The 65,012-nt window shown below is 39.0% G+C and overlaps 2 protein-coding genes across 3 annotated transcripts; one reads left to right on the top strand and one right to left on the bottom strand.

The window, feature by feature from the left end:
- Positions 1-25,195: 25,195 nt before the first annotated feature.
- On the bottom strand, positions 25,196-33,193 carry LOC107793473 (vacuolar cation/proton exchanger 2). Of its 2 annotated transcripts, none has more exons than XM_016615846.2 (11): positions 32,619-33,193; positions 32,205-32,272; positions 32,086-32,114; positions 31,214-31,410; positions 30,838-31,050; positions 30,431-30,565; positions 27,765-27,881; positions 27,638-27,691; positions 27,264-27,380; positions 27,017-27,110; positions 25,196-25,731 (listed from the first exon to the last, which is right to left on the bottom strand). In XM_016615846.2, the coding sequence occupies exons 1-11, from the start codon at positions 32,895-32,897 to the stop codon at positions 25,721-25,723; spliced, it is 1,314 nt and encodes a 437-aa protein (XP_016471332.1). In that variant the 5' UTR covers positions 32,898-33,193; the 3' UTR covers positions 25,196-25,720. The 2 variants fall into 2 exon arrangements, with proteins under 2 accessions (XP_016471332.1, XP_075096651.1); XM_075240550.1 differs by lacking the exon at positions 25,196-25,731 and adding an exon at positions 25,956-26,059.
- Positions 33,194-44,191: 10,998 nt separating this feature from the next.
- Positions 44,192-45,471, top strand: LOC107793471 (uncharacterized). The gene is made up of 2 exons (XM_075240365.1): positions 44,192-44,530; positions 44,857-45,471. Exons 1-2 carry the CDS (start codon positions 44,192-44,194, stop codon positions 45,469-45,471), a joined length of 954 nt encoding a protein of 317 aa, XP_075096466.1.
- Positions 45,472-65,012: the final 19,541 nt, after the last annotated feature.

The following is a 65,012-nucleotide window of genomic DNA, read 5'->3' as shown; positions in this document are numbered from 1 at the left end:
CAAATTGATCCTCTATTTGTACTGGTGGTGGTACTTCGCGTGGATTGATATTTTTTACTTCTTGATTCTACATACCTTCACAAGCTATGCTTTGGGAAGATAATGCTTGTCCTTTCCTGCGCAATCGAAGAAATCTTTCAATTTCAGGATCGTAATTGACCAACTCTTTTATAGAAGAACGGGTCATAAACTACTCAAAATTCTAAAAAAGCAAACTGAACTTAACTTCTAAAGTGGTAGTAGTAGTAGTACTTAGAAGAAAATAATTAAAAGAAAGTGATGAATAACAAGGACAACAAAGATGACAAAAATAATAAGCGATCAAATAAAAATAGTAGTATGATAATGTTCTTATTATTATTATTATTATTATTATTATTATTATTATTATTATTATTATTATTATTATTATTATTATTATTATTATTATTATTATTATCAGTAGCAGTAGCAGTAGCAGTAGCAGTAGCAGTAGCAGTAGCAGTAGCAGTAGCAGTAGCAGTAGCAGTAGCAGTAGCAGTAGCAGTAGCAGTAGCAGTAGCAGTAGCAGTAGCAGTAGCAGTAGCAGTAGCAGTAGCAGTAGCAGTAGCAGTAGCAGTAGCAGTAGCAGTAGCAGTAGCAGTAGCAGTAGCAGTAGCAGTAGCAGTAGCAGTAGCAGTAGCAGTAGCAGTAGCAGTAGCAGTAGCAGTAGCAGTAGCAGTAGCAGTAGCAGTAGCAGTAGCAGTAGCAGTAGCAGTAGCAGTAGCAGTAGCAGTAGCAGTAGCAGTAGCAGTAGCAGTAGCAGTAGCAGTAGCAGTAGCAGTAGCAGTAGCAGTAGCAGTAGCAGTAGCAGTAGCAGTAGCAGTAGCAGTAGCAGTAGCAGTAGCAGTAGCAGTAGCAGTAGCAGTAGCAGTAGCAGTAGCAGTAGCAGTAGCAGTAGCAGTAGCAGTAGCAGTAGCAGTAGCAGTAGCAGTAGCAGTAGCAGTAGCAGTAGCAGTAGCAGTAGCAGTAGCAGTAGCAGTAGCAGTAGCAGTAGCAGTAGCAGTAGCAGTAGCAGTAGCAGTAGCAGTAGCAGTAGCAGTAGCAGTAGCAGTAGCAGTAGCAGTAGCAGTAGCAGTAGCAGTAGCAGTAGCAGTAGCAGTAGCAGTAGCAGTAGCAGTAGCAGTAGCAGTAGCAGTAGCAGTAGCAGTAGCAGTAGCAGTAGCAGTAGCAGTAGCAGTAGCAGTAGCAGTAGCAGTAGCAGTAATAGTAGTAATATTTAGTAAACATTGATAGCAAAGATAATAATACTAATAGTAAGTTTCCAAATTAGTAACAGAATATTTAGTTTGAAGTAGACTTGTGCCAATCCCCGGCAACGGCACCAAAAATTTGACGAGGCCAATGCGTATAAGATTTTGCTACTCGTACTCTATCAAATTCTAGTATAGTTTATGATATCGTCCCACAGAGATTGGAGAATCTAGCTACAAACTTATAATGTTCTTACTACTATTTGAGAGAATCAAATTGATGAAGTTTTGTTTGTAGAAAATTTAAATTGCTTAAGTTGAAACTAAATAACTTTCGGAGGATTTATATTTAAAAAGAGTTGGGAATAATTGAATTCACTCGATAGCGTGATAATAATAAAATCTTAGCTTCTACATATATTTCTCTTAGGAATAACTGTTTATTGCTAATACAATTATATTTTGCTCACTAAGAAGTAATCAATTAAGAGCACTCCGCGAGATTATGTAAATCAATTGATATATTACTTGTGATGATTAAACCGAAGTAATTTTCTTGCATGAATTGTGCTAAAAGATAGCAAAAACCTCTTGCGATTACTTTTTACTAAAAATCAATAATCTTGCCAACTATAACTCCTCCGTGAGAATTAGAATGGAAGTAAGCAAGATTACAGACTTGGAATTATAGCTTAAAAAGAATTACTCTCACTCTATTATTTTACCCAATAGTTATCGTATATTAAGTTTGTTTCGTGAGAATTACAAAATTGACATACAACTAACTTTGGAGAATAAATAGATAGAAGTGATAATAATTAATTAAAACTAATATTCCAGCACAATATAGAAATATAATTAGAAAGTTTTAGGTCAAGCATGTAGTAAAATTGAGATTAATATTATAACGCTATCGAGCTTCATCAACTATCCCAATAAAAGAGATTACTCCATTATGGTGTATTTAAATCTCACAAAGAAAGAAATTCTTAAACTACAATCAACACTCTTAGAAAATTCAAAGACTACAAGATAAAATAAAATAGATAAAGAGAGAAGTAAAGACCAAAGCTAGAGAAAAGTTGCTAATTAGGCACGTATCATCTCCTTCTTTTCAACACAAACATCCTATTTATAGAAATCAAATCTCAAAAGGTGCCATGATGCGTCGTGCTTCAATTGCCATGATGCGTCGTGCTTCTATTGCCATGATGCTTTGTGCTTCTCTTTTAATCCTTTATTTTCTTTATCATGATATTTTTATTTCCTGCAAAATACTATTAGAAAATACAGATAATTGACATATTATATATATATATATATATATATATATATATTATTTAAAATAATTTATTTTTAAGTATATAATATATGAATATTTTATAGTCATCAACATCAAACTCCTACCCTCGTACCTTTAGAATTTCAACAATCTTGAGTGCTTTTTACCCCCGTTACTCAAGGTCCTTTGTGAAAATTTTCAATTGTCTTCTTCCCAAGCCAACAAGTCTAAGTCTTCATCTTCCTTTCTTTCTTTATCTTTTCCAGATCTCCCTCCACTTTTACTTTCTAAATAAATGGCAAAAACCTCCAAACACATCTCCCAAAAAGAAACTCCTTCTACTTCGCGGCCGGTCACTGAGGCCAAGGCGACCGCTCCGAGTGTAACAATTAATGAACCGGCGGCCGAACCTTTCTTGAAAGTGTTCATCCCCGGGGGATGCTCGGTAAATAATGATTTTAAAGTTGAAAACACTTCCTCTGTACCGGGCCGGTACGAAAACTTCTCGAGATATATCTATTCGATCACTGAAGATGTCACGACCCAATCCTCTTATAGACTGTGATAGCGCCCCAGCGCCGCCGCTAGGCAAGCCAAAAGTGAACTAACCATGTGATTTTCCTTTTTAATAGATTTTCAAGTAATTAAACTTTCCTTAATTAAAAGATTTAAGAAACAACATGTTTAAATAAATAAAACGAAAGTAGCTAAGTGCAATCATAACCATAGTAATAATCCAAAATCATAAGTCTACTAGTGTGTGCCAAGACCTGGTGTCACAAGTGTATGAGTACTAATAGATTATACAAAACTCTAGCTACTGTCAAAAATAAAATAAACCAAAATGAATGTAAAGGAGAGACTCTAAGTGATGCGGAACGGCTTAAGAAGTAGCTTACCACTAGGCCTTCGGGTAACAGGGATGCGTGCCGGTGTGATCGCCAGATGTACCTGCCTCAGATCCTGCATGATCAGTGCAGAAGTGTAGCGTGAGTACATAAACAATATGTACCCAGTAAATATCAAGTCTAACCTCGAAGTAGTAGTGACGAGAGATCAACTTCGACACTTACTATGGGCTAATAATATGAATATAGAAATTCTAAATGACCATGGGTTATGTGAAAAATAATAATAACTCATTAACATGCAGGAACAAATAATTCTTTCATGAATTAATAAATTTCAAGTAAATTTCTGTCATTAATAATTTTAACCTCACAAGCCATAAAATAATATCAAGTATAATTAGGCTCCGAGTATTATTAAGCACGATTTATGCCGACGTCGTACGACCAGATCTAGAATAATGTGTACACTGCCGAGAGACGTGCGACACGATCCATAGATGCATCTATTTTACTGTTGAGGCGTTCGGCCCACTCCACAAGAAATGGGGATACTTTATAAGCATTTGACTTAAACGTTATTACAAGCCTAATACACGGTGTAATACAATTTTCATTAACGGTCGAGTAATCCGCTCTAAATTCAAACAAGTAAAATTCGGTCTTTTACGATTCCTCTAATAAGTTCTAATATAATTTAGGCATTTAAATTAACAAGTAGGGTGCAAGTATTACAAGTAATTCATGATTTGGGTCTTAAACTACCCGGACATAAACACAAATAGTAGCTATGCACGGACTCTCATCATCTCGTGCATACGTAGCCCCCACAACTAGAACCAAATATTAATTTAAATCACCTATGGGGTAAATTCCCTCTTACAAGGTTAGACAAAAGACTTACCTCGTCTCAAAACTCACTTTTTGGCCTCAAATTCAGTCTAAAGCCTAAACTCGATGCCGAACAATCTGAAACTAGTCAAATGTTGTATAAATTAATCAATACATATTCAAAAGTTCATATTCTAACTATTAGAGTGATTAACCAACTCCAATTGAAAGGTTCCTAAAATTCATCCCCGAGCCCACATGCCCGGATTTCGAAATTTTTCGAAGAAAGTTGTTACCCATAACCTCACGAACTCAAATATATAATTTTCATTAAATTCCATAGCCATTTCCATGGTTAAATCCCATTTTTATCAAAATCTAGGTTTTTCATCTAAATCCATGATTTTCACAATTTTACATGTTAAAATCTACCCATAATCTATGTATTTAACTCACATTGTATAGAGATTACTTGCCTCAAAGTGCTAAGTGAAAACCCCTCTTCAAATAGCTCCATAATCGCCCAAGAGAATGAAAAATGAGAGAAAATGTCCCAAGTCACGTTTTTAAAACAAGACACTGCCCAGCTGCCACTTCTTCACGAATGCGGAAAGGGCCTCGCGATCGCGAAGGCAAACAGCCTAGGCTGAGAAAGTTTGGCCATCGCGAACGCGACCAAGGCTTCTCAAATGCGGAGGCTTACCTGCCCTTCCCTACGCGAATGCGAGGGCACCTTCGCGAACGCGTAGACCAACGATGCCACCCCCCACCCAGCTTGTCTTACCCTTCGTGAACGAGAACCCCATCATGCAAACGCGAAGGTCAGTAACATAGAGCTTCACGATCGCGAGCTCTTTCCCCCGAACGTAGCACAAAAATTCCCTAACCCATATTCCCTAATCGCGAACGTGATAAATGGGGATTTTAACCGATTATTTTCTCTTTCTCACTTGCATTTTGGGCTTACAATGCGTAAAGGTATTCTACAAAACTAACATAATATGCTTGCTTGCATGGAATTGTTCACAATGAGCCAAAGTGGTCATGATCAACTCATAAAGGAGTCAAAACAGGAATAAAGACCAAGACTGGGCCAAGACTGTAGAACGCAGACCGCGACAGAAAAGTGTGGCCGCGAAAGTATCACCGCGGACGCGGTCATGAATTCGCGGACCGCGAAAGGTAGAATCAAAGAGGTAGTTATTGGGCATAGACGTGGACGTGGACCGTGCCAGAAATTGGCGGCCACGAAAATAGCACCGCATCCGCGATTGAATTTTTGTTGATCGCATTTGCTAAGGTTCAGAGAGTTCAATAAAAAGGCAAAAATGTTAAGCACGGACTGCATCAAAATTACGCGGCCGCGGAAAGCTCTCACGCGGATGCAGTCACAATTACGCAATCCGTGGAAAGCTCTCACGCGGATGCAGTCACAATTACGCAATCCGCGAAACAAGTTCCAGACTGGTCACAGAATTAAAGAAACACGGACCGCGCTCAATATTACGCAGTCGCGAAAGCAAGAATGCGGCCGCGATCAAAATTACGCGGCCGCAAAACCTCCGCAAGGGAATTTTTATCCGGAAATTTCAGCCTAGTATAAATAGATCTTTTTCACATTAGGTTAAGTTATGTTTTGCTGAGCACATGAGACAGCTAGTTTTACCTTTTTGGACAATTTTGTACAAGATTTACCTTATAACATTAGATTTTCATCTTTCAATTTACTATTATGGATTTTTTCTCTTTATCTTTGATTTCTGCTATTTCCATGAGTAGCTAAACCAATAGCTAGGGTTGTGACCCAACCCTAGTGTGGGTATTTAATGAGTCTTGAATTTTAGGGCTTGAATATGTATGGGTTAGTGATTTTTAGCCTAGTTCTTGCTTGAACTATTGAATTAGTGGTTGCAAACACTGATTTATGCCTTTATGACTTAGTCTCTACTTGAAAAGAGGGACTAAATCTAGAAAAACTAGGCTAACAAGGAATTGGGTGAACTCAAGAAATTGATAGCCCCAATTAAAGGGTTAAACCTAGATATAATAATACCTGACTTGGGATAAAACCACTTGCATTGCATGAATACCCATTTGGACTTGAGAAAGCCAAATTGGAAAAAATCGCTCGAACTACCGAGAGGTATAGAGTGAGTACCCTAGTGTGATAGTTATATCACGACCCCAACTAATCACATGATTGCCATAGATTATTGCTACCCATTAGATATCCATCTAGGCGGAAGTCATTACCCTAGTCCCTTTAAATCTTTGAAAACAACCAACAAAAACATTGTACTTAGCTTCAATTACTGCATGCTATAGACTAGAAGTAGAAGTAGAAAACAAACCAACCATTTGTGGAAGTGAAATGAAGAGCAAAACCCGCATCTCTACTTGGATACAAACCTAACTCCAAACAAATTAACTCCCTGTGGATTCGATCCCGACCTTTGTTGGGTAAAACTGCATCGACCATCCTCGCTACTCAATAGTAGTGCAGGCTTAAACCCCATCAATTTTTGGCACCGTTGCCATAGAGTTAGACGGTTTTAGCTATATATCTGAGTATTTGTGTGTTTTGTTTTTCTTTCCTTCCGTTTTTCTAATTTGTGTGTGAATTGCTTTTAGGTACCAAATGGCTCTTAAAAATGACGCCCTCGGAAATTTGCCATTGGGGGAGGAGGTAGATGATGATAACGTGGATGAGATTCAACCCAAACCTCAAGCACAAAGGAGAGGCCGACCACCTCATGGTAATATTTCAAATCCTCCCCCACCTCTAGCAAGGGCAGCATACCGGGTATTGCCCAACGAAGGATACGCAAGTGCAATAGTCCCGCCCCGGATTAGGGTGAGAAACTTCCAAATAACCAATGTCATACTTACACTCTTGGAATAGATGGGTTTCTTCACCGGAGCTCCACACCAAAATGCCTACAAGCATCTCAAGGGTTTTGTTGACACGTGTTGAGGGAGCAAGAAAACCAACGTTTTTGAGGACGCACTGAGGTTAAGGCTATTCCCATTTTCTCTAAGGGGGAAGGCTTTGCATTGGCTTGAAAGGTTGCCCAACCATTCCATCACTACTTGGGATGAGTTGGCCGAGAAGTTCATCGCAAAGTTCTTTTCTCCAGGACATATGGTGACGCTAAGATATGAGATACTTGCATTTAAACAAGAGCCAAAAGAACCACTTCATGAAACGCTTCATGAGATTTGGGAAAGGTATCAGACGATGGTTAAAGAGTGTCCGAATAATGATATGACCGAAGTCATGATCCAACAAACATCTACCGTGGCATAAATACAACAAACCAATGTATGGTTAACCAACTCTCCGGGAGGAACTTTATGAACACGCCATATGCCGAAGCATGTGAAATAATTGATGAGATGGTGGATACCTCTTCAGCGTGCCAAAGTCGAGCTAATGTGCCACAAGGTGACCCTAATGTCACTCACCTACACAAGGAGCTCCATGACCACTGCCAAGCTATAGCCGAGTTGACTACTACCATGAACCAATCGGCCAAAGCTCAGTGGCAACAAGTTCAAGGGCCAAAACAAGTGAATGCCATGGAAGGAGTGAATATGATAATCAATAAGAGAAGGCAACGAGGTCAACAAATGCAAAACAGTCGGGACCAATTTGAGCAAAGTGGTAGTGGTTACAATCAAGATGATATGTATGATGAGCAAAGTGAAGAGGTTCAATATGTGAACAATTACCAAGGTCAACGGGGCAATGCTCCGAATCAACAATAGTGGAGATCCCAAGGAAATTGGGGAAATCAAAATCAACAAGGAAATTGGAATAGTGGCAACAACAACAACCAAAGCAACTGGGGGAACAACAATCAAAATTGGGGCAACCAAAGAAACCAAGGCAATTGGGGTGGCAACAATAATAGCAATTGGGGAGGCAATAACAACCAAGAGGATTGGAACAACAATAATCAAGGGAATCGGGGGCCGGGCTTTCAAAGGCCTCCGATGTATCAACAACCAAACAACCCACCTCCATATGTATCACAAGTTCCTAGCTCGTTCAATCATGAGATGGGGCGGATAGAATCCATGTTTGAGCAAATGATGAAGAAAAAACGCCAACTCTGATGCCCAATTGGCCTCCCACAACACTTCCATCCGCAACTTGGAAGTCCAACTTGGCCAAATTTCTCAAGCTTTGAATACTCGCCCTAATAAGGCACTATCAAGTGATATGGTAGTAAACCCGAAGGGTGGGAACACTACGGGCCATGCGATGGCGGTGACTACAAGAAGTGGTGGGGTGGAATTGCTAGTTCCTTTAATACAAGAAAGGTTGTGAGTGATGATGTGTTGGTGAAAGATGATGATGAGCCAATCAATGAGTTAAGTGAATGATGAAGTGAGGATAGACATTGATGACAACATGGAGGAGACACAAAATGACATGAACCCGTCTAGGGAATACGTGATAGACATACCGGAAACGGTAGTGCCCAAACCCAAGGCACCCTTTCCAAGGCCTCCTCCACTATATCCTCAAAGGCTCGCAAAGCAAAACAATGAGAATCAGTTCAAGAAATTCATTGATATAATGAAAAGTTTGTCCATCAATATGCCTTTGGTTGAAGCTCTAGAACAAATACTGGGATATGCCAAGTTCATGAAAGACTTGGTGACAAAGAAGAGATCCATGAATTATGAAATGATCAAAATGACGCATCAAGTGAGTGCCATTGTACATTCTATGGCTCCAAAGCTAGAAGACCCCGATGCCTTTACAATTTCGTGCACTATTGGTAGTGCCGATTTCGCCAAAGCTTTGTGCGACTTAAGGGCAAACATTAACTTGATGCCATATTTTGTGTTCAAGACATTGGGGATTGGGAAACCAAGGCCCACATCCATGAGGTTGCAAATGGCGGATAGGACAATGAAGAGGCCATTGGGGATCACTGATGATGTGCTAGTTCGGGTCGACAAGTTCATACTTCCCGTGGATTTTGTGATACTTGACTGTGAGGTTGACTATAAGGTGCCGATCATATTGAGGAGACCTTTCCTAGCTACAGGGAAGGCCTTAGTTGATGTGGAATCAGGGGAGCTCACCTTCCGGGTGGGCGATGAAAAAGTTATATTCCATGTTTGCAAGTCAATGAGGCAACCTAATAGCAACGAAGTATGTTCGTTTGTGGATCTTGTGACCGAGGTGATTGTTGAAGACACAAGTGCTATGATTAATATGGAAGACCCTTTGGAAGCTGTGTTGTTGAACCATGATGTGACTGAGGATGAAGGCTTAGTTGAATATGTCAATGCTTTACGAGGAATGGGTTCATATACATATGTGCCCCAGAAACTTTCCTTGGACCTTGAGAACCGGAAGACTCCACCAACAAAGCCCTCAATCGAGGAGCCTCCCATATTAGAGTTGAAGCCTTTGCCTTCACACCTCAGGTATGAGTTCTTAGGCCCTTGTTCCACTTTACCTGTTATTCTTTCCTCTTGCTTAACTAACGTGCAGGTAGACGCCACCCTTCCGGTTCTCCAAAGGAGTAAGAAGGCAATAGGTTGGACATTGGCGGATATTTGGGGTATAAGCCCCACCTTTTGCATACACAAAATCATATTGGAGGAAGATGCCAAACCCTCCGTGGAACATCAAAGAAGGTTAAATGAGGCCATGTAAGAGGTTGTCAAGAAAGAGGTTATCAAGTGGCTTGATGTAGGGGTTGTGTACCCCATTTCAGATAGTTCATAGACTTCGCTGGTACAATATGTGACAAAGAAGGGGGTATTACTGTGGTTACAAATGAGAAAAATGAGTTGATCCCCACTAGGACTGTCACCGGATGGAGGGTATGCATGGATTACCGAAAGCTGAACAAAATGACCTGCAAAGACCAAGAGAAAATCACCTTCACATGTTCGTATGGCACATTTGCATTCTCATGGATGTCGTTTGGTTTATTTAATGCACCGGCTACCTTTCAGTGGTGTATGATGGTAATAATTACGGATATGGTGGAGGACTTCCTCGAAGTGTTCATGGATGATTTTTCTATTGTGGGGGATTCTTTTGATGAGTGTTTGGTCAAGCTTGATAAAGTCTTGGCACGTTGTGAAGAGACCAACTTAGTACTTAATTGGGAGAAGTGCCACTTTATGGTTGAAGAGGGCATTGTCCTCGGCCATAAGATCTCCAAGAATGGTATTGAGGTGGATAAAGCAAAGATTGCAGTGATATCAAAACTCCCTCCTCCTACTTCTGTCAAAAGAGTGAAGAGCTTTCTAGGGCATGCGGATTCTACCATTGGTTCATCAAGGATTTCTCAAAGGTGGTGAACCCTTTGTGCAAGTTGTCGGAAAAAGATGCCAAATTTGTGTTCAATGATAATTGCATGAAGGCTTTTGAGCTACTCAAGTATATGTTGACTACCACTCCTATCATTACTGCACCAAACTGGAGATTACCATTTGAGCTCATGTGTGATGCTAGTGACGTGGAGGTAGGAGCGTTGTTGGGGAAAAGAATCAACAAGATATTCCACCCGGTCTATTATGCTAGCAAGACCATGAACGATGCCCGAGTCAACTATACGGTGACCGAGAAAGAACTCTTAGCCATTGTCTTTTCCATGGAAAAGTTTCACTCGTACCTCATGGGTACCAAAGTGATTGTTCATATCGATCACGTGGCACTTTGTTATTTGATGAATAAGAAGGACTCAAAGGCTAGATTGATGCGGTAGCTACTTCTTCTATAAGAGTTTGATCTTGAAATCATAGACCAAAAAGGGAGTGAGTATCAAGTGGTGGACCACTTGTCCCGCTTGGAAGAGGAGGGGAGGCCCCATGATGGCCTTGAGATCAATGATTCGTTTCTGGATGAACAGCTCCTTTCCATTTCTTTGACCGGGATGCCTTGGTTTGCCGATGTGGCAAACTATCTTGTGAACGGAATTGTCCCAAATGAGTTCTCTTCAAACCAAATAAGGAACCTCAAATGAGACTGCTTGGATTATTATAGGGACGAGCCTTATCTTTTCAAAATTTGCACCGATGGTGTTATCCAGAGATGTGTCCCGGAAGAAGAACAATTGGGTATTCTTAAAGCTTGTCATTCCTTTCCTTATGGTGGACACCATGGTGGGCAGAGAACTGCTACAAATGTCCTAAGTTGTGGATTCTATTGGCCTACCTTGTACAAAGACGCTAGTGAGCTCGTTAGCGTTGTGATAAGTGCCAAAGAGCTGGTGGGATTTCCAAGAAGAATGATATGCCTCTCACAACCATCCTTGAGATTGATATTTTTTATGTGTGGGGTATCAACTTTATGGGTCCGTTTGTAAGTTCATGTGGGAACACTTATATTCTTGTCATTGTGGATTATATCTCCAATTAGGTTGAAATAGTGGCTTTGCACAACAATGAAGCACGAAGAGTGGTGGGCTTCTTGAAGAAAAACATATTCACAAGGTTCGGCACCCCAAGGGCCACCATTAGTGATGGGGTTTCTCATTTTTGTAACAAAGTCTTTGATACTTTACTCTCCAAGTATGGTGTCACTCACAAGGTGTCAACTCCCTATCACCCCCAGGTAACTGGACAGGTTGAGGTCTTCAACAGGGAGATCAAGAATATTCTTTCTAAGACTGTCAATGCAAACCAGACTGATTGGTCAAGGAAAGTTGACGATACTTTATGGGCCTATAGAATAGCTTACAAGACTCCAATTGGTATGTCCCAGTATCAGTTGGTATTTGGGACAGCATGTCACCTACTGGTGGAATTAGAACATAAGGCCATGTGGGCGTTGAAGAAGTTGAACCTAGAATGGGATGTAGCTGTAAATCTCCGGGTAGAGCAACTAAATGAACTTGATGAGTTCCAGTTTCATGCTTATTCCAGCTCGTCCTTGTATAAGGACAAGATGAAGTACTTATATGACAAATATGCCCGGAACAAGGAATTCAAGGAGGGTGACTTGGTTCTTCTATTCAACTCTCGGTTACGACTATTTCCTGGAAAGCTCAAGCCAAAATGGAGTGGCCCTTTTGAAGTGGTGCATGTAACTCCGTTTGGTGCTCTTGATTTGAAAAACAAAAATGGTGAAATCTTCAGAGTTAATGGGCACCGAGTGAAGCACTATCTTGGCAAGTTCGATGATAGCCATGTGGTGGCATTGATTCATTTCAAGAAAATAATGGTAACATGTGTCGTGTCGCGACGTTAAATCAGACGCTTCTTGGGAGGCAACCCATTTTTTTCTTTTTGATTCTTTTCTTAGTTTAGGTTTTGCTTTGGACTAACTGGTTGTGAAGTTTGTGTAGGAAGTGTTTGTGCAGTGCAGGACTTTGGCTGGAAAAATTTGCCCAATGTGGGGAATTTTGTGGACCGTGCCCAAAAAATTCGCGGTCAGCATTAGCAATACGCGGGGACAATTTTTGTTTGCGGATGCATACTTGAAGAGCTCAAAATATCAGCTCTCTAAAGTTGAGTTAGCGTCCGCGTTCATAATTTGGTGGACCACAGTGACTTTCACGGCCGCGTCCATTTTCACGGACCGCAGTAAGATGCTTGAAGCTGCTCTTCATCAGGTAAAAGAACGTGGACTGCGGTAGAATTTTGCATCCGCGTTCAGGTAAGTCGGTGTGGTCTACATCTGCTATGTATAAATAAGGGGTCCCTAAACCTTTTACACTTTTCGAACCCTGAATTCCCACCGAACTATAGCAGTGTTCACCTTTATCTGTTTGGCTCTCAATCTCATTTCACTAATTAAGAGTCCAATTTCCTCTTAATTTCAAAACTGGTATGCTCAAATCATGGCATTGATTTTATATGTTGCTTTTATTTTCTTTTAGTTTTAATTTTTTTTCTTTTTAGTTAGGGTTTGAATTCTTACCATAATCTCAAAATTGATTCCTAAATTTATGTGGGTAATGTTTCCATGCCTAATGGGGGATAGGATTATTAATTATGCATGAATAATTGCACTAATTTTTGCAGTTAGTGAAAACCCTAGGTTACAAATATTCGTTAGTGCTTGAATTGTTTGAATTTTGCGGTCCGCGGTCCACTTTTTTGCAGTCCGCATTCCCTAATTTCTGGAAACTGAGTGTGGATGTATGTTCGTAGACGCAATGACTTTTTCGCAGTCCGCGTTTGAACTTACGCGACCGCATCCCTAAAATTTGCGGTCTGCGCGCTTGAGCTTCAGAGGTTCTGTTAACAGCTTTCGCGGCCACGTCCACTTTTTTGCAGTCCGCGCTTGGTCTTTCGCGGCCGCGTTCCTTATTTTGTAGTCCGCGCTCAACCAAGATTAGAGAGTTGGTTGTCTGAACCCAACCTCTTCGCGATCGCGCCCATTTTTGCGCGGTCTGCGATGGCTCATCCGCAGCCGCCTCACTTTTTAGCGGTCCACGGTGCTTGGTTCTGAAAAGCAGTTTTTGCATTTCTATTGCACTATTTTAACATATGCTTGAAGCTTTGTTCTAAATGTTTTTCATTGCTTGTTTACTGTAGAAAATGGTCCGATCCAGAGGTAGAGGCGATACATCTAAAGGGAGGGCAGAACCCTTCCGAGTCAGGGGTAAAGGAAAGACCAAGATACCCCTAGCAGTCCAAAAATCAATTGGCAAGATGAGAGCTGCCATCAAAGCTGCGGATAGAGCAGCGGACCACTCAGATACTAGTGAGTATATCCCTTCTCGAGAAGCTTCGGAAGGAGACTTTGTGCCCACTCATGTCCCCGCATAGTTCGAGGGGGAATACCAGTTACGAGATGAACCTACCTCCTCTTTTGAGTCGTCTGATGGCTCAGAGGAAGGTAGTGAGGCTTCAGGATCATCTTCCCCACCTGCTACAACTTCGACCTCACCAGCTGCCCCTATTGATATTGATGATGATGAGGTCCCGGATGATGGGAGAGAGGGTGATACTACTGTTGGGGGTTTGGAAAGGTCAAGAAAATCTGAGGTGTGGCAGCATAGATTTGTGAGTGAATTAGCCTATCAAAAGTTTCGAGAATGGTGGCCCCAAAGGCCACTCACCCTTGAGAGACAATTCATAGAGAGAGACCTCATTCCCAAAACCCAAATGTAAAAAGGCAGTTTGAGGAGAGAGTATGGTGGAAATGGTTCACCATCAAGGTTTCGGATGCCAATGAATATCTTGTCAAGGAATTATATGCAAACATTTCCAAACATCAAAAAGGGCACCACTGTGACAAAGGTCCGGAATTTGAAGATCCGATTTGATGGTCGCACGTTGAATGATTATGCCGGTTTTGAGAATGTGGAAGTTGTGCAATATTTGGAAAAGCTGGCACTTGGTGAAGCAGCCCATCCATGGTTGCCGGAGATATTAGCCCCAGGGACGACACCGGCATGGCTCACAACTGGAGTCCCAATAGCCAGAAACACCCTCAGCTTTGAAGCCAAAGGGTGGTCCACCTATGTGTGCAGCCTGCTGGATCCGTGTTAGCATGACAGTGTCCTCCCACTTACCCGGTGTGTATTAATAGCCTCCATCATGGCGGGGTATCCTATAAATGTGGGGAACCTCATGCACTATCACATCACAAAGGCAGTTGGAACGGAAGAAAGATCCAAGGAGTTGAAAAGAAGAATTATGACACTAAGACAAAGACAAAGCAACCTTCTCTTGGTATAGCACCAAAGGACCGGAAAACCCTAAAGCAAAGGGTAAAGCCTCTATCTCTACTAGCCAGTCTGAAGAGCCAGGGGTAGTGGCCACCGGGTCAGAGCCTTCCACAGCAGGGGATCCTCAGCTGTCGTGCCTCCTCCTTCATCCGGGACATCCATCACCATGCCATTGTCTGTGCCATCTTCTTCCACCTACCCTCAGACTACACTGCGGATTTCTCAAACTTTATCCAGCATCAACAACTGGATGCAGGCAGCTATATCAAAGCTATATGTCTTATCCTGCGCAGTAGCAGCACAGTCAGCTCCGGCACAGCCTTAGGTACCTTCATCAATAGAAGAGTCATTGAAGGAGCTTCTAGACAACCAGAAGAAGCTCCTGGACAACCAGAAGAAGATCATGGACACCCTGGATATTCATGGAAAGGCAATAAAGGATATGGGCAAGCAAGACAAGAAGATGAAGAAGACCACGGCCTCAAAGGTGTTAGTGGCGCAGCTGAAGAAGGATGTAGAGAGGTTCACTTCTACTGGAGACATCCCACTGGACTTGTTCTTGGAGGAGCAAGTCACAGCAGCACAGGTAGTAGAGCATGAAGCACCAGAAGTTGGCCAGTCTGAGGAGCCGGTTGCCACTACACGGACTGCTGCGGAGATGATCCAAATGCTCAGCAACCTCGTGGTCCCCCAGTCAGATTTGGAGATCCAGTTAGAGGACCCGATGGGAGCTGCTGACCTTATGCAGTCCGAGGATCCCACTGATGTGCAGGACCTGATACAAACCACATAGAGAGTTTTCTTTACTCTCTAACACTTTCCCTGAGTTTATTTTGATATTAGCATTGAGGACAATACTATCTTTTAGTGGGGGGTGGTCTATTTTGATTTGGTAATAATTGGACAACCTTGGTATGTAACAACTATGAGACTATTTTTTTCTTTTATCTTTACTTCTCATTATTTTACTTTTGGTATGTATATATTCGTTACTTTCACATTTGGTATGTATATATTTTTACCATTTGATGTATATATTCTTTTTTATTTATGTAAATATTCTCTTTACTACAATTTTGTATATATTCATTTTGATTTTCGTAGTTTACTTCATAACTTCTTTTGTAACTTTACTTCATAGCTTCTTATTTCCTTTAGTAGTTTCTTGTTAAGTTGTTAGCTTCTTTTTACATTTTATGTGGACAATAAGCCTTTGATTTTCTTAATGCCACGGTTCATTCCAAAGATGGATGTTGTATGAACCGGGTGGCTCTTCCCAATGATTGATGGTGTGACGATCTTCTTAAGGGTTTGAGTCCATTTTTTATATTTTTGCGTAAATAGTAGTAATGAATAAAAGTTTCACTTGAGCTTAACACATTTACCTTTGACCTTATGGTTGAAAACAAGTTGATTGGCAAAGAATAGTTTAGTTGTGACCTTTAGACTCTTGTGTTGACTAAACAATCATCGAGTGACTTCTTGGAGCCATTTGTGTTGCTCAATCTTAGCTAGGGTTGTTGTGGGCCCTCGACTCTATTCTCTTTAGCAATCCAACAGCTTGTGAGGTAATATTGATTTGCAAGTCCAAGTCCCGTGCCAATAAGTCTAGAACTTGCCCTGAATGCGAAATTCTAAGTGTATCTCAACTTAAGAAATGATTATAGGCTCTCCTTGATCTAAATTGAAACTTGAAATCATCCATAGCCCACCAAATATGATATCCCTAGTCAACCCCTGTTGAGTCGAAGCACTTGTTCTTTCAATAACCATGATACAAACATTTATCCGTCTATAAAGACCCTCTCTTGGCACCCGATCTTTCTTTAGCATTCACAATTGGCAAAAGCATAAGTTTGGGGGAGAGATGAGGAATGTGAAAGTGATAAAAGGTACAAAATAAAGAAAAGGGAAGGCAAAAAAGAAAAGGAAAGAAAAAACAAAAAGTCAAAAAGAAAGTGAATAAGATAGAAAAGTGAAGGGATTCAATGAAAGCAATGAAGAAAGGCATGGAATGATTTGAAAAGGAGAAAAATGATTATCATGAACAAGAAAGAGTGACAGTGTGTCTCTCTAGTTCCCCTAAGGAAGAAAAAATGACTCAAAGAGTCAAGAAAGTGTGAGCCGAAATGAGAAAATGAAGTGCTTAAGGAAATATGAAACCTTCATAGACCGATAAATCCTACCTAGATCCAAAAGCCTTCATTACATTCCCACAAAATCCCTATAGGATTTCGAGTTGAGTGAGCTTACATTAGTGGTGATTCACATAAGGGACAAGCTTATGGTACTAAAAGTCAGACTTGTGACATTCCCTTGTGAGAGATGAGTGTACTTCTTCACAATCCTTTTTTTGAGTGCTACAAGTCTTAAGTGAGATTTGCTTATGGAGTACAGAGAAGAAAGAGTTTGGGTTCCACAATGACCTACGTAATAGAGCGAGCTTCCTTGGTGAATTCAGTCAACTCTTGATGCTCTAGTGTTGCATTAGAACTATGGTACTAAAGAGGTTGTGTGTTGTTGATGATTCATTTGTGTTAAGGGTAATTGTTAGTCCCAATTGATGCATGTTTGATTCACATTAGGGCAACTAAAATTTTCTTCTGTTTTGTTTTAGTGGAGGTGGGTATTACCTTATTTGCTTGAGGACAAGGAAACGTTTAAGTTTGGGGGAGTTGATAAGTGGGGATTTTAACCTATTATTTGCTCTTTCTTATTTGCGTTTTGGGCTTAAAATGCGTAAAGCTATTCTCGAAAACTAACAAAATATGCTTGTTTGCAGGGAATTGTTCACAATGAGCCAAAGTGGCCATGATCAACTCATAAAGGAGTCAAAACAGGAATAAAGACCAAGACTGTAGAACGCGGACCACGACAAAAAAGTGCGGCCGCAAAAGTATCACTGCGGACGGGGTCATGAATCCACGGACTGCGAAAGGGAGAATCAGAGAGGTAGTTTTTGGGCACAAATGTGGACACGGACGGAGCCAGAAATTGGTAGCCGCGAAAATACCATCGCGGCCGCAATTGGAATTTTGCTAATTGCGTTTGCTAAGGTTCAGAGAGTTCACTAAAAAGGCAAAATGTTAAGCACGGACCGCATCAAAATTATGCGGCCGCAGAAAGCTCTCACGCGGACGCAGTCACATTTACGCAGTCCCCGAAACAAGTTCCAAGCCAGTATCAGATGTAAAGAAATGCGAACCGCGCTCAATATTACACGACCATGAAAGCAAGAGTGCGGCGCGGTTAGAATTACGCAACCACGAAATCTCCGCAGGGGTATTTTTGTCCGAAATTTTTAGTCTAGTATAAATAGATCTTTTTCACATTTTTAGGTTATGTTATGTTTTGTTGAGCACGTAAGACAGCTAGTTTTACCTATTTGGGCAATTATGTACAAGATTTACCTTATAACATTAGATTTTCATCCTTCAATTTAGTATTATGGATTTTGTCTTCTCTTTATCTCTGATTTATGCTATTTCCATGAGTAGCTAAACCCATAGCTAGGGTTGTGACCCAACCCTAGTATGGGTATTTAATGGGTCTTAAATTTTAGGGCTTGAATGTGTATGGGTTAGTAATTTTTAGCCTAGTTCTTGCTTGAACTATTGTATTAGTGGTTGCAAATATTGATTTATGCCTTTATGACTAAGTCTCTACTTGAGAAAGATGGACTAAGTCTAGGAAAACTAGGCTAACAAGAAATTGGGGTAAATTCAAGAAATTGATAGCCCAAATTAAAGGGTTAAACCTAGAGATAATAATACCCGACTTGAGCTAAAATCACTTGCATTGCATGAATACCCATTTGGACTTGAGAAAGCCAAATTGGGCAAAATCACTCGAACTACCGAGAGGTATAAAGTGAGTACCCTAGTGTGATAGCTATATGACCCCAATTAATCACATGATTGCCCTAGATTCTTGCTACCTATTAGATATCCATCTAGGCAGAAGTCATTACGCTAGTCCCATTAAATCTTTGAAAACAACCAACAAAAGTATTGTACTTAGTTTCAATTACTGCATGCTATAGACTAGAAGTAGAAGTAGAAAACAAACCAACCATTTGTGGAAGTGCAATGAAGAGCAAAACCCGCATATCTACTTGGATATAAACCTAACTCCAAATAAATTAACTCCCTGTGGATTCAATCTTGACCTTTGTTGGGTAAAACTGCATCGACCATCCTCGTTACTCAATAGTAGTGTAGGCTTGGACCCGATCAGAACGCATGGGTCATTCCGCGTTCGCAAAGAAGGAAACAAGAGCTGAAATTTCTGATTTCTCCAACTTAGCTCCAAGCGGTTCGAAACACACCTGAACCACTCGAGACCCCATACAAATGCACCAACAAGACCATAAACATAATACGGACCTACTCGAACTCTCAAAATGCGTAAAACAAAAACAAAACTAAGAATCGCACCCCCAAAACCATATTGAATCAAGTTATGAACTTCAAGTTTCCAAATCACTCCGAAAGCGCCGAATCATACTTAGACTATAAGGAATGACACCAAATTTGCGTGCAAGTCTTATATCATCATACAGAACTATTACTAGGCTTGAAATCCCAAACAGACCTCAATAATACCAAAACCTACTCCAAACCGAATTTAAAGAACTTAAAAATCTTTAATGAGCCAACTTACACTATTAAGCGTTGAAACGCTCACGGATCATCCAAAACCTGATCTAAATATACGCCCAAGTTTGAAATCATCATACGAACCTATTGGAACTGTCAAATTTTGATTCAGAGGTCGTTTACTCGAAACATTGACTCAATTCAAACTTAGCCTTATTTAGCCAACATTAAGGAACTAAGTGTTCCGATTTCAACCTGAACCCTTCTAAATACCAAACTAACCATCCCTTCAAGTCATAAAATAGTTAAAGCACATATAGGGAGTCTTATTTAGGAAAATAGGGATCTAGCAAGCAAAATAACCGGTCAGGTTGTTACAGAGGAGATCCTCCCTACGGTTCAGATAGATTGCAACTGGGCCGATAAAACTGTTGTGGTCCTTGACCCCGAGGAGTCCATTACCACCCATGTCGAGGGATACTTGAGTGTTTACACGTATCCCTTCACATTGGAACCGATGGACCTGGTCATCGTAAATTTCTACAAGAGGTATGAAGTTTGCCTTGGTCAGATTCATCCTTCAATGTGGAGGATCGTGATCCTCCTCTGATTCTTCGCAAGCAAAATTTACGGCTGCCGGTTTACCGTTTATCGGGTATGGCAAGACAGTTTTTTCCGAGTAAGGACTTCGAACCTAATTTCGAAGGAATGCATGCCATCCCCCAAAAAGTGGAATACAAGACGTAAGTGAACTTTCCTTCTAATGTCGATTTTATGTTTACTATTCTTTTTCTTATTCTTATTAGTGTTTGTGGTGGTGCAGTCGTTGCTCGGGTTCCAAATGTTGTTCCTCGACTCAAAGAGCGGGTTGAAGGTATCGTTTCTCAGATGCCCTACTCCGAGCACTCGTGGCGCGAGCTCTCAAAGGGATGCTGGGAGGCCTATTCCCATGGTAAGAACACTTTTTCGATAAGGTTGTGTTAGGCCTCTCCTTTTACTATCAAGCTCTTACTCCTTTTACTTTCTTTCCTAGGTTTGCCTAAGGATGTCGAGCTTAGGCCTTCGGTTGGTAACGTGGATTTGCCCGTTGAGTCTCTTGCTTTGGGGTAGGTCGGAAAGAAGAAGAGGAGTAGGGCCCCGAGTTCCCCAAGCTCGGAGAAAAAGAAGCCGAAAAGGAGGTTGGTCCGCAAACCAAAAGAAACCTCCAGCTCCCGAGTAATTGACTCGGACTCCCTCCATAGGCTCAAGGACGAGTCCGGGGAGGATGAAATTTTAGTCGCCCGAGAGCCATCGATCCCCGAGGAACGAGCATCAGCCGAGGGGGGAACAACAGAAGCCACTCCCTCCCAAACTCAAGAGGCCGATGCAACAGTGAGGGTCGCGAACCCTCAAGATGTTGGTTCTGCTCCACCCCGTATCATTGATATAATGGGATCGCCTTTGTTCAAAGACTCAATGTTCGACGAAGCTCAAACGGCGAAGGAGCGGTCAAATAAGAGTGTCCAGGGAGCGAACGATCCCCTCCAAAGCTTTTTTGATGGCGTGGATTCTACTGCCACGGAAGATGTCACCGGATTGGGTGACTTGGAAGTACCAAGGAAAAGTCCGTCCTCGGGAGCATATGGGCCTAATTCAAGCTCGAGACTGGTCAACCGATTCCCTGCCCCGCGGTCACGGATATTTCGGCCTTCTGTTGGCTATGCTTGATCATCCGATAATGTTCCTCGAAATTGTTCGAGGCTAGGACCGATTCTTGAACTATGACCTCGATATCCCGAGGGCAAGCGTCGTGTCCCCGGGCTCTGGCTCGATGGGACTTTCGGCTTGATTTTGGTCCTTTGCCATCACATCTCGAGCTTGGCTTATCTTGTCGGAAATCGAGGTGCATCATGAGCTCGGTTTTACCCGTATACAATAATAAAAAATAGGGAAAGGAAAAGAACTGTCCATTCAAATTGGGGAGTAGTTTCAAGTTAGAGTTTTTATATAAAAGGCGAAAATAAAAAAAATAAAAGCTGCCAATTCAAGTAACGAATAAATAAACTTACTCGCAAGAAAAATAAAAAAAAATATTATAAAATTATAGAAATAGAAGTTATTTGAATTTGAGATGAGAAAATATCTTTTAAATTATAATGAGAAAATTCATGCAAATAACAAAATATAACTAAAATCATAATAGATAAAGTAAAAAATAAAAAAATATAGAACAATGAATGAATTTCAAGTAAAAGAGTAAGAAATAAATTAATAGTCAACTTTATTAGAAGTAAGAAATCTATGTTATATTAAAGGAGGTAATAAGCAAGGACATTAAATTTAAAGACAAACTAATAAAAATTCACATGATAGTGTAATCATACTGAGCAACGAATAAAGCAATAACGATAATCGAAGAATAAAAGAAGAAAAAATGTATTAGAATTTCAAACCAGAAAGCGTTTTTGAGTTTTTATGACAAAAATCATACATATGTAAAATACATGTAACTTAAATCTTAATAGATAATTCAAAAACAAAAAATATTAGGTAATAAAAGAATATCAAGCAGTAAAGCATAATTTTAAAAGATAGTTGACTTTAATAATTAAATCTTAAAAATCAAAATTTTTATAAAAAGTCAAAGGAGAAGAAAAACTTAATTTCTTGGCATATAATACAAAAATAACAATTAGTTAAAACATTGGTAAATTTATAACTAAAAAGGGAATAATTTATATTTTTGACGAATTCAAATGAAGATATTCAATGGAAAAAACGTTTCAAAGAACAGTTTTAGGAGTAAGAAAAAAAAAATATATATATATATATATATATATATATATATATATATATATGTATTAATATTATATTAAAAGGAGATAATTACAAAAATATTAAGTCAAGTAACAAGCTAATAAAACGTCATAATAACAAATAAAATAATAATAAATATAGCAGATTATATAATAAAGAAAAGTGAGGAAATGAATAGTTATTCGATGTCCATATAAATCTTTTTCTAATTTCATCAATTTTTTTATTGGGTATGTTTCACTGGATAAAAAAAAAGAAAATTAAAATTTAATTCACGCAGTATGATATAATATGGTCAAACAAAATAAGATCACACAACATGATTTATTTTATCCGCACATCGCACGGGTGCTATACATCTAATAAATTTAAAAAATTGTTCGCATGACGTCATCCTCTCCTTCAACCACGCGCATGCATCTATTAACGCTGCACTTAAACATCAAATCTAGAAGACTTACAAGTCACACCATATAATTAAAGCAGTACAATTATGATACCTACAAATACAAAATTTTCAGAGCCAAATGAAAATTATTAAGTAATCTTCAACAACTCCTGTAACGTTTCTAATCTTAAACAAGTACTGTAACGTTCTCTAATGTTCAACTACTTATGTAACGTAAATCTCTCTGGCATGGGTTTATGATTTGACTTCCTCTCTTTGTCTAAAATATTTTTCTTTGTTTACACATTTGTTTCTGTTGAAAGACATCAAACAATCAGATCTTTTTCCCCTACAAAATATTTGAAATTAGTACTTTAGTAGATTGTTGTCTGCTAGTTAGAAATACTATGTTATAGATTTAACCAAAACACAATTAAATGGTAAAAAACAAACATGAAAATGAAAAAGACTCCTATAGCTTCAAACCATTTGCCTTTATCTCTGAATAATCAAAAATCTGAAATAACTAAATTACGATTTCATATTAAGAAGTTTTCACACAGATCACACGAAAGAAAATTCTCTATTTAGGAAAAGAAAAAATAAAGCATATTACAATAACTGTAGAATCTAGAGGCATTATCTTTACAAATCGCGCGCAAAAGGGATTGCATATTGTATTTACTCATAAATTCTTTTTACAAAATTGTAGTAAAAATAGCAGGGGCTAACCAGTTTTCGGACTGGTAATTCAAAAATGGCCAGCGTTTGCAAAATTAATGAAAAATAGCAACTATTTTGTTGCAACAGGGACCGGTCCAACATAATATACTAGAGATCGGTGCACCTGTTTATGAACTTCCAGCATATTATACTAGAAATCTAACACGCGGAAAGTTCCAGCATAATATACTGGAGATGCACCTGTGTATGAACTTCCAACATATTATGCTGGACCGGTATATTATACTGGAACTCCAGTATATTATGTTGGAGTTCCAGTATACTTATGTTGGAACTCTATTATAATATGCTGGAGTTCCAGTATACTTATGCTGGAACTCCATTATAATATGTTGGAATTCCAGTATACTTATGCTGGAACTCCAGTATATTATGCTGGAGTATTTCCGGATTTTGAACAGTGTTTTCGTTCAGATTTATATTTACATGAAAAGTGACTAAATTTCGATTACTTTTGAAACTGTGACTATTTTTGAATGATCACTTGTAAATCTGGCTATTTTTGAATTTCTCCCAAAATTGTAGCATGACTTATGTATGACTGTGCATTGTAATATTTATTTTTTCTTTTTAGAGGATGAAGTTTGAATAATATTAAATGGGGAGCAGTAATGGAGAGCCCGTCAAAGCATAACTTTTAGTGATGCTTCCTTATTTTGGATGTTTGCTTCTATGAGTGTGAACCAATAGAAAGGATTTAAAAACTAGAATCAGTTCAAAAGTAGATATACTCTTATTAATTACATAGTTTTCATGTTCTACCTATAAAAAGGTAGTATCTATTTGAAATGGTTGAGGACAAGTTAAATTTGAGAGTAAAAAAATGGTGAAGAGGAGCGTTTTAATATTGCTGTTGTCTACATTTTTAGTTCGAAGCATTCATTGTAGGCAATTGGCGGAGAATGGTAAAAAAGACTCTGATTCAAATGGCAGACATAGTCAAAAATATGATGGTTTTCATGGTATACATTCTATAGGAAGATTGTCGGGCCAAAAATACGGTTATGTGCCTATTGGACCTTTTATAGGTGGAGGACCTGTACCAGAATATGGTAATATTCCTGGTGGGACACCATTAACTGGAGGACCTGGACTAGGATATGGTGGTATACCTTTATTAGGAGGACCTGGCACCATTGGCATACCTTATTCTATAGGAGGATTACCTGGTCAAGTATACAATGGTATTCCAATTGGTATTCTTCCTGGTATACCATTGTTAGGAGGAGGACCTGACGCTGTTCCAGGTGTACCTGGTCAAGGATATGATGGTGTTCCTGTCGGATCTGGACCTGGATACGGCGTTGTTCCTGGTATACCCTTGATAGGAGGAGGTGGAGGAATTGGTGGAGGAGTTGGAGGAGGAATTGGTGGAGTAGGAGGTGGTTTTGGAAAGGGAATAAACGGATGGGGAGGCGGCACTGGTGGTGGTGGAGGATTTGGACTGGGTGGAGAAGGTGTAGGTGGAGGATTTGGAGGAGGTGGTGGTGCCGGTGTTGGCGCTTATGTTAACACCAATATGATCAATAGTAAGCATCATTGACATGTAATAATCTTGAAGTGAAACTCAAATTTGGAAATAAAAGATACTCTGTTCTTCTTTAATATGCATGACGTTGTTACTATAATTTGTCTTCCAGCGAACTTCATTTATTTATTTAACCGATTTTAATTTGAACAATTGACTCTAGGTGATAATTCTATGCTTACACATACACAATAGTCAGTATTTTAAGTTTTAACTAACAAACGTTTTAGCAAAATGCAATCTCATACATAGTCAACGTTTTGAAGTTCTAACTACGTAAACGTTATAGCCAGAAGAGCACAAATCCGTGCAGGTAACCAATACTATGCAAAAGACTGAATAATCCAGTAACAAGCATGCCTTGCTACAATACATTAATGTTGTGTAAGAACTTTTTCTAAGTATCCATTACAACAATTACATCTCAACCCCAATCTGGGGATCACTATGGATATATATGAATAAGGTACAACATTTGTATCTCCTAAATCTTACATGTGGAAGAAAAATTGTTCTACAGCGCCCACTCTTCCAAAAACTTTCTCCAAGTGGAAGAATATAAAATCAGCTTGGATATACAGAAACAGAAACTGTTTGTTTGCTAAAGAAAATGATACAACATGGATAAACGTCGACGAAGAAGCCAACAGTTCACCCCAACCATCGAGTTTTCCATTGTAAAAGAACCCATCTACCACTTCACCACCACAACCTGCACTCTAGATTTAGTCAACACTTGGGCAGAGTGCAGCTTGTTAGGCTCATCGCTTTTGATTCATCGCCAGAAGTCAAAGAGTTCATTTGCTGAGGCATGAGTATCACCGCTCAGAGCATACTTATTCCCCTTCTGCACCACACCCATGCAAGAAAGGTTAATGGCCAATTTTTTGTGATCCAAAATGTGGGGGTTGGGGAAGGAGGTAGAACGAGCATGATATTTAACACATCACAACCTCAATTCAGCAGTGTATCAAAATGAGCAGTTAGTATTTGAAAGCTCTAACCAAAGCCTAGATATGCAGCTAGAGGAAGTTGGCTTGTGGTAGGAAGATCTGCCAACAAAACAAACTCGTCCAAGGACTGTTTAACGGTCATTTTGGCAACAAAAAAGTGGTGAGCTTGTGTACATGTTGCTGTGATGGAGTTTATTGTGAAGACTTGGTAGGTTTGCTACCCTAACAAAAAGAGCAGAACAGATCTCAAACATTGTAACTTTCTAACACAAAAACAAAATAATCCTAAGTCCCAACCGACCAACAGCTTAAATTGGTGGTAGATAAAACCAACAAATGAAACGTACCTTTTTCTGTTTTTGAGAATGATAAAGAATGAAACTTCTCAAAGCATTCAAATAATGTAGTAGCAAATTAAAGACATGAAGATTAATGAAATACTCAAAAAAATTATATGCTATGGCATGGAACAAACAGTGGAGAACAGCTCTGTCTGGGCTCATCACAGGCTTACCGAATTTGTAAATATTTAGGCATTTCATAGCCGGTCATGAATCGGAAACAGCGACTCTGTTAACCAGAGCTGAATAAGATTGGAAGGAAAGGAGGGATAGAGAACAGGATAAAACTCTTAGTTTTGATCTAGAAATTGGAAGGAGTACATTTGAATTGCTGAGACTGACATCTTCCATAAACTACAAAGGAGAAACAAGCAATAGAGATTAGGAAGGGTAGAGCGAAATTTGTGAACTAATCTTTGATAGTATATCAACCGAGTGACAAGAGGGTGAAGATAAAGAGATGGACATCGGTTGGAGGTGGTTATGTTACATATTACAGTTAGTGGGTGAAACATTTATCGGGAAAAGATTGTGCTCAATGGTGGTAAGAGAACACTTGGAGGAGCAGATTAAAAACATAAAGGACGCCGAGAGCTTGAAGAGATGGAAATTATGGAGATGGGCTTATTCTATTCTATTTGTATGTTTGGTGCAAAATATCATATCTCAATGTGTAGTTAGCAGAATTTTACTTTTTGGACATTGGTTTGCATCAAATGTACTCTATTTTCTGCAAATAACACCAACTTGGTGTACTTTAGCAAAATTACTCTTGTCTTATTAATAAAATAAAAAAAGAAATTCTCAGATTTTAGAGGGAAAGAATGTGCGAACTAACCTTTTGATGGATCAACATGTACAAAAAAACTGGCTGCAACAATGAGATAGCATAGAATAAGCATCAACCCCTTAAAATAGTTTGATGTTCCTTCCTGCATATTGTAAAGTAACAATTAGAGTTAGTAGCAAGCTTTTCATTGCTGAGTAGTCTATGGTAGAGAGCAGGCTGAACATCATCGTCTACTTTATTCAACTGTCTGATTTGCGTGAGGTGGGGGTGGCGGCAGAAGGATTAGACGACAAACCTGTAGCATAAACGCCACGACTAGCACTGTGATAAAGAGTGTAGCAGTCTCAAACAATTGGAAGTTCAAGTCCATTGGTTTTCCCATGAACCAACCAACAACAACACAAAATGGAATCTGCATTATCAAAAGCATGAGATCTACAAATAAGCAACTTGATTTATACGCTTTATTATAAACTTTGCATAACTACAAACTGACTGCACTAATGTACACCAAACAAACAAACAAACAAACAAACAAACAAACAAATCCAGTATGTTCTCAGGACTGCCTGTATGAATTTAAATTAAAAAATAAAAAATAAAATATTTGTCATCGGATTTTTCCGAACCTAATTCAGATGATTCTTGTATCACATTTTAATGCCTTACCACAAACATTGATATCTGAGTTGATGACCCAATTGCAACTCCAAGTGTAATATCCTGCAAACAATACCCCGTTAGCAACCTATTCTGGAGCAAATGAGATAGTGAATATGGTTTTTCAAGAACTTACAAGCTTATCTTTCATTGCAAACATGATTGCACTTGCATGTTCTGCAGCATTTCCAACAATTGGAAGCAGGATGACACTAATAAAAGACACAGGCATGTTCATTGAGTCAGATGCTCCCTGAAATCAAATTAGCAATACGAACAAATTACGATTAAGAACATACAGAAAATCAAAAATCAACAGAACTTGAACAAATTTTTTAATGCTTCAGATATACGTGTGAAGCTTAAATTTACTAAGTGTAGGTGCCTGTGTATCACTTAATCTAGTGGTGATTGAAGTCAATGGTATAACCATGAAATTGCAAATGATATTGTCAATCGGATATATGGAATTGGGGACATAATACAAGACGAAAGATTGAAATTGATTAACAAATAAAATGGGCAGAAAATTGCTGCCAACAAGATTTCTACCATGAAGTCAAATATATTCCAATATAACGACCAACGGTTAAAAGTTGCAACTCAGCCGGAACCCAAAGTGATTATTTAGGAAAAAGAAAAGATCAGTGCATGAGGCAAGTATCCTCATATAACCTAAACGAAACACCCAAAATCAATACTATTTGCTCTGAAGGGAGCAAGTCACTACACAAGCAAATTCTTCTTGACCAAACGTTGCAGGGAATCCTTAACTAACTCAAAGAATCTTTGCCAAACTTGCTGGCTAATAATACACCCTGTATGAAACATATTTACATATAATCAGGAAGTATATTCATATAATTCATAAATTTCTAAAATCCTTTCTTTTATTAATCAGGTAACCATAAATTTTCGAAGGTCTTATCTTTAAAAGGGATACTAATCACCTTGCAACTTAACTTTCCATTCACCTTTCTCCATAAAGATATGGTGAAACAAATTAAAAAAATATAAAAATCAATAGTTTATGGTGGGGGGTCAGAATATGCTCTTAGTGCATGAAGCCTTAATTACAACATCTTGTGTAACTAACAATTGTTGTGCATTTTGAACCTCATAGTGAACCTTAAACTGTGCCATCACTACATAACACATAGTGGTCATCATTGCGGAGCTCCAACAAGTTCTTCCAAGGCACATGGAAGCGAGGAAAACACACTGCAAAGGCTCCAAAGACCATGCAGAGGGAAAATCAAACAAGGATCATTATGCTGGCAAAGTGTAGTTCATGAAAGCTTCAGTTACTTAAATCATCAAAGCATTGATTAATTACCGCAACAGGAAAAAGTCATACAGGGAAACTACGATAGTCACTATCTCAATGATCTAAAGTCAGCAGGTTGTGTAACTAACAATTGTTGTGCATTTTGAACCTCATAGTGAACCTTAAACTGTGCCATCACTACATAACACATAGTGGTCATCATTGCGGAGCTCCAACAAGTTCTTCCAAGGCACATGGAAGCGAGGAAAACACACTGCAAAGGCTCCAAAGACCATGCAGAGGGAAAATCAAACAAGGATCATTATGCTGGCAAAGTGTAGTTCATGAAAGCTTCAGTTACTTAAATCATCAAAGCATTGATTAATTACCGCAACAGGAAAAAGTCATACAGGGAAACTACGATAGTCACTATCTCAATGATCTAAAGTCAGCAGGTTGTGTAACTAACAATTGTTGTGCATTTTGAACCTCATAGTGAACCTTAAACTGTGCCATCACTACATAACACATAGTGGTCATCATTGCGGAGCTCCAACAAGTTCTTCCAAGGCACATGGAAGCGAGGAAAACACACTGCAAAGGCTCCAAAGACCATGCAGAGGGAAAATCAAACAAGGATCATTATGCTGGCAAAGTGTAGTTCATGAAAGCTTCAGTTACTTAAATCATCAAAGCATTGATTAATTACCGCAACAGGAAAAAGTCATACAGGGAAACTACGATAGTCACTATCTCAATGATCTAAAGTCAGCAGGTTGTGTAACTAACAATTGTTGTGCATTTTGAACCTCATAGTGAACCTTAAACTGTGCCATCACTACATAACACATAGTGGTCATCATTGCGGAGCTCCAACAAGTTCTTCCAAGGCACATGGAAGCGAGGAAAACACACTGCAAAGGCTCCAAAGACCATGCAGAGGGAAAATCAAACAAGGATCATTATGCTGGCAAAGTGTAGTTCATGAAAGCTTCAGTTACTTAAATCATCAAAGCATTGATTAATTACCGCAACAGGAAAAAGTCATACAGGGAAACTACGATAGTCACTATCTCAATGATCTAAAGTCAGCAGGTTGTGTAACTAACAATTGTTGTGCATTTTGAACCTCATAGTGAACCTTAAACTGTGCCATCACTACATAACACATAGTGGTCATCATTGCGGAGCTCCAACAAGTTCTTCCAAGGCACATGGAAGCGAGGAAAACACACTGCAAAGGCTCCAAAGACCATGCAGAGGGAAAATCAAACAAGGATCATTATGCTGGCAAAGTGTAGTTCATGAAAGCTTCAGTTACTTAAATCATCAAAGCATTGATTAATTACCGCAACAGGAAAAAGTCATACAGGGAAACTACGATAGTCACTATCTCAATGATCTAAAGTCAGCAGGTTATCACACAGAATATTAGCAACTAACTTCCGAAAAATGATAGCATTTTCAATACAGCAGTGAAAAAGTGCCTACAGCCAAAAATATTTATAAAATAAAAGAAGAAAAAGAAAGGTCACCTGGATGGCATCAACAAGATACCCAGATAGCACAGATATCCATACTGTCAAAATAGCAAGCCACCCTATAGCTTCCCATTGTGTTATCTCAGGGGCCTCTTCTTCATCAGAATCCTCGGCATTATTTTCTCTATCCTGTTCACATTTAGAGAATAACTAGATCAAACTAATGCATCCTGCAGCAACACAAGATGATATGAAAATCACATATCACAGTACGAGTTCTTGGTACGAGTTTATTTGGAAGAAAAAAACTGAAATTTTGTGCAAACTTAACTCCTCCATAACAGGCCTTTGATTACTAAATAGGAAAACAAAGTTGTCAACAGCTAATGCCGCAGACTACCTTAGAGAAATCGTACAAGCTGAATAATCAGAAATAAATTCCAAGATTTTCAGCAACTTACCTCATTGATAGGACTATATAGATTTTGTTGACTCTTGAGCTGAAAAAATAGGTAACTTGCATATGCTATCAGCATTATGCAACTGCTAAACCTTGAAAGAGCCAGCTCTGACTTCCCAAAATGCACTTCTGTGTGGGTGAAATGAAGTACAGCCGGAAACAATATGCCCATGACTGCCATCAATAACAATCCTGAATTCACGATAGCAGTTGCCTGCAATGTAACGATCATCATTACGATTAGCATATAACATTAGTGAGAGCACATTATAGCTGAGAAAATACGAAATTACAGTGAAGCATCACATTCACAAAAGACAAAAGTGTCAACTTCATTGCACATTTCGTGATGACACGATTGATCAGAAGATAATCACCTTACTAAAAACCTGGACTTTCTGATGATGAACAATCCCGCCACAGAAGAAGGCACATCCAAGCACCAAGAGCATATTTGACAAAATAGAACCCAGCAGGGATTGTTTAACAACCCTCATCATTCCATTATTCAATGCATATAATGAGATTATCATTTCAGTCGCATTGCCAAATGTAGCATTCAGAAGTCCCCCAACTATACATCAGAAAACAGAAAAGGTCATCCCAGTAATCAAAAGAAATGTGCTAGGTCTGAAAACAAATGCACGACTTAAAACACTTCCAGCGAAGGCCATGCAGAAGAGCAGAAGTACACGAACAGTATATAACCATTAAAATAGTCGCAAGGAAATCATATCTAGTGATTCGAGTCAAGGAGGATGAAATCCAACAATTTATTTCAAGGGGTTTCTAGTTCCTCAAGTGATAATATGGAACTCACAATACTTGATTGATTCAATTGTTGCACCTCTCAATTCAACCAATCTTTCCTGATTACCCAATTTCTCGGTAAAAACCAAACCTAAGTCACATTTTCAAGTTACTCTGCGGCGGCATTGACATTCAACTTAAACACTGAGATTCCTTTTTAATGACGGTGGTGTCCAGGCTAGCTTGTGCGCACCTCGACTATTCCACCGAGTATCTACTACCTTCCACTAGCAGAGGTATCAGATAACTTTGTCATCGAGGTTTAGGTAGATGGAAAGAAATCACCCAGTATCTATTTTATTGAGATTAAGCAAGCAATTTGAGAAGCTCAACTTAATTCTCTCAATGATTCATTCAAAAGGAAAAAGTTCAAAACTTATATTTCTCAAAAACAAAAACAAACAACATACAGTAAAACAACCAATAAACAAATGAGTACCTGTAGGCCCAGTAAAAAATGCAAGCTGCCTGTATCAAGAAAATTAAGGAATTCAATGAGCATGTAAAAGAATTTAGTAGCTAAGGAGAAGTAAAATAACTTGAAGAGCATAAACATACTCAGTTGCATAGCCCAAACGCTCAGCTAAGGGTGTAATCCCCACTAAACTGAAGAAAAAGACCCATTCCTGAAATATCAAGATAAATCCCAAAATATAAATAAAGCAAACTAAATTTTAAAAAAATAACTTTAATTGAAAACAAACATGGGATTAATGTAGAATATATGGCAAGTAACCTGCTATAACAAGTTAAATTATACTATAAAAAATTTACGGTAGTGTCAACATATAAATCACTTGTGTTTAATTTCTACTGACGGGCGACTTGAAAATTACTTGCGCAATCAAGTCACTTAAAAGTTAATTGCAGATAATATTTATTGGTAATACAGAATAAATGGTAAGTAACATGCTATAACAGACTGCCAGTTGCGAGAGCTAAAAATAAATGTCAAAAGTCTAGACTTTATACATGTTTTTTTGTAACATAGTGTAGCAGTATAGCCAGAGGTCCAAAAGGAAGCAAAATATTGATCTTTGCTTTAAGTATAACAATGTATATACTCCTCATAAAGCTGATCTGATCCATCTTCCTTAAAACTCTCGAAGATGAGTAGAAACTTCTAGGTGAAGCCATATGAGCAGCTGCCTCAAAATGTAGAGTTTCTGCCTTGTTTGTAGCATTATGAGATGAACTAAAAGGGATCTCTTCATCAGATTCAAGGTCTACCTTTTCCCCTATAGATCCCATCTCAATACTTTGTCACTTGAAAATAATGAATCAGCCAATTGAATACACGGATTTGAATGGGAAAACTCAGTAAATTACAGAAATTATAATCGAAATTATGAGAAAAAGGAAACAGAAAAGAAGGCACTATTTGTATATATATATAACATATATATGTAGATATTATACATAGAAAAGTCCGTCCCTGTCCCTGAAACGTGAAGAGGCCGGCGACAGGGAGGAAGACGAAGGTTCTGCGAAGTAGTCTCTGCGTATAATTTTATTTTTAATTTTTATTTTTATAGTAATGGAGCACTAATGATAGTATAATAATTTTTTCCCAATATAAGTAGGATGATAAGATAAGGTAGTGATACAATAAGTTGGATATTTGGGAATTTTTAATTCCTCCAAGTATTTTATGTCATTCTTATTTCCAACTTGAATAAATTTGTCCTTTTATTTTAAAAGTAATACTAGTATAAGGTTTTTTTAAGAAGGAATTCGTAAGATTTTTTGCTTTTTCTCCGTTCTCCCCATCCACTCATTTTCCCTTTACCGTATACACACTTTTTGTTTTGATGTAAATATATTGAATGAAAGTAACTTTTTACCGAAATGGATCAATTCGACCCTTATTTCATGTTGGTAATTTTAAGAGCCCGTTTGGACATACAAATTTTTCCTTTTTTTTCAAAATTTTTTTTGAAAACAATGCTTGGTTATTTTATTCTTACCAATTTTTCTTTTTCACTTGAAAATTCATTTTCAAATTTGAAAAACTGTTTCTCACCGGCTTTTCAATTGAAAATGGGAATTTGCTAGTTTTTAATTTTACAAATTTACCCAATATTTTTAAAATTTATAAAATGATCCCATCAATTTTTCATCTTTGACATATACATCTTTGGCGATTGATGGTGGAATATCAGTCCTAGTTAAGGCTGTATTGTGGTCCGGGCCCAGCCCGGGGCCACGAACCCACATGAACTTTGGGCTAAATGGACTGGCCCGTATGGTCCGGTCCCAAGCGGTCCTAGGAGCCCACTGTGGGCCGGTCCAGCATGGAGAGACCGCGAGCTCGGGACCGGCCGGCGGGCCTGGGCCGGTTCAACCGGGCCTAACGGGCCCAATGGCTATTTTTCAAAAAAAAAAATTAAAATTGGCCAACGGTTGGAAGTTTAAAAACTAGTTGTTGGCCTGCCAATTTAGTCGTTTGGCTTTTTAAAAATAGTCATTTGCCCCTCAAACTTTGTTTTAACCCCAAACTATTTATAATTACATTTTTTCCCTATTCTCAACTATAAATACCCCCTCATTCTTTTATTTTTGCTCACAAAATCATCCATCTCTCTCAATCTCTCTCTAATTTTCTTCTATAATTGCTTACTTTATTATTGCAATTTGTGAAAAATTATGAAGTTGGTGAATTGAAGTATTCAAGTCTTCAACGATATACAATTTTTAAGAAGTTGTTCGTCAATTCGGTAAACTTGTTCCAACTCTTAAGTTTTAATATTATAGTTTTGTTTGTTTTAGTTTGTATAATTATAATTAATATGGCATTTTCTTTGAACATAATGTTTGGTGGTAAGGGAAAATCTAAAATTGGTGAATCTAGTGGCCAAGCTACTATTCCTCCCCCGGCTCCCCGACCTAGACGTGTCACCCGTCCTCCTCCACCTATTATTCTTGATAGTGATAACCCTTGTTTTCAATTTACCGATAGTTAATTTTACCATGATATTGCACCAGGTCAACAATTAAATGATGAATACATGAATACTCTTTATGGTAATCCAACTATCGATGAAAATGATGATTTAGATGAAACGCAACCGGATTTATATGATACACCTACTAGTCCTGTTGTTAACCCAACTGAAAATAATCCAAATGATGTCATGCCTGACCCTCCTGTAGTAACCCCTACTTTTAATAGACAACCTTCTAGATGGTGCGAAACATCTCTTGTTTGCCACATTTTTATTCAACTAAGAGATCAAAATAAAGCTAAGTGTACAACTTGTGGGACTTTGATGGCTCATAAATTTACTGGAGACCTTGTTGTGCTCATTCCATTGGGGGGAGGAAAACTAAGAAAGATATTGCCATATTTTGTTAATGTCGTAATAATAAAAATTATAAGGCATTCCCTTGAATATTTCTTTACAATTTTTTTGTGTTTAAATTTGAATTAGAAAATTTAAGTCACAATTATATAATATAATTTACAAGAAATTACCTTAGATAAAAAAATTCAAAAAAAAAAACGGAACACTTAGGCCCGTGGGCCCGGCCCATTTAGCCCGGGACCATATGGGCTTAGGCCCACAGTGGGCCGGTCCCACACTCCAGGACCGTTAAGCTCGGGATCGTTTGGACCGGACCGCTTGGGCTCGGCCCGTTTAGCCCATTTAGGCCCAGGACCGGACCACAATACAACCTTAGTCCTAGTTGATACTTAAACTCTACCTATTAGGAGTTTGATTATATGGTTATGAGAAATATGTGGCTATGCCTGCTTTTGCACCTTCTCTGTGCGTTAGTAGAATTAGAAAATGTGATATTGATTTTGCATCTTCTGTGTATTGCAGTAAAGCAAAATATGATAATAGTTAAACAATAACATTTTAATTATTTATTTCAAGTAGGATAATCAAATTTGGTGTGGTTTTGATATTTTTTACAAGTTGTGGAGTATAAATTATGTTTCATGGTTTTGAAAATAAGACATCCAAATATGTTGCAAAAATTACAATCAAACACAACTTCATCTTCAATTCAAATTTTAGTGAAATTCCAAATTTGAAAATAAATAAATTGGAATTCATGTCCAAACGCCTACTAAATGTTCTTCTACTTCCATATTCAAACTTTATTCAAAACCTTTTGAACTTCACCTTATTTTTGGGACATAGCTTAGGTTAATCCAGGTGCATGCTCTAACCAACTGGGTTATGAATGGTTGTTGCTCTCTTGTTTCAGTCCAAAACAATTGATCTCTTATTGCAGTACTACATGTAAATTTACTATAAAATTCAAATACAGCTATGAATGGTAATTTTCTGAACGTATAGCTACAAATAGTAATTACAGTATATTACCGCGTAAATTTTCCTATCTCATATTCTTACTTTTATAACCACAAAAAAAGATAAACTGACACAATCTCAAGCTGTTTTTGTCCTCTACATCCCAATTACCTTTGTATTTGCTTTGCCGTTGTGACTTGAGGATGGACAAAATTGATATCTAAAAGCAGCATGAATCATAATTTCCTAACGGTTCATTTTTCTCTTGAATAATCAATTCAAAGAGAGAAAATTGCTCGTTTAAGAAGCAACTTGCCTCATAATTTCCTGTTAATTATGCCATTTCGCCTTTTTTCTTCTTGTAAAATGCATACTGTTGTCCTACTCATTGCCAGTTGCTTGCTCAGTTGCTTGACCATGGAGGTCTGTTCCCTCTATATCATATTTTCTAATGCATCTCGATTTTTCACATTCCAAAAATAAGAGAAGAAAGTAAGGAATAGTTTAACACAAAGTTGGCCTGCAGTTGAGCAAAGAAGAGAAGAAACAGTTCCTGTAACTCCTCAATTCAGCACAAATTTCAACAGCATAGCAACAAGAATCATGCTTCATTTTGCATTAGACTAGGCAATGTGATATGCGTTTAAGAAAGTCACTTCAGTGATAAGGAAAAACCATCACTTGCCATGCTCCACAAAAGCTCAAAATTTCTGAATTTGAGAGGCTTTTAACACAGTACAGTAGCCACAAATTATTGCTAATCAACGGAATCACTTGCCAATTTTCATCCAGCAAGCGTAGGACCAAATTCTAGTCACTATGTTATTAGAAGATCAATAGTTAATGCAAGCTCCAGGAGACATGGTATCAAGGCCATGGCAGTACAAAAAAATTATAGAATATAAGAAACAAAGCCCAAGATCCACCCTTGATCTCATTCTTCGGGAGTATCTGAGCGGATGGCTGTTAAAAAGACCAGCAGAAGTATTTGTTAGAATACCAACAAGAAGAAGATGCAGCTTTTGCCATGAAAATAAGACTCAAATTTAAGCAAATAACAAATGAACACACAGCCAACCTTATCGTCTATGCCCTATTCTTTTTGACTATACAAGGACCAAAATCACACAGAAATCTTGTAGAACATAAACCTAATACTCTGTTCTTTTTCTTTCTTTTTCTTGCGTGGAGAAAGGCAACAGTTACAGGCCGACTTCTTTTTTCACCAACGAAAAAGAAAATAAGTATATTGACAAGGGGATACAGGTAGATTTTGCAAGCGTGGTCCTCATTCTTAATAAATCATTATCTTAAATCCAAAAAATGGTACAACAACGGGATACAAACATGTATCCCCACAATGAGGAAACCAGGAACTTCGCTAACGGTTTTCAATCTTTGATGAAATAAATACAAAAATTTATTTTGTTGAATAGGTGCATTGAAAATTTTAAATCAAACTACGTAGTAATATTTATTTATATTATAAAAACACTTGTGGTAGAGCTAACAATTGTTTAAAACAAAACTAACATGAAGAAGACAATAAAAGAAATTTTACTAGGGAACGCATATCTCAAATATATTATTGCAATTGTACTCGATAAGATTTCATCTTTTAAGATGTTTTTATAATTATAATAGACTCAGAAATAGTTCACAATACTTTTGTTTCTACATAAGGCACTACACGACTCTACATGACTGCCTAAAAATTCATCATCCATTTGATTCCACTAGTCATTCCCGATAAATTTCACCACCGAAAAAGCTCTTTCAACAAATTTAGTGGCAACTGACAGAAGCAAAGCAAGTTTTTACTAAGCGAAAACAAGAGGATAACTAAAACGCTTCCTTGTCACAACTAATTTTCTTGAAAGATCATTAAGTCCATCTAAAATGTAGAACCTTTTATCAATATCACAAACATCAACAATGCAATTAGCAAGATGACTCTCAAGGGCAGCTATGCTAAATTCATCGATCATATAGATATAATTCAACCATTCTCACTATCGTCTTAATGGTCAAGTTAGAAAATGAATATACTGAATTCAAATAAGCTACTCTATGAAACAAATAACTTATCACCTAATTAAATTTCTTCAAATTGCCAATTTTATAGAACACTTCCACAAGATAATGATGCAAAGTAGTATGATCAATAACTTCAGACTGTGATTTTCCAATCAACGTAGAACTCATCAAAATTAGGTATAATAATATCATGCTTGATACGAAATGTGACCTTATAGTTAAGCAAATCCGATCTATTATTTGTTAATGTTTGCAACCTTCCCTTTACTACTTTAACAAGTATCATGACATCTGAATATCTTACTCCATTTGTCAGTAAATCCAACAAAAAAGCAACCTCAACTTTTGACGACTTCCAAGATATTCCTATGTCTTAGCTCTTTCATCTAGAGTATTTTCATCTTCAACAAAAGTATCAAGTACATCAACCATAGAGCCAAATATAAAAATAAAATTTTCAAATGACTTACATAGAGATCCCCAACGAATATCATGACTCTAATAAGTCCTAGTTCTCAATTCAAGTTTCTACCAACTTCTAGCTCACTCATATCTGATGTATCTTAAAATATTTTCTTTTTTCAGACTCAAGAAATTCGTCCAAACATTTAAAATAAGCTTGCAACACATTCAAAGTATTCGAAATCGAAATACAATGTCTCCAACTCGAACACACTTTTTAGAAACTGCAACAAGAGTTAGTTAAAGTTGATGAACAAAAAAATAAATAGAATGGTCGATCTATTTTTCGTACAATCAACATTTTAAGAGCATTAATATGACTTTGCTTGTTTCATCATAATATTGTCCACATACATAAGATAAACTTTAAAACAATTAAAAAATATATCAACAGTAGGTTTATTTATCGATAAATCACTAATATCTTGAACATGAACAAACATTTCCATCACAAATCTTTTTATCAACATATTGCAAAACAATAACTTGCTCTTTGCAGTGACATGTCTAAAGATTTATCAACCAACAGAGCAAAATAGTCACCATTTAGATCCTCTATTATAACCTTAGTTGATTCTATCGTACATGCGGTCACAATTTCTTTTCAAATATGAGTTGTTTTTTGGAGCCATGGTTGTGGAATGTCAATCCTCGATGCTAGAAACCCTTATAACATCAATTGAAGAATTAAAGTGAAGCCAATATTCATGCTTAATCAGATTGCCTCTCATATACAGCATGAATTGACTGTTTTTGTTATAATAGATCTTCACAATTTGCTTTTGCTAGATTATGAATGCCATTCAACGTTTATAATGAAATTGTGAAAATCTAATGCAACAGTAGTCAATTCATGTTGCATTTGACATGCAATATGGTCAAGCTAAACATGAATATTGGCTTCGTCTAAATATTTTGATTGATGTGGTAAGACTTTTCTTGAATCAAGAATTGACATTGCACGATCATGATAAAAGTGAATCGTCATTGAACGCGCTTTGATTGAAGATGCGAAGAACGACTATAGAAAGGCTAAGTGAAGAACTTATAGGGACTTCTTTAACATTCTTCTTGCTTATCACCTTCTTTCCCTTTCCTCGCGTCCTAATATATCAAAGATCAAGACAAGTTGCTCCAGGTCCAAATATCTCCCTTCGAGATTGCCAGCATCAGTCTAAGTAGCTTAAGTTTTTGAAAAAAAAAGAGGTAATTTTATTGAAATTCTTTCATGATATACAAATAGATGTGATATTAAACCTACATTGGAAAATGCTCCAAAACACAATAAGACGACTTCTCCAAAAATTTAAAAAGAAATTGTGATCGCATGTAAGATAAAAACAACTTAGGCTATAATACATGATTTAAATGCCAACTACTTTGTTCTAATCGTTGATGATTTCTTAGACGTGTCATGTAAAGAGTAAGTGGCTATTGTTTTGCGATATGTTGATAATATTGGAGTTGTTCATGTTCAAAATACTAGTGCTTTATTTCAAAAGAAAGCAATTGTTGATATACTTGCTCATCATTCTTTAAGTTTATCTTATGTACGTAGACAATGTTATGCAGTAGAAACAATATGCAAAGTGTTAGCGGAAACGTAAAAGAAAGAACACAAGATTTAACGTGGTTCGGATCAAAATAATCTTACGTCCACCAGAGAACAGTTGCCTTTTTAATATTAACAAAGGAAGGGGAGAGTTCCCAATTACACTTAAGAGAATTACTCTCTTAACTCTCTACTCACTACAATGTGTTGTATTATTTTTGGGATGGTTTCTACAAATGAAGGAGTGCATCTATTTATAGAGGTAAAGACCTCCTCTTGATGTCATTGGTGACATCAAACTACCTCCTCTTGATGTCATAGGTGACATCAAAGGAGGAAGCTTCCTCCTAGCATCCACACCAACTCTTTCCACCAACTCTTCCAATTGGCATGCCATTGTTGACTAAACATAAACCAACACCTTCACAAAGTAGTATCAATGGTCATAAAATGTCGATCAAACAAGAAAGTAGATTGGTTAATTATATTCATTGTTTTGCGCATCAACTACAACTAACTCTTGTTGCGGTTTCTAAAAAGTGTATTCTAGTGAGAATTTGTATCATTGATTTCGAATACTTTGGATGTGTTGTAAACTTCTCATGAACTTTGAAAATCTTATAAAACAAAACTCCAATAAGCATTAGATACGGGTAAGCTAGAAACTAGTAAAGGCATGAGCAAATAATTTGATCTTATTATAGACAATAATTATCTCACTTCAAGTCATTTCAAAACTTATTTATATGTTGTCTAGTTTTACTATTGATGTACTTGATACTCTTGTTGAAAATGCAAGTACTTTAAATGAAAGAGCTACGACATTGAGATATCTTGGACGTTGTAAAAAAAGTGAGTTTGCTTTCTTGTTGCATTTAATAACAAATATGTCGTGAGTTACATATGAGCTCAATGTATCCCTACTGAGAAAGGCCCAAAATATTGCAAATATCATGATACTTATTAAAGTAGCAAAGAGAAAACCGCAAATATTGAGCAATAATGGATGAGATTCATTTAATGATAAGGTATATACATTTCAAATGAAACAAGGCATTTTGATACCTAATTTTGATGTGCTCTATGTTGACTCTGGAAGATCATGATGTAAAGTCGTTGATAATACTACTTTACATTATTATCCTATGTTTAATAAAATTGTTGATTAAAAACTTCAAAAAACTTAATGATTGTTTAATGACATGACAAGTGATTTTCATGAAGTAGCTTGCTTGAATTTAGTTGATTTATTTTCTAATTTTGAAATTAGAAAGATAGTGAGAATGGTATAATTATACCCTATTAATTTTGATGAATTTAGCATGACTATCCTAGCGAATCAACTTGCTAATTACACATTGATAAAAGGGTATCCAATTTAGAGGGACTTGGTGATCACTCAAGAACACTAGTAGGGAAAAATAAGAATCTCAATTGTTCTCTTGCTTTCCACTTAAGGAAAACCGATTGCTTGTAATAGTTGCCACTACAGCCGCTGAAAAAGCTTTTTCAGCAATAAAATTTATCAAGTCTCTACAGATGTGTACACTCAAAAGCTAAAAGCAAATATAAGCAATCATTGGCATAGTCCAACTTCCACATAAAAAGTAACGCCAAACACAAATCCAGCCAAGGAAATTAATGACCAAACTTCCATATCTATAATTAGGACACCTATTGCATTATCTACCTGATGCTATGGAGGGAGGATAGAGGATACAAATTCACCAAAGTTCTTTTTTATTGGAATTCAGAATTTGAACTTCGATTCGAGTTCGGGATTCTACTATAGTTCAATAGATTTACATGGTTCAAAATCTATTGTTGTACTTATTTACTGAATTTTTTAACACATACAAGGTATTATCCAAAGCTACTAAGTTCGAGAGAACCCATAACTTACACACTAAATCGGCCCCTGTTGAGTGAGAATTTTAGAGCACTCTCAGAACAGAGTTAACCAATACCAAAAAGATCCTCAAAATTTGACAGACACACACACAGCCCAAAAAATCCAATCACCGAGTCAGAAGTCCAACCCTTTTCCGTTATAATAACCATCAAAATAAGCAAATTAAAAAAATAATAATTACTGGACTATTATCTAACTATTGAATCAGCAGAAAGATCTATACTTTTAAGCAGCAACAAACGTTATTAATTAATAAAAAAGGACAAAGAGTAAGAATTGCTTACTGGGTTTTTGAGGTTTGCCATCAACCCATTTGGAGACAGAGTAATGGACCTTCTCACGGGTCAGGGCTTCGTACTTGTAAGGCTCCTTAAGACAGTTCCTAACCAGATTAGCGCACAGGTTTGAATATGTTATGTAAGTCATCCCAGCTGACCTCCAGAATGGTGCTGCTGCGTTCGACGCCATTTTTTCTCCGCCGCTCTCTTCTTCCTCGATCGCTCTTTTGCTGTTTTCCGCTGACAAGATTACTTATACCTTGGTCGAGCTGCGATTACCAGAATACCCTTAAGAAAAATGAAATTCAGTATTTACGTTATAATGCTCTTTGCATTATTCACCCATAACGTAGCTTCATTTTTACAATAGACACCTTATCCTTTTTCTTTTACGATTTGCTCCATAATTTTTTTATTCTTTTTGTAAAATTATTAAACAACCCATTTGTAAAATGACGAAAAAATAGGGATGATAAAATTTCGGTTACATTGGTTACTTCTTGCAAAACGTTTTGTCAAGTAAAATTGCACAAATAATGTCTAAAAAAAAATTGCACGGTCTATATATATTGTAATAATTGAAATTCTTTATTTTTAGTAGTTGCAAAGCAAATTCTTCTTCACGTTAAATTGCTTGACAATGGAAATTTCGTAAAACAGAAATAGGTACCTATATTCTCCGGTCTATTTCGATGTTTCATATGTTGGGTTCGGAAAAGGTCCAAATATGTCCCTGAACTATTGAAAATAAAGCAATTATGGCCTCCGTTTGTATTTGAGTACAAAATTATCCTTGCCGTTAATAAAGTGATTCACTTTTTCTCCTCCCGATTACTTTCAATAGTTCACGGGCATATTTGACCCTTTTCCGTTTTGGGTTTCTTGATCCAATTATTAGGTAAAGAAGCACACCAATTCTATTTGAAAATACCCTAAAGAAAGACTCAACTATTTGTGAATCTGTACAACTCCTTACTCTCATCAAGGTATCGTTTTCTATGTTTTCTGCTTGTCTTTATTGGTATGGTGAGGAAAAAAGAGAATATTCTAGTGGATATTCTTTGTACTTGCACTATTAGGGTTTTATGAATATGTCCCTATAAATAGAAAAAGATATAATGATAGGGGACATAAGATATTCACTTGTAAGAAAACACATTGACTTTATAGAGAGAATTTGGCCATATTGCAAGGATATAAAAATAACATTTTTACTAAGATTCTTGTCTAACTTTTTCACTTGATCCAAGAACAACCTGAATGTTCAAAGACTCATTAATTATACATCATTATAAGAAAGAATATCCACAGATCCCACCCCTTTTTCGGGTAAGGAGATAGGACTAAAATGACGAGTGACTTCCCTGGAAACCTCATGGATGTTATCAACGAGAGTTGTGAAACGCTAGGCGATGATGTGACACCCACTGCCTCCCTAGGCGCGAGAGGTCGCCTTCCTTCCATTGCAACATAACAAAACCAAATGGAAAACGGGACTCCATGTCCACAGGAGAGGGTACGCCACCCGCCATGAAAAAGTTCCTCGAAGCGTGGCTGCCTGATATGTTAGCAAGCATGCTCAATAAACCTGCTCCATGCACAACCATAGAGACCGCAAGAGCCCACACAATGCAACTAGCAAACGAGCAGGACGACCAATCAATACCAGGTATAACTTACAATATTACTAACAATGCAGGTGACGGCGTTCTCGCCGCCATTCTAAAAAGGATGGAAGAAATAGAGAATGAAAACAAAATGCTCAGAGATCAAATGAAAGAACACCAAGAACGAGTCAACAAGATATCACGCGCCCCTAAGCTACTGCCTTCAAAATGTAGCCATATCTCAGGATATATGACGAAACGACTGACCTCGAAGATCGTGTGACTCATTACGTCACCGCTATGAAGGGAAACGACCTCACCAAGGAAAAAATGTCCTCTATTTTGCTGAAGAAATTTGGCGAAACCCTCACGGGAAGAGCATTAACATGGTATTCACAGCTACCAGCCCGTTCCATATAAACCTTCGAAGAAATGGATGATAAATTCGAAATGGCGCATGCCGTGGCCAAGAAAGTCAAAACAAGAGTAAACAACATCTTCGCCATCAAGAAGTACATGGGAGAGGGATTGAGGGACTTTCTCTCCCAATTCAATAGGGTAAGAATAACCCTACCAAATGTGTCCGAAGGAATGGCAGTCACGGCTTTTCAGAACGGGTTGAGTAGAGAGGGTTCAAGAGCAACCAGAAAATTGCTCAGCCAGTTGATGAAGTACCCTCCAACCACTTGGGATGAAATCCACAATGCTTACCATACTGAAGTCCGAGCAGATGATAACGACCTCAACGGACCAACTCGATGGATCGTCTTGGTAAAAATTGAGCCCAGGAAAGAATGAAGAGACAACATAAGGAGGGATCACATGGTCTCACGACCAAATAGGGAACAACATCAGCCATATGTCAGGGCCCACACCCCACCTTCCTTCCGTTATGATGAAGGCCCATCTAGGCCGAGGACGGGGACTCACTGGAATGAGAGAGGTATGCCCCCTTATTGTCTGCTCACAATTTTTGTGTGTCACCTATAAAAATAGTCTATGCCCTGGAGAGACTCATAACGAAGGTGAAGTGGCCGCCAAAGATTAGGTCCGACCCTAGCACTAGAAAAACTGGCGCCCTCTACATATTTTACCAGGAACGAAAACACAAGACAAAAGACTATATCACCCTCAAGCAAGAGGTTGTGAACATATTGCAGCAAGGACACCTCAAAAAGCTGTTGAGCAACAAGGGGAGAAACAACTTCGCTAGAGTTCGTGAACATCAAGGCCCGCCAAAGCCATCGTCGCTGGCTCGTACCATCAACATGATCATCAGCGACAACGACGATGCCTCCATCAACAGTGTTAAATTTATTGCCACTCGCAAGCTCAAAAGATCTATCATGCGTGAACGGTATGCCGGACTCGAAGAAAGTATCATCTTCGATGAGTCAAATATCGACGGTTTGACATTCCCTCACAACGATGCTCTTGTCATTACTTTACAAATTTTAGATACTGATGTCAAACATATCATGGTAGATAATGGTAGTGGAGCATGCATTATCCATCCGCGAGTCCTCACCCAGATGAGACTCAAGGACAAGATAGTGCCACGCTGCATCACACTAACCGGTTTTAATAATGCAGTTGAACGGACATCGAGTGAAATTACACTTCCCATCTTGGCCAGCAGCATAACTCTAGAGACAATGTTCCATATCATAGATAGAGCCACCACATACAATGCCATAGTAGGACGACTATAGATATATCCCATGAGAGCCGCCCTCTCCAACTTATACAATGTAATCCAATTCCCAATGCCTTGGGGGATATTTAACATATGGGGAGAACAGGGCACATCCTGAGAATGTTATAACATCACCTTAGATAGCACGACAACCCAACAGAAGAAAGACAAGGAAAAAGAGGCTTAGCAATAGGGTTGAGGTCGACATAAGAAGAGACTATGGATGTCACCATGGACCCCAAAACGGTTGAAGCCACGGACTCAACTATAGAGGATCTCGACCCCGTTCAATTAGACCCCAGCGATTCGAGCAAAAGGCCTACATCAACTGTAAACTCCAAGAACCATGTAAATTTAGTCAATTCCTAATAACTAATGCAGAGTTGTTTGCCTTCAGCCATGCAGATATGCCGGGCATCCCCCAAGGAGATCGCCACACACAAATTAAACGTAGATCCATTATACCCCTCGGTAAGGCAGGTCAGATGAAAATTCAACCCCGCCATCAACGATGCCGTCCACGAGGAGGTGGAGAAGTTATTAGAAAATGGCTCCATTAGGGTGTCAAAATACCCCAAGTGGATTGCCAACGTAGTGATGGTCAAAAAGAAAAACGGGAAGTAGAAGATGTGTGTAGACGTCACAGACTTAAAAAAAGCATACCCGAAGGATTCGTTCCCATTACCATATATCGACCAACTCATCGACGTGACAGCCGGGCACGAGCTGCTGAGTTTTCTGGATGCATGCTCGGCCTATAACCAGATACTTATGGAAGAAGAGGACTAGGAGAAAACCATGTTCATCACCCACTGAAGGACATATTGTTATAGGGTCATGCCATTCGGGCTGAAGAACGCATGAGCTATGTATCAAAGATTGGTCACAAAGATGTTCAAAGATTAGCTCGGCAAGACCATAGAGGTGTATATCGACGACATGCTGGTCAAATCTGTAAGGGCAGAGGACCATATCGACCTATTATAAGGAATCTTTCGACATATTAAGACGGTACAGGATGAAACTAAACCTAGAGAAGTGGGTGTTTGGCATAGCCTCGGGGAAGTTTTTGGGTTTCTTAGTGTCACAACGGGGGATCTAAGTCAACCCAGACCAAATCAAAGCCATAGAAGGGATACCAGAGCAATTGACTACTAAGAAGCAAGTTCAAAGGTTGACTGGTCGAATCGCCGTCCTATCAAGATTTATCTCGTGGTCTTCCGATAGATGTCATAGGTTTTTTGGTGTACTCAAAAGGATAACAGCTCTGAGGGGACGCCCGAGTGCGTACAAGCTCTGCGAGATCTAAAGGCGTATTTTTCATCACCATCTCTGCTCTCGAAGCTCGAACCCAGAGAATATCTCCTTGTCTACCTCGTTGTCTCCGAAGTGGCAGTAAGTGCAGTCGTGATCTGAGAAGTTAATGTATGCAATCTTCTATTTATTACATTAGCAAAACACTTGTCGACGCCAAAACAAGGTACCCACACCTCAAAAAATTGGCCCTGACACTAGTCTTAGCTTCACGAAAGCTTAGACCCAATTTTCATCGTCACCCTATCTCGGTCGTTACCACCTTTCCTCTGAGAAGCAGTTTACATAAACCTGAATTATCGGGGAGACTGGCCAAATAGGCCATCAAGCTAAGCGAGCACGATATCACATATCAGCCACAAAAAGCAATAAAGTCGCAAGTTCTTGCCAACTTTGTCGCAGACTTCAGCATAAAGATAATGCCGGAGGTCGAGGAGGAAGCTGTCCAAGCTTCTCTCCAAACCTCTGGGTCTTATATACCGATCGCGTATCCAACACTTGTTGACACCCAATTTTGCCCTCATATTTTCTCAAATAGTATATATATTTCAAAACATCAATTTACATCATTGATTAGTTTACAAATGAATGGAACCGTAGAAGCTGCCAACAAGAATATCAAGAAGATATTAAGGAAGATGGTAGATAATCACAAACAATGGCATGAGAAGTTACTGTTCGCCCGACTTGGATATCGTACCACGATTTGCACATCAACCGGGGCAACTCCTTATTTGCTGGTCTATGGTACTAAAGCCGTCATTCCCGCCGAAGTAGAAATTACTTATTTGAGAATCATACAAGAGGCCGAACTCAATGATGTAGAATGGATACAAAGTCGTTATGAACAACTGACTCTCATTGACGGAAAAAGAATGAATGCAATATGTCACGGTCAACTTTATCAGAACAAAATGTCCAGAGCTTTCAACAAAAGGGTCAAGCCTACACAATTCACACCAGGGCAGTTAGTGCTAAAGCAAATCTCCCCACATCAGGATGAAGCCAAAGGGGAGTTTTCTCCCAACTGGCAAGGGCCTTACATAGTTCATCGAGTACTAACAGGAGGAGCACTCATACTTGCAGAAATGGACGGAGAGATTTGGCCAAAACATATCAACTCAAACGTAGTCAAGAGATACTATGTTTAGGATTGTTTACATTTTTTCATTTGATGTAACTGAACTACACTCGACCTGATTCCCGTTTAAGAGAGGATATGTAGGTAGCCATGTGGCTTCGGTCACATCTTAATAAAATCTTCATTTTTTCATGGTCAGAAACTAGGGTAGAATTTTGAGGAGGACCCTCAAAATTCTGAAGCAAGCCCAACCAATTTTGTCATACGCAGAGCAGTCAAAGAATTGCTTTCAAACTGGGACAGAATTTTGAGGAGGACCCTCAAAATTCGAAAGCAAGGAGGTTGCAATGTCTCTAAAATATGTCACAGCCATTGGTTCATCTAACTAGCTCAATATCGCATACTACTATATTTTAAACAACTATATACATATTTATCGAAAAATTTATTTCTATGGCAGCCAGATGTTACCCAGGGTAACTCAAACAGGATCTTAAGACAGGAGCACAGGCAAGGCAGAAGACAAAAACGCGAACCAACCTTCCCCACAGAACTCACAATTTTTCTTTGAATGCAGGTACAATAAGACAATGATACTCGTAGATACATCAAGACGTTGTCTTCAAGACAACAAATCATCTAGCACAAACATCTTCAGCTAAAAATATTTTTCCATCTTCCTCTCATTCTTCGCATGAGGCTAAGCATTGCCTCCCTAATTGCATAAGGCTAAGCACTACCTTTCTTTGCATGACACTAAGTACTGTCTCCTATTTTGCATGAGGATAAGCATTGCCTCCTTAACTACATAAGGCTAAGCACTGCCTTTCTTTGCATGAGACTAAGCATTGTCTCCTTTCTGCATGAGGCTAAGCATTATCTCCCCAATTGCATAAGGCTAAGCACTGCCTTTCTTTGCATGAGACTAAGCATTGTCTCCTTTCTGCATGAGGCTAAGCATTACCTCCCCAATTGCATAAGGCTAAGCACTGCCTTTCCTTGCATGAGACTAAGCATTGTCTCCTCCTCCTACATGAGGCTAAGCATTGCCTCCCCAATTGCATGAGGCTAAGCACTGCCTTTCCTTGCATTGAGACTAAGCATTGTCTCCTCCTCCTACATGAGGCTAAGCATTGCCTCCCCAATTGGATAAGGCTAAGCACTGCCTTTCCTTGCATCGAGACTAAGCACTGTCTCCTTTTCTAGCATGAGGCCAAGAATTGCCTCCCTAATTGCATAAGGCTTGTTGATACCCAATTTTTCTCTATATATTTCTTAAATATGCAAATACCTGCAAAATAGCATATATATACATACATAAGCATATCCAAGGTTTTTATTATTTTTCTATAATTTTAAAAGGTTTAAATTGATTTATTTTCCCTTTTTATCCATAAAATCCCTAATAATTATTTCCAAAATTATTATTTTGATAATTCATCTATTGTATTTCTATATTTATGCCGAAATATGGCTAAATTAATTTTTACAATTTTATTTAGTATTTTTAAAACTAATTTGCACATAATTGCAATATTAGCCCTTTTAAGATGTAATTAAGTTTTATATGCATAAAATTGGATCCTGTATTTTTAAATTGTTAATTATGTATTATAAATCATTTTTGTACTTTAAATTAGTTTTCAGAAACTATTTACTATTTTTATAAATAAAAAGGGGAAAAATGGCTATTTAAAATGTAGCCAAATTGGCTTTCAATTATAGCCCAAATCAAAACCCAATTTCCCAACCCAATTTCAATTAAAAACCAACCCTACCCCAATTTAAATCCTACCCAAACTCGGATCCCCACCTACTCGTCTCATCCTGGCCGTTGATCTCTAAGATCAACGACCCCTATTTCCCCTTACCTTTTTTAACCCAAACGACCCCCTAACCTAAATCATACTTACCAATCCACCGCCCTTGAATCCCCTTTCCTCTCCAATTCTCTCTGAAAACCTAACTCAAACCCTAGCTGTCGCCACCCAAACCAGCCCTAATCCCCTTCGATCCTCACTCAATCCATGGATTCCCATGGCTGTTTGAGATGTATACTCGTCTCCTACGTCTCTTGGCTGCCCATTTTTGTGATTTCGTGGAAAGATCTCGAAGAGATCTAGTCCAGATCTTGCTCAACTTCCACCCTGGTCTCTTATGCTACTTTCCGGCCATCCATGGTCGTTCGAGTAAGATCCATGATTTTTCCGGCTGAAATCGGTAACGATCTAATGTTTTCTCATCTTCCTTGGTTCTCTGAAACCCTAGCTCCTGAGATTTTCCATTTTTCTTTAGATATGTCTTAGATCTAAGTGTATCCATGAGTTTTAACCGATATTTTCTTCATCTTTGCTATTTTTTTCGAAACCCTAACTCACTATTGTTCGATTCTTCTCAGATCTGAGATGATTCAAGTGTTATTAAACGTTTTACTTAAAAAAATCTCCTGTTTTGAGTAACTATTTTGATTTTAGTGGCTCTTTTCTAAACTAGGGTTTAATGAAACTCGTCTTCTCAAAGTTTTCATGATTTTTGAGTGTTAATCATATGTTCTTAGGTATTATTGACTGATTTCTGCTAAGATTGTCTGGACCCTAACTAGTTTGTGTTAAGGCTCTAATTTTCTTATGTTTTGCTTTGACTCTAAGTCTTTCCGAGCTACTTGTTACATTGTTGGTGTTGTGCTTTGACTTTCATGATTTTCCCCTTTAGCCTCATTCAGTATCTCATGACTTTTACCCTAGTTCATCTCTACTAGGGTTTCTAAGTCGATCTCTTGGCAAGTTTATGCATGCTTATGAAATTCTATTTTTGCATATTTGTCTATTTACGGAAAACTAATATTTTTCCTCTCTTCAAATTAGTATTATTTTTGAAATGTTGCCTGGTTTGTTCTGTTAAAGATTCGTATGCATGAACTTTATTTGTTTCCTTATTTGTAATTTTAATTGATCACACTTGCCTTAACTATCTGTCAGTATGACTTTGTGATTTTTATTGATCTTTTACTTTGTATGATTGAGATTCTTGCCTTAATTAGACTCTCTTGTTATTATCGTTAATCAATTGCCCCTAATTAAGGGGTCTATTCTCGACTCCCTTATGATAATTGATTTTGTGATTTGTTGATTGATTCTTAATTGATTGAACTCTGATTCCCTTTACCTTATTAGTTCTACTCCTAAAGTGCTATATATACACTCTTGTTTTACCTCTCAACACACGAACAATTAGTTTAGAACACACACATATACACTCAAGCTCTGTCTTCTTTCTCTACTATTTGTGCTACTGCTTTGTCTAGCCGGTTGGAAGCCAAGGCTAGACTGTAGAACTCTGATTGCTTTACTTTTTCTGCACTTTGCTTCTTCAACTGGTATGTTCCTTGTTCAAATTCTGAAACTCAACTCTATGTGTTCCCTTGTTTGTCAATCCCTGTCTCTTTCTGCACGGATTTAATGGCTCATGCTATTAAATTGCACTTCTTGTTTACTGCTTTACTCAGCATGCCTAAAATTTTGCCCTCCCTTGTTCAAATGTAATCAGCATGTTTACTTGTTCCTGTTTATGTCCCTCAACTAGTGTGTCTCCTAATGTACTTGATTAATACTAATTCTTGACTGATTATGTGTAATAAGTCCCCTACATGACTACTTCCATACCCTGTCCCTATGTTTTATTACTGTTATAATTCCAAGCATGATTCCCCTGAAGTAGTTGTTTGTGTTTTGAAGACCAATTATCCCCTCTCACCCTTTGTATTTGCTGGTCTATGTGCATCTTTTCTCAGCCATGATTATGTGTTTAAATTTGGACCCTCTGTGTCCCCAACCCCTACTTCCCTGACTTCTGAAGTTGTACTGCTCTTTGAACTTGTTCTGTATGTGTTGTTGTTGCTCCTATCCCCTTCCCTTTTGTTTTGCTTAAGCAACTATTCTGTTGTCTTTTTGCAAACTCACTTCAAACATGACTGTTTTCAAAACTGTTTTCCAACTCAACTCCTATAAATCTATGTCAAGCACTCTCACATATACTCTTAGACCACTAGGTTCTGTCCCTTTTCTGTGAGCCTTGCTTTGGGACCCTTGAGATCCCTCTGAACCTGGACATATAAGAGTGGACCCTTCCATACTGCACTTACTCTTGGTTATGCAATCTGGGTGTGAGCACTGTCCGGGATCCCTGGAGGTCCTTTGGGAACTCTAACACACCCAAATATGAGAAAGGCTATAGAATAATATTGCCACTTGAGGTGGTTTATTACATAACTTAGAGAGGAAGTCCTAATTAGGCTTCCTATAGTGTAGCTTCTTATTTTTCATTTCTACTTATGTAATTCCCTCACATGGTTTGTAATAATTTGTAAACAAGTATTGGGGTGGTTAGTAAAAAGGGATAGGGTAAATATGCATGCTATAATTTGTTAAGGGTAGAAGCCATGTTATTAGGTTTATATTCCTAATTGTGAAATAGAAACCATGCTTAGGATTCATACAATGCATTAGAAATCATGTTCTTAGGGCCTATTTTTCTTGCTTCAGCACCTCATTCATTGATCCATGCTCTATGTCTATGCACTTAGAAATTCTGCTCTTAGGAAAATTCTACAACCCTGCCATGTGCATTTAGAAATCCTGCTCTTAGGAAATTCTGCAATCCTGCCATATGCATTTAGAAATCCTGCTCTTAGGAAATTCTGCAATCCTGCCTATGCATTTAGAAATCCTGCTCTAGGAATTCTGCGTCATGAGTTTTATACATGCACCTTAGACACCATGTTTTAGGATCTTCTTTGCACTTGCATTCACACTTAGTGTAAATTATTGATTATAAAAGAGGTAAAAACAGCTTCACACTTGATTCTCCCGGTTAAAATAACTGGTAATAATCTCTGCATCTGATTAAAACAACATGCTCTTAGGGTAAAAAATCAGCTCCAAACCGTCTTTCAATAATTCTAAATAACTACTGCATCTTGCTTTACACCTAGGCAAGCCTTAGGTAATAACTGAAACTGCCTTTGTTTAATTATCAACTATTAAAATCAGTAGGCAACCCTGATTCGGACTTTTTTTTTGAGTCATGTAATAAATCTGGTTCTGCTGCTATCACTTAAACACCCTGCTTTAGGATTATGAATTCAGACTTTAGCTGTGCACGAGTTATGCTATCTATGTGCGTTATTTGTGGAGGTATACTTGAGCCTTCTACTTGCTTCTATAGGATAGGAGTCCTAAATTCCTCCGAGATTGATAGGAAGGGACGGGTAACAACATGCAATAGGGGTCGAGACCAACCCTCATTTTAATTACCTTCACGGGTGGAAAAGGGTAGATATGGATATGATGACCGGTGCGCTAATACCACGTGTAGCCCCTCTTTTGAGGAGTGTCATACTGGGTATTGCATTGATGTGATCCATATTATTATAAAGCCTAGGGCCCCCCTCCCCCTTTTAGGCTTAGATTGTAACTTTTCTAAAAAATCTTGCTTTTCACTAATTGTTTTCAAACACTCACTATTTGAGCCCTACTTGTCTACTTGCTAATTGCACAAATTCACAAAAACTGTCTGGCCGGTAACCACATTAGTGGATCCTGAGGGGTGCCTAACACCTTCCCTTTAGGATAATTTCAAGCCCTTACCCTATCTCTGGTTATCCAAATATAGTTAGAAATGAACCCTATAGGTGCCCCTAACGCACCTTAAAATCGTTAGGTGGCGACTCTTCAAAATTGCAAAACCCCTTTCCCAAAATGAAAGAGTTGTCCCATACCAAAATGTCATGAACCCGATTTTCGCGGAAAGGAAAAAGGGGCACGACAGCATGGCGACTCTGCTGGGGATTTTTAGGCTTTTACCATTTCATACTGTTTTTGTGAATTTGTACCTCTCCTATGTGCAATTACTTGTTTAATTCCTTTAAGCGTTTAATTTCTTTTTCAAAAGCAAAACTGACATATCTTTTTGTTTCATTCCTTTATAACTGCTTTAAATTATAAAACTGCTGTATTTATCGCTTTCTTAACGTGAAAATACATGTCAACATGCTTTTAATTACTGCATAATCATGCTCAACATCATACTCCACTCGTGCCAAATAAATACTATAGCAATGCTTGATGAGTGGTTGCGCCCTTCCTATATCATAACCCCCTAAATTCGGAAAGGCTTATTTGCGATAAAACTAGTCGATCAGCGGTGCAGTCGACAGTTCCGTGCCTTCTCCCTTGAGTTGTCCACTCAAGGGTACCAGTCTAAAACCACATAGAAACCTTATTCTGTTTAAATTAGGCATGCATCATGGTCAAACCTAGCTAGATCAGTTATGTTGTCCACATAATGATCTTTTAAGATAGTCTTGTCCAAAGTCCACTAGGTTTCTCTAAACCCAAATGGACATTATCACGTTCTATGCATTTATTTGGAGAACTAAATGCTTCATGCTAATTGTTGATGTCAAATAGTCGAGTCCGGTGGGGGTATGATCTTAACCCTTTTGTTTTACAGAAAATGAAGAACGAGGTCCCCAGCTTCGGTATGGTTAGCACACCCTCACTCTTACTAGACTGGTGGAGGAGTCTTCCATGAAATGACCAAATCAATGAGTGGAAAGAGAGGGTTGACAAAGTTAGAGAAAAGTTGGAATATCTAGAATACAGTCTGCTGGAATTGGAAGGAAAAGTGAGGAAGAGAGTCGCCGACTGCTAGCACGCTGAGGGAAACGAAGGAGAACACTTGGCAAAGGCATTTTTACTGGTGAACCTACGTGAGCTGGAGGATTTGATCAACGAGAGCATTCAACCTGAGGAAGGTCCTTCTAGGACCAAGTAGATAGGAGTTTACTTTTTCGCTTTATGAATATAATAAGGCCAATGGCCATTAGTGACCTTTATTCCTTGCTTATTTAGTTTCGTTTTGGGATTCGTCTTATTTTATCAATAAAATGAGGCATATAATTTTATGTTCTCCAAATCAATTTGTCGCTAGGCCTACCTCGGGCACAAAGAGGTTCCCAACTTAAGACACGCTTTACATTCCCACACTATGTGTTTAAATATTGCAATATTTTTTATAATCCTCACTAACTTGATTACCCATTGTTTTTATCTATGTTTTTATTATTCCCCTCCCCAAAGGTTAGTTCATGCACTCTGGCATCATCATCTTATTTCACAAAATTTTTAAGGGCCCTCCACCCACTCTTACTCTTAGTCCCATTAAAGGCAAGAACGAAGGCAAGATGGAAGATTTGAATAACATCAGGAAGGAGAACACAATTGAACGGGTCGAGACCACTGATGGCCAAGGTATTCGAGTTCCTAACGAGAATGTGTCGCAACTTGAACAGAAACTGTTGAAATTCTAGGAAGAGCTGGATCAGGTTCGGAATTTGGCAAACCTGTCATTTTCCCTCAACACCCCAGATATCAACTTCCCCAACACTCAAAACCCTACACCTCCTAAAAATATCCCAAAACAACATAATCATCCCGCTCCTCACCATCACATTGCTCCCCCAAAGAACCAATATAACACCTGCTATACCCCAAACAACACTCTACTACTCATCCCAGAACCTCAGAACTCTACAAACGATTATTCCCACACCTATACACCAGGCCACCATAACACTCCTTCTACATGGAGACCATGTCACACTCCACCCAACCTATCTCAGGCACACCTGAATCTGATGAGAAGGATCTGCTTATCAGGAACTTGGCCGAGGAACTTAAGAAACTGACTAGCCGGATTCAGGGCGTTGAGGGAAGCAAAGGAATCGAGGGGCTGAACTATGAGGATCTCTGCATACAACCTGATGTCGAACTGCCTGAAGGGTACAAACCTCCTAAGTTCGAAATGTTTGATGGTACGGGTGATTCAAGGGTCCATCTGAGGACATATAGTGACAAGCTGGTTGGAGTAGGGAAGGATGAAAGGATCCACATGAAGCTGTTCATGATGAGTTTGAAAGGAGATGCATTATCTTGGTACTCAGCCAAGATCCCAAGAAGTGGTCAAGCTGGGTAGGCATGGCATCTGACTTTATAGATAGATTTAGGTTTAATACAGAGAATGCACCAGGTGTGTTCTATATTTAGAATTTGAAGAAGAAGCCAACGGAGACGTTTCGCAAGTATGCTACTCGCTGGAGGTTCGAAGCTGCTAAGGTTAGACCCGCCTTAGAAGAAGAGCAAATAAACAAGTTCTTTGTCCGAGCTCAGGACCCACAGTACTATGAGCGGCTGATGATGATTGAGAACCACAAGTCCTCCGACATTATCAAATTAAGTGAGAGAATTGAAGAAGGTATCAAAAGTGGTATGGTTACAAACTTCGAGGCCTTACAGCTACAAATAAGGCTTTACAGTCCGGTGGTGTATCCAAGAAAAAGGACGTAGGGGCCGTGATGGTTGCATAGAGGATCAAGTCTCCCCTCAAATACCAAACTTATCCAACAGCTCCACTCACATACCAGCCAACCCCAAATTACCAAGCACCCTCACCCTCATACCAAGCTCCGCCACCAACTTATCAGTCATCTCCACCTCCTACATATCAACCTACTTCACCCAGATACTCCCAACCCGCTCATGTCTACCAAACTTACAATGCTCAACCATCCCATTATCAATCACCCCCTACACGCCAAAATTTCCCTAGACCCCGACCTAATTTTGATCGCAGGCCTCCAAAACAGTACACAACCATCGCTGAACCCATCGACCAGCTGTATGAGAGGCTCAAAGCTGCTGGTTATGTCTCCCCCATCCCTGTTGCGGCCCTTGAGAATCCTTCTTAGTGGGTTAACCCAAACAAATCCTGTGCATATCACTCTGACATGAAAGGGCACACCATCGATGAATGCTGCTCCTTGAAAGACAAGATACAGTCCTTGATTGATAACAAGATCATTGTGGCAAAAGAACCTGCTCCAAATGTCCGCAACAACCCTCTGCCAGACCATAAGGGTGGAGGCATCCACATGATTGAAATAGAAGATGACTGGGATCCCGAAGATCAATCGGGTTGATTGCAGAAGGTGATGACCCAAAGAAACCAATAATTACTCTCAATCCAATCATAGTCCAGATCCAACCGTCTGAGGACACTGAGGTGAATATGTCCGTACCACTTGAGTTCAAAGTGTCACCATCCACAAAAATACTGGCACCAATTAAGGTTGAATTCGTGTCTCCGATAAAAGCACCATTTGAGGTTGCAGTCTTGCCACCCAAGGCACATGTTCCATTCGAAGTGAGGATAGCCGTGCTGATCTCAGTGGCAATGTCAACCATTCCATCATTCTATACAAATGTTGTACCATGGGACTATACAACCGAGGCAAGAAGGAAAGGCAAGGTCAGGATTGAAGAAACTGTCGCAGCATAGGATATGACAAGAACTGGTAGAGTCTATACCCCTGAACATCTTGCTGAATCGAGCAAGCAGGCCTCCAATCAGCCACCCCCCATTGAGACAGGTCCGAACGACCTTTGGAGGAAGATATAGGCCAAGGAATATTCTGTCATCGACCAGTTAAACAAGACGCTAGCATAAATATCCATTCTCGCTTTGCTGCAAAATTCTGAGGCGCACAAGAATGCTTTGTTAAAGGTGCTAAATGAAACATACGTACCAAGTAACATCACCAGCGGAGAAGTCGCTAATATGGTAGAACAAGTGCTGGAAAGCCATAAGATCACCTTTCATGAGGACGAGCTGCCACCTGAAGGGCTGGGCCACAACAAGGCACAACACATCACCGTGTAATGCGAAGATTATTTCATCACCAGAATCCTGATCGATGGAGGTTCCAGTCTTAACATTTGTCCTCTGGTAATACTCAAGAAGTTGGGTAAAAGGCTGCATGAGATAAAGGACAGAGCAATCAATGTAAAAGCCTTCGATGCTTCTCAGAGGTCCACCACTAGTGAGATTATTTTATGCTTATAGATGGGACCAACCTGGTTCGAGGTCGATTTCCAGGTGATAGATGTACCAGCGTCTTACAACTTGTTGCTGGGGCGACCATGGATTCATGACGCTGGGGCCGTAGCATCAACGCTGCACCAAGCAGTAAAGTTTGAGTGGAATCACCAGGAAGTGATCATTCACGGCGACGGTTGCAACCCTATATACAGTCGCCAGACCATTCCGGCTACCGAAGGAAGAAGGAAGATGGGTGGAGAGACTTACCACCACATTGAACGGGTCAATGCTATCGATAAAGACAAATGGTAGGATAGCAAAATCGAGAGTATACTAAGTTGGAGTGGGTACGAACCTGGCAAAGAGCTCGGCAAGAACCTCCAAGGAATCTCTAAACCTATAAAACTCAAGAAACATGGCACTACCTTCGGTTTGGGATATGAATACACCTTGGAAGAATTCAATAACTGGTCGCCACCATGGCGCGGTCCTTACTACCCGCTAGAACAGCCAATACCACATCTGGAGCAGACCTTCCAACAGGCTGACATTATTCATGGGTCGGATGAAGAAGAAGCACTTACAGTAGTAAAGAACTTGTTTCTAGAGGACAATGATATGGGTTGTTGTGTTATTCTCGAGGAGGAGGGGGAGGAAGGCCCTTCCATACAGACTGTGAGCAGAGGGGCCCATCTCCAAAATTGGACCATCAGGACAAACAAAGCCCGACGTGCCTCGGGGTAGCAAAGCTAAAACAAACATTATTCATTATTTTTACTAAATGATTTTCTTTTCGCATTTTCAATTCCCGCAATAAGATCTTCAATGTTCAAAACAGTTATTCAATTTATCAAAAGCATTTTGATTTTCTTATGAATTAATATTTATTGCTATCATTTTCTCTCCTTACTTTACCAATACAACATTACTATTACTTATCTTGATGAACCAATGATTGTGACATACAACGAGACAATGCAACAAACGGACATTGATTTAGAGGAAGATGACATACCTGACGAGATTATCAAAGAAGTTGAGAACTTTGAGAACAGACCTAAGTCCAACCTGGACGAGACCGAAATTGTCAACCTAGGAGATGCAGAAAATGTCAAGGAAACACGAATCATCATTCACCTATCACCATCAGAAAAGAAAGAATACACGGAATTTCTAAAGGAGTATGATGACATATTCGCCTGGTCATATGATGACATGACTATTCTGAGTATGTCTATTGTGGCTCACAAACTGCCAACCAATCCAACGTGTCCACCGGTAAAGCAAAAGCTCAGAAAGTTCAAGCCTAATATGAGTCTGAAAATCAAGGAAGAAGTCACCAAGCAGGTCAAAGCTAAGGTCCTCAGGGTAGTAGAATATCTAACATGGTTAGCCAACATTGTGCCAGTACCAAAGAAGGATGGGAAGGTCATAGTCTGTGTCGATTACCGGGATCTCAATCGGGCCAGTCCGAAAGACGACTTCCCTTTGCCAAATATACACATCCTGATTGACAATTGCGCCAAGCATGAGATGCAGTCATTTGTAGATTGCTTCGTTGGTTATCATCAGATCTGGATGGATGAAGAAGATGCTGAGAAAACGACTTTCATTACGCTGTGGGGAATGTACTGATACAAGATGATACTGTTCGGCCTGAAGAATGCAGGGGCTACCTACATGAGGGCCATGACTACCATTTTCCATGATATGATACACAAGGAGATAGAGGTATATATGGACAATGTTATTATCAAATCCAAGAAGGCCACTAACCACATGAAAGATCTGTGGAAATTCTTCAATAGACTACGGAGGTACAACCTGAAACTGAACCCCGCAAAGTGCGCATTTGGGGTTCCTACTGGGAAATTGCTTGGGTTTATTGTGTGCCACCGAGGAATAGAATTGGATCCATCGAAAGTCAAAGCCATTCAAGAACTACCACCACTAAAGAACAAGAAGGATGTGATGAGTTTCTTGGGAAGGCTTAACTACATCAGCCGATTCATAGCACAATCTACAGTTATCTGTAAGCAATCTTTAAGATGTTGAAGAAGGACGCTGCTACCAAATGGACTGATGACTGCCAAAAGGTCTTCGACAGAATCAAGGAGTACCTGTTAACACTACCAGTCTTAGTCCCTCCCGAGCTAGTTAGACCCTTATTACTCTACCTTGCAGTGTTAGATGGAGCTTTCAGCTGCATTTTGGGGCAGCATGATGAAACAGGGAGGAAAGAGCAAGCCATTTATTATCTCAGTAAGAAGTTCACCCCGTACGAGGCCCGGTATTCTCTATTGGAACACACATATTGTACTTTGACTTGGGTAGCTCAGAAGCTGAGACATTACTTCTATGCCTATACTACATATCTCATATCGAGAATGGATCCCTTGAAGTACATCTTTCAGAAGCCCATGCCCACTGGCAAGATAGACAAGTGGCAAATCCTGTTGAGTGAGTTCGACATTGTTTACGTAACTCAGAAAGCGGTCAAGGGATAGGCACTGGCAGACCACCTTGCTGAAAACCCCGTGGATGGAAGATACGAACCCTTGAAAATATATTTTCCTGATGAAGAGTTATCATTCATAGGAGAAGACATTGCGAAATCCTATAACGGTTGGAGAATGTTCTTCAATGGAGCAGCAAACTTCAAAGGAGTTGGCATAGGAGCAGTCCTAATATCAGAAACGGTCAGCATTATCCGGTGTCTGCCAAACTCAAGTTCCCCCGCACCAACAATATAGCCGAGTATGAAACCTGCATCTTAGGACTCAAAATGTCCATTGACATGAACGTTAAAGAGCTGCTAGTGATTGGAGATTTAGAATTGCTTATACATCAGGTACGAGGAGAATAGACAACCAAGAACTCCAAGATACTCCAGTATCTGCATCATGTACAGTAATTGAGAAAGAGGTTCACGAAGACAGAATTCCAGCATATTCCCAGAATCTAAAATGAGTTCGCCGATGCATTTGCTACCCTATCATCTATAATACAACATCCAGACAAGAATTTCATTGATCCCATTCAGGTGAAAATCCATAATCAGCCAGCTTATTGTGCCTATGTCGAAGAGGAAGCAGACGGAAAGCCTTGGTTTCATGATATCAAGGAATATTTGGCAAAGAGAGAGTACCCAGAGCTTGCTAATCCAATTCAGAAATGCACACTTCGGAGATTGTCCAACAACTTCTTTCACAACAGATGAATCCTGTATAGGAGGACTCCTGATTTGGGACTATTAAGATGTGGCGATGCAAAGGAAGCATCCAAGATACTAGAGGAAATTCATGCTGGGACCTGTGGTCCACATATGAATGGTTTTGTCTTAGCAAAGAAGATACTTCGGGCTGGTTACTTTTGGATGACTATGGAAACAGACTGCATCCAGTATATCAGGAAATGGCATTGTTGTTATATACATGCCAACATGATAAAGGTACCTTCGAGTGAACTCAAAACAACAAGCTTACCGTGGCCGTTCGCCGCTTGGGGAATAGACATTATTGGACCAATCGAGCCTGCCGCTTCCAACGGACACAAGTTTATCCTGGTAGCCATAGACTATTCACCAAATGGGTCGAAGCAGCATCTTACAAAGCAGTGACTACGAAAGTTGTGGCAGACTTTGTCCGCGACCGCATTGTTTGTCAATTCGGGATTCCAGAGTCAATCATTACTGATAATGGCTCCAACCTCAATAGCGACTTAATGAAAGCTATGTGTGAAACTTTCAAGATCAGACACAAGAATTCCATGGCCTACATGTCTTAGATGAATGGAGCCGTAGAAGCCTCCAACAAGAATATCAAGAAGATATTGAGGAAAATGATAGAGAAGCATAATCAGTGGCACGAGAAGTTATCATTTGCTCTACTGGGGTATCGCACCATAGTCCCCACATCAATCGGGGCAACCCCCTATATGTTGGTTTACGGTACAGAGGTTTTAATTCCCGCTGAGGTAGAAATTCCTTCCCTAAGAATCACACAAAAAGCTGAGCTCGATGATGCAGAGTGGGTAAAAGGTCGTTATGAGCAGCTAGCCCTTATAGACAGAAAGAGAATGAATGCAGTCTGCCATGGTCAACTCTACCAGAACAGAATGTCCATAGCCTTCAACAAAAGAGTCAAGACAAGACAGTTCACACCGGGGCAACTGGTGTTAAAGAAAAAATTTTCACATCAAGATGAAGCCAAAGGGAAGTTCTCTCCCAACTGGCAGGGTCCATACATAGTACACTAGGTTTTGACAGGAGGAGCCCTTATACTTGCAGAAATGGACGGAGAAGTCTGGCCAAAGCCAATCAATTCGGATGCAGTCAAGCGTTACTATGTGTAATCTTTATGCTTTCCCTATATGAGGTAAATTGAACTACGCCTGACCTAATTCCCGTTTAAGAGGGGATCGTAGACAGCCCTATAGGTTCGGTCACAATTTAATAAAAATTTAATTTCCCCCTGCAATTGGAAACTGGGGCAGAATTTTGAGGAGGACCCTCAAAATTTCAAAGTAATTTCAGCCAATTGCCGCACGAGCAACAGTCAGAAACATCAACCCATCAAACTGGGGTAGAACTTTGAGGAGGACCCTCAAAATTCCATAGCAGGAGAGGTTGCAATATCCCGGACCATGTCACAGTCGTCGGCTCATCTAAAAGCTATTTTTAATTATACCTTTATGTCATACTTTTACAAAATCATGCATGTTCATTCTTGAAACTGCTTTGCTTAGCAACACTATCCTAATAATACAAATGGTATCACCAGATCAAAGCCGAACGAGTCAAGCAAAGCCAGCGGGGATACGAACTAACCTTCCCCCTTACAAAACTCACGATTTTCTTTGGATGCATGCACGAGGATTGCGAAATCATTAAACATGTTGTACGCCATAGAACAAACATTGTTAGAAAATATGATTCTCAGAACCGTTGCACTTTCCAACATTTGCTATCAGCATACACAAGAAATGCTCCGTAGTTACAATGCTCCCAGTAATCACAATGCCGCAATCTGCTATTAGCTAAGAAAACTCTACTGCCATTTGTTACTTTGTTTTTTGCATAAGGCTACTATTCTGCCTTCCAATTTGCATAAGGCTACCATTCCGCCTTCCGAGACTAAACGATGTCTCTATCTGCATCTGCATTGCATAAGGCTACCATTCTGCCTTCTAATTTACATAAGGCAACCATTATGCCTTCTGAGACTAAACACTGTCTCCATCTGCATTTGCATTGCATAAGGCTATCATTTTGCCTTCCAATTTGCATAAGGATACCATTCTGCCTTCCAATTTGCATAAGGCTACCCTTCTGCCTTCCGAGACTAAATGTTGTCTCCATCTGCATTCTCGTATAAGGCTACCATTGTGCCTTCCGAGGTTAAGCTCTACCTCCATCTGCATTCGCATCTTTGCGTAAGGCTATCATTCTGCCTTCTAAGGCTAAGCTCTGCCTCCAATTTTCTTCGAAACTAAGCACTATCCCAAGCATTATTTATCTCGCTTCTCTTGCGGTCTAAGCTCTGCCCTTCAATTCGCAAGACTAAGCTCTTTCTTGTCCGCATCATACTACTGCATCCTTCATGGGATGAAATATCGCCAACTCATCCAAAGGCATCATCGTTCGAAGGCACCATCTTCATAGCCCAAGAACACCATGTCATGGCCTGGGGATCCCTTTCAATCTTTTGCATATCATTATTCAAAGGCGTCATGGTTCGGAAGCACCATCCTCATAGCTCGAGAACATCATTTCATGGTCTACGAATCCTTTATCATACGCTTTATGGCCCAGGACATCATGGTCTAAGGACGTCATCCTCATTGTCCGAAGACAACATTCATGGTCCAACGGGGACATCATGGTCTAAGGACGTTATCCTCATCCTCATAGCCCGAGAACATCATTTCATGGCCTGTGAATCCTTTATCATACACTTCATGGCCCAGGACATCATGGTCTAAGGACGTCATCCTCATCGTCCGAAGATAACATTCATGGTCCAACGGGAATTTGCATCATGTTTAAATTTACACACAATATATGCTCGTATTACTTATTTGCAGGTAAGCCGGCTAGCAATGGCTATCCCAACAGGAGCAATCCCGTTTCAGTTCCCTCAGCCATATCAAACCTAACCATTTCTGTAAACCATCCACTCACCCAGCCCTAGATGTTGCATCCGTTTTTGAAACCGCTTCATCGGTATACTCCACCGATGGATCCTGAACTACATATGGCCTGATTCCTATAAAACTAGGGATATGTAGGCAACTCAGAAGCCAGGGTGTGGCCTAAGTCTTCCCAAACTTATAGTTTGTATGGGTCCACCAAGTCTTAGAATACCTGGTCCTCTACAAGTTTCTGCTGAGAGCACTTAGTCAAGCAGTAAGTAAATGAGGCAGATGATTTTTACATGGAAAAATCCCGCATAAGGGGATCAAAAAAACCATGACCTACACCTGTAGGCTTTTAACTTTACTAACTTGTAATCTTACCTATTACAAGCCACTTTACAATACTTCCGATTGCAAAGGATTTACTCAACTAACTTGTGGTACCTTTACCACAAGCCACTTTGTGACTATCCTAGTTACAAAGGCTTTTCTAACTTGTGGTGTTATCACCTCAAGCCACTTTGCAACACTACGATTACAAAGACTTTTCTTTATGACTAAATCTAATCACAACCTAAACTCATCGAGTTTGAGGATTTACAAGAGGACTCCTAATCAGCATGCTTCTAAGTAAGCGATTTAGGAGATATAGTAAGTACAACAACAAGGTTACAACTCAACTAGGACAACAACAATCAATCTTTTAGGAACTGGTCCGTAGTGGCATTCAACCTTGTTTTTCAAGCTTGAGAGGATGATGAGTTTTCTGTTTTTGCAAAAGCTTGAATTGAGAAACAGAAACCTTCCAGTGATGTCTTTGTATGAAGCTTCATCAGGTACATTTTGATCACATCACTTGAGGTGATGTGAGTGCTTTGTTTGGGCAAAGAGTGAGTGGGCTGAGAGTGTATTGCAGTGCGGCAGAAACAGTGCCGTCAGTCACTTCAGTTCCAGCTGTGGAATCCGTTTAAGTTTGCAGCAATCCAAGTAGGTCAGGTTTCCTATCTGGTTCTTATAAGTAAGTTTGTTAGATCATCAAAACACAAGGCAAAAGTATTTAAGATCTATCAATTTCCCCCTTTTTGATGATG

This window comes from Nicotiana tabacum, chromosome 20 (assembly GCF_000715075.1).
Source record: "Nicotiana tabacum cultivar K326 chromosome 20, ASM71507v2, whole genome shotgun sequence".
Classification (NCBI taxonomy): Eukaryota; Viridiplantae; Streptophyta; class Magnoliopsida; order Solanales; family Solanaceae; genus Nicotiana; species Nicotiana tabacum.
Note: the sequence above shows the minus strand (reverse complement) of the source record. Positions and strands in the feature narration are given on the sequence as shown.

Bases quoted from the DNA above. Each gene is read 5' to 3' on its own strand.
- LOC107793473 (XM_016615846.2), bottom strand. From the start codon at position 32,897: ATGGGATCTATAGGGGAAAAGGTAGACCTTGAATCTGATGAAGAGATC. The intron at 27,692-27,764 runs GTAAGTTCTTGA...TATTGTTTGCAG, and splicing joins TTGCAATGAAAGATAAGCTT to GATATTACACTTGGAGTTGC. The intron at 27,111-27,263 runs GTTTGTCGTCTA...TACAATATGCAG, and splicing joins TCGTGGCGTTTATGCTACAG to GAAGGAACATCAAACTATTT.
- LOC107793471 (XM_075240365.1), top strand. From the start codon at position 44,192: ATGGATGATAAATTCGAAATGGCGCATGCCGTGGCCAAGAAAGTCAAA. The intron at 44,531-44,856 runs GTAAAAATTGAG...ATATTTTACCAG, and splicing joins CAACTCGATGGATCGTCTTG to GAACGAAAACACAAGACAAA.